Genomic DNA, 72,089 nt, shown 5'->3' with positions numbered 1-72,089 from the left:
TGGTCGCTGGAGAGCTGTCTGTGTGACAGCTCTCCAGCGACCAAACAGTGACGCTGCAGCGATCGACATCGTTGTCGGTATCGCTGCAGCGTCGCTTAGTGTGACGGTACCTTTAGGAATGTGGGAGGAAAGCGGAGACCTTGGAGGAAACCAACTGGAACACGGGGAGAACATACAGACTCCTTGCAGATGTTGTCCTTGGGGGGATTTGAACCCAGGACCCCAGTGCTGCAGTGCTAACCACTGAGCCACCGTACTGACCATAACCATTAACCCCTCTGTGACCTTAGACGTACTATCCCGTCGAGGTGCCCTGGGCTTATCTGACCCTGGACGGGATAGTATGTCATAGCCGATCGGCCGCGCTCACGGGGGGAGCGCGGCCGATCGCGGCCGGGTGTCAGCTGCTTATCGCAGCTGACATCCGGCACTATGTGCCAGGAGCGGTCACGGACCGCCCCCGGCACATTAACCCCTGGCACACCGCGATCAAAGATGATCACGATGTGCCAGCGGTGCAGGGAAGCACCGCGCAGGGAGGGGGCTCCCTGCGGGCTTCCCTGAGACCCCCGGAGCAACGCGATGTGATCGCGTTGCTGCGAGGGTCTCACCTCCCTCCCTGCTCCCTCCAGCCCCGGATCCAAGATGGCCGCGGATCCGGGTCCTGCAGGGAGGGAGGTGGCTTCACAGAGCCTGCTCAGAGCAGGCACTGTGAAGCCTGCAGCGCTGCATGTCAGATCAGTGATCTGACAGAGTGCTGTGCAAACTGTCAGATCACTGATCTGTGATGTCCCCCCTGGGACAAAGTAAAAAAGTAAAAAAAAAATTTTCCAAATGTGTAAAAAAAATAAAAAAAAATATTCCAAAATAATGAAAAAAAAAAAAAAATATTATTCCCATAAATACATTTCTTCATCTAAATAAAAAAAAAAAAACAATAAAAGTACACATATTTAGTATCGCCGCGTCCGCAACGACCCGACCTATAAAACTGTCCCACTAGTTAACCCCTTCAGTAAACACCGTAAGAAAAAAAAAAAAAAACGAGGCAAAAAACAACGCTTTATTATCATACCGCCGAACAAAAAGTGGAATAACACGCGATCAAAAGGACAGATATAAATAACCATGGTACCGCTGAAAGCGTCATATTGTCCCGCAAAAAAAGAGCCGCCATACAGCATCATCAGCAAAAAAATAAAAAAGTTATAGTCCTGAGAATAAAGCGATGCAAAAATAATTATTTTTTCTGTAAAATAGTTTTTATCGTATAAAAGCGCCAAACCATAAGAAAATGATATAAATGAGGTATCGCTGTAATCGTACTGACCCGAAGAATAAAACTGATTTATCAATTTTACCAAACGCGGAACGGTATAAACGCCTCCCCCAATAGAAATTCATGAATAGCTGGCTTTTGGTCATTCTTCCTCACAAAAATCGGAATAAAAAGCGATCAAAAAATGTCACGTGCCCAAAAATGTTTTCAATAAAAACGTCAACTCGTCCCGCAAAAAACAAGACCTCACATGACTCTGTGGACCAAAATATGGAAAAATTATAGCTCTCAAAATGTGGTATTGCAAAAAATATTTTTTGCAATAAAAAGGGTCTTTCAGTGTGTGACGGCTGCCAATCATAAAAATCCGCTAAAAAACTCGCTATAAAAGTAAATCAAACCCCCCTTCATCACCCCCTTAGTTAGGGAAAAATAAAAAAAATGTATTTATTTCCATTTTCCCATTAGGGCTAGGGTTAGGGCTAGGGTTAGGGCTAGGGCTAGGGTTAGGGCTAGGGTTAGGGCTAGGGTTAGGGCTAGGGCTAGGGCTAGGGTTAGGTCTAGGGCTAGGGTTAGGGCTAGGGTTAGGGCTAGGGTTAGGGCTAGGGCTAGGGTTAGGGCTAGGGTTAGGGCTAGGGTTAGGGTTAGGGTTAGGGCTAGGGTTAGGGCTAGGGTTAGGGCTAGGGTTAGGGCTAGGGTTAGGGTTAGGGCTAGGGTTAGGGCTAGGGTTAGGGCTAGGGTTAGGGTTAGGGTTGGGGCTACAGTTAGGGTTGGGGCTAAAGTTAGGGTTAGGGTTTAGATTACATTTACAGTTGGGAATAGGGTTGGGATTAGGGTTAGGGGTGTGTCAGGGTTAGAGGTGTGGTTAGGGTTACCGTTGGAATTAGGGTTAGGGGTGTGTTTAGATTAGGGTTTCAGTTATAATTGGGGGGTTTCCACTGTTTCGGCACATCAGGGGCTCTCCAAACACGATATGGCGTCCGATCTCAATTCCAGCCAATTCTGCGTTGAAAAAGTAAAACAGTGCTCCTTCCCTTCCGAGCCCTCCCATGCGCCCAAACGGTGGTTCCCCCCCACATATCGGGTATCAGCGTACTCGGGACAAATTGGACAACAACATTTAGTGTCCAATTTCTCCTGCTAACCTTGGAAAAATACAAAACTGGGGGCTAAAATATAATTTTTGTGGAAAAAAAAATATTTTTTATTTGCATGGCTCTGCGTTATAAACTGTAGTGAAATACTTGGGGGTTCAAAGCTCTCACAACACATCAAGATGCGTTCCTTAGGGGGTCTACTATCCAAAATGGTGTCACTTGTGGGGGGTTTCTACTGTTTAGGTACATTAGGGGCTCTGCAAACGCAATGTGACGCCTGCAGACCATTCCATCTAAGTCTGCATTCCAAATGGCGCTCCTTCCCTTCCGAGCCCTCCCATGCGCCCAAACGGTGGTTCCCCCCCACATATGGGGTATCAGCGTACTCAGGACAAATTGGACAACAACTTTTGGGGTCCAATTTCTCCTGTTACCCTAGGGAAAATACAAAACTGGGGGCTAAAAAATAATTTTTGTGGGAAAAAAATTTTGTTTTATTTTTATGGCTCTGCATTATAAACTTCTGTGAAGCCCTTGGTGGGTCAAAGTGCTCACCACACATCCAGATAAGTTCCTTAGGGGGTCTACTTTCCAAAATGGTGTCACTTGTGGGGGGTTTCAATGTTTAGGCACATCAGTGGCTCTCCAAACGCAACATGGCGTCCCATCTCAATTCCTGTCAATTTTGCATTGAAAAGTCAAACGGCGCTCCTTCCCTTCCGAGCTCTCCCATGTGCCCAAACAGTGGTTTACTGCCACATATGGGGTATCAGCGTACTCGGGACAAATTGGCAACAACTTTTGAGGTCCAATTTCTTCTCTTACCCTTGGAAAAATAAAAAATTGGGGGCAAAAATATAATTTTTGTGAAAAAATATGATTTTTTATTTTTACGGTTCTGCATTATAAACTTCTGTGAAGCACTTGGTGGGTCAAAGTGCTCACCACACCTCTAGATAAGTTCCTTAGGGGGTCTACTTTCCAAAATGGTGTCACTTGTGGGGGGTTTCAATGTTTAGGCACATCAGTGGCTCTCCAAACGCAACATGGCGTCCCATCTCAATTCCTGTCAATTTTGCATTGAAAAGTCAAACTGCGCTCCTTCCCTTCCGAGCTCTCCCATGCGCCCAAACAGTGGTTTACTGCCACATATGGGGTATCAGCGTACTCAGGACAAATTGGACAACAACTTTTGAGGTCCAATTTCTTCTCTTACCCTTGGAAAAATAAAAAATTGGGGGCAAAAATATAATTTTTGTGAAAAAATATGATTTTTTATTTTTACGGTTCTGCATTATAAACTTCTGTGAAGCACTTGGTGGGTCAAAGTGCTCACCACACATCCAGATAAGTTCCTTAGGGGGTCTACTTTCCAAAATGGTGTCACTTGTGGGGGGTTTCAATGTTTAGGCACATCAGTGGCTCTCCAAACGCAACATGGCGTCCCATCTCAATTCCTGTCAATTTTGCATTGAAAAGTCAAATAGCGCTCCTTCCCTTCCGAGCTCTCCCATGCGCCCAAACAGTGGTTTACTGCCACATATGGGGTATCAGCGTACTCAGGACAAATTGGACAACAACTTTTTGGGTCCAATTTCTCCTGTTACCCTTGGTAAAATAAAACAAATTGGAGCTGAAGTAAATTTTTTGTGTAAAAAAGTTAAATGTTCATTTTTATTTAAACATTCCAAAAATTCCTATTAAACACCTGAAGGGTTAATAAACTTCTTGAATGTGGTTTTGAGCACCTTGAGGGGTGCAGTTTTTAGAATGGTGTCACACTTGGGCATTTTCTATCATATAGACCCCTCAAAATGACTTCAAATGAGACGTGGTCCCTAAAAAAAAATGGTGTTGTAAAAATGAGAAATTGCTGGTCAACTTTTAACCCTTATAACTCCCTAACAAAAAAAAAAATTGGTTCCAAAATTATGCTGATGTAAAGGAGACATGTGGGAAATGTTACTTATTAAGTATTTTGTGTGACATATCTCTGTGATTTAATTGCATAAAAATTCAAAGTTTGAAAATTGCAAAATTTTCAAAATTTTCGCCAAATTTCCGTTTTTTTCACAAATAAACGCAGGTACTATCAAAGAAATTTTACCACTATCATGAAGTACAATATGTCACGAGAAAACAATGTCAGAATCACCAGGATCCGTTGAAGCGTTTCGGAGTTATAACCTCATAAAGGGACAGTGGTCAGAATTGTAAAAATTGGCCTGGTCATTGACGTGCAAACCACCCTTGGGGGTAAAGGGGTTAAGAATAAACATATATATTGCACCCAGGGTATAAAATACCATAACGGCATTTGGGGTCCATTATTTATGTGCTCACACCTGATGAGCGGCTTTATTACATGGACTTGGCCTCTTTCGTGCACTAAGTATATAGGATGAAAGGAATTTTTCTCTGGAACTCTTTTGTAGTTATCGTACTCAAATAATGATTTATTTTTCAGTGATACATTTAGCTACTGGAAATTACTGTACTGCACTCCTCCAGATAATGCTTGAGCTGGAGCCAAGTCAGTCCGGAGTGTGGAGTCATCTGGGAGCAGCGTACATTGCCGAGGATGGAACGATGCGACTCCTAGGACAAGGGCTCATACTCCTCTGGGAGAAAAACGGACGAGTGTAAGCTGATTAATAAAATCAGATGGCACTCTAATCAATGTTAAGCTACGAGTCCCTGCTCCTCTGCAATTTTTTCTTCAGCTCAGATTAGACTGAGAAAAAAAAACAACTCACCGCATGCTGCAACTGTCCTCGCATCTCGGACGAGACTCGTCAATGCGTGTGATAAAAAAAAAATTTGCAAGGCACATGGACCATACGAGCGCTGTCCGATTTTTGCACGTTCATGTCCTTGAAAACCCGACATTTCATCAGCTGCGTACAGCAAAATCACAGTGACATGTGAGAATAGGATAGCCCCTGAGGATTTTTGAAATATGACCAGCGTCAATTTATATGGTAATAACTGTGGAACGCTTTAACAAATCCCAGTGATTTTGAGAATGTTTTTTCATGACACATTGCACTTTATGGCAATGATAAATTTAGGTCGATGTGTTTTGTGTTTATCTATAAAAAATATCAGAAATTTGACAAAAAAAAATTTCAAACTTTGAATGATTATCCCTTTAATCCAGACAGTCATATCCCAGAAAAACATTAATAAATAACATTTCCCTCATATCTGCTTTACATCAGCACTATTTGAAAAATGTTATTTTATTTTGTTATCATTTTAGGAGCTTTAATGTTTAAATGTAGCTGCAATTTTTCCTTTTTCCAAGGAAATTTACAAAATAATTTTTTTAGGGACCTATCCAGGTTTGAAGTGACTTTAGCGGTCCTACATATTGGATACCCCCCAAAAGTGATACCATTTTAAAAACAACACACCCTGACATATTAAAAAGGCGATTTTCAGGAATTGATGTAAAGTGACATGACAGGTATGAAAAATTGAATTTTTACCACCTAAATGTCGCTAACTTCTGAACAGGTCGCTATAACCGGCAGACTCTAAGCTCATTATTTGGCCATGAACTGCCATGGCAAACATCAGGACCACACAATCATGATCTCAGGGTGCCGATGGGGATAAATAGGAAGCCCCCCACACTCTGTTAACCATTTATATGATAGAGTCATTATTGACAGCAGCATCTAAGGGGTTAAACAGATATGGACGGTGACAACACTGATCGTGGCTGAAGCAACAAGTCGTCTGCTATAGTTGACAGCCGACAGCTGCTGGAGGGGGGGATGCTTTACTCTTATATCTCAGGTCAGTAAAAATACGTATTGACGGTCATTAAGGGGATAGAAAGAATAGATATACGGTATATACATAGAATATATAGATATAAAGATGTCAGAGACATATATAATTATAACAGTGCATGTGTAGCTTAATGTACATGTTTTTAATTAATACATTCATAATTTTTCCCAAAAAAAATGGCGTGTGATTCACCACAGCTGACTTTAATAGCCTGGGAAGCTACATGGGTAGTACCCCCCTTCCCTGGCTATAAACATCGGCCGATTTCCCTCTTTCCCTAGACTGGTTAATAAAATTTAATTTTCTATCTATCTATCTATCTATCTATCTATCTATCTATCTATCTATGTATCTACTATCTATCTATATATCTATCTATTATCTATCTATCTATCTATCATCTATTTATACGAATTTTATTGTATTGAGCGTGTATATGCTCCTTTAAAAATATCTTTACAGTGTTTAACTCCTTTGGTCCTTTAATTATATTGCCCAGAATATGATGCTGTTATAACTTATGCTCCATGAGTGGATTTTTAGTTTAATATTCTGAGGAATCTCGGTATAACCTTTCCAGCATCCAAAATGGCGCTGGCTTTGTAAACTGTCTACCGCCCATGCGCGGGGAGACGCGAGTTCCCTGTTATGCACTTTGTGTGTTTTTTTCTTTTGCACATGCGCATTCTACACAGCAGGACGCCGAACGCGGCGTGCACATTTGATTGCTGAATGGGGTGAGCCATGAAATGATTTATAAAAGACAGCTGTGTGTAAATTATTACGGTAATTAATACTGGATCGACTATTGTATGATATTCTATGTCTGTGTGTCATTGCACTGCACTTTATTAAATTCGCACTTGTATTAGTCACTATATGCACTCTACATATATTATCTCTCATGAGTTATTATAATCTTTTTTTCACAAATGATATTAAGTATGCTCAAATTGTTTGTATGATAAATACCATGTCTTTACACTGTCACCTTGCTTGAGAAAGGCTCTTTATAAGCTGAAACGTCGCCATGATGGGCTATTAAAATTTGAGCACCTTCAAAACTTTATCCATAATGGTGTGCTGCCTCTAATTTTTTTGAACTTCTATCTACGGTATTATCTATCTATCTATTATCTATCTAGATCTATTATCTATCTATCATCTATCTATCTATTATCCATCTATTTATCATCTATTATCTATCATCTATTATCTATCATCTATTATCTATCATCTATTATCTATCTATCTATCTATTATCTATCTATCATCTATCTATTATCTATCTATCATCTATTTATCATCTATCTATTATCTATCTATCTATCTATCTATCATCTATCTATCATCTATCTATTATGTATCTATTATCTATTATCTATCATCTTTCTATTATCTATCTATCCATTATCTTTCTATCTATTATCGATCTACTATCTATCATCTATGTATCTAGCTATTATCTATTATCTATTATCTATCTATATCTATTATCTATCTATCTATTGTCTATATATCTAGTTGACAATATATATATATATATATATATATATATATTGAAGAATATTTCCTTTGAAAACGATGTGTAAATGACAGAGAATTACTCTATGTGAAATCTCATGTTGAAATCACATTGCGTACATATTTGCATTCTCTTGTCATTCGGATGCTAGGTTATAAATATCGGATTGTACTCACATGAAAGTCACATGCCACTTGCATGACACTCGTCCGACTTTTCAGGAACAATATTGGACCTTTTTTTTTTTACGGTGATGGGTATGAGCCCCAATATTGTGCATTGTGACACAAAGGTGACCAATGACCTTCTGACAGCAAAACGTAATGGTGACCACTCTCTGCTCATTCTTCTCGACCTTTCTGCAGCTTTCGACACTGTTGACCACCCTCTCCTACTCTCTAGGCTCCAGTCACTTGGCATTAAGGACACTGCTCTCTCCTGGTTCTCTTCCTATCTTTCTGACCGCTCCTTCAGTGTTCTGTTCTCCAGCTCCACTTCATCTCCTCTTCCTCTCACTGTTGGGGTACCTCAGGGCTCAGTCCTTGTCCCACTTCTCTTCTCCCTCTACACAGCCCCAATTGGACAGACCATCAGCAGATTTGGCTTTCAGTACCATCTTTATGCTGATGACACACAACTATACACGTCAGCCCCTGACCTTACCCCCGCTGTACTACAGAACGCCACTGACTGTCTGTCTGCAGTCTCTAACATCATGTCCGCTCTCTATCTGAAACTCAACCTCTCCAAAACTGAACTTCTTCTGCTCCCGCCTTCTACTAGCCTCCCTAAATCTGACATTTCCCTCTCCGTGGGTGGCACCATAATAACGCCTAGGCAGCAGGCGCGCTGTCTGTGTGTTATGTTTGACTCTGATCTCTCCTTCACCTCCCACATACAATCTCTTGCCCGCTCGTGCCGCTTGCACCTAAAGAACATCTCTAGAATCCGCCCTTTTCTCACCATGGAGACAACAAAAACTCTCACTGTCGCCCTAATCCACTCCCGCCTGGACTACTGTAACGCTCTATTAATTGGCCTCCCCCTCACGCGACTTTCCCCTCTCCAGTCTATCCTTAATGCAGCAGCTAGGGTCGTCCATCTGGCTAATCGTTACTCGGACGTGTCCGCTCTTCGCCAGTCATTACACTGGCTGCCCATTCATTACAGGATACAATTCAAAGTACTTGTTCTCACCCACAAAGCTCTCCACAGTGCGGCACCCCCTTACATCTCCTCCCTCATTTCTGTCTATCGGCCTAGCCGACCGCTGCGCACTGCAAATGACTTTCGACTAACCTCTGCACTAATCCGTACCTCCCACTCCCGACTCCAAGACTTCTCCCGTGCTGCGCCAATCCTCTGGAATGCTCTACCCCAAGATATTAGGACCATCCACAACTTGCATAGTTTTAGGCGCTCGCTCAAAACTCATTTGTTCAGAGCGGCCTATCACGTTCCCTAATCAGTCATTTTATGTTTGTGTATGTGTAGCCCATTCACTGTCTCCATCTATCCCCCACCCCCTGAAGATGGCTGGACCATCATTGTAAATACATCATTGTAAATACACACCTGTACTTTGTATCTCCCCCACCTCATTGTAGATTGTAAGCTCTCACGAGCAGGGTCGTCATATTTTGCTTTATTACAACATTGTTACCTATGACTGTTGTGTTTGAAACTGTTAAACTGTAAAGCGCTGCGGAATATGTTGGCGCTATATAAATAAAGATTATTATTATTATTATCCAGAGTAGTGATGAGCATGAGTAGTATGCTCATTACTCGAGTTTCTCCGAGCATGCTCGGGTGGTCTCCGAGTATTTCGGCGTGCTCGGAGATTTAGTTTCTGTCTCCATAGCTGCATGATTTGCGGCTGCTAGACAACTTGAATACATGTGGGGATTCCCTAGCAAACAGGCATTCCTCACATGTGTTCAGGTTGTCTAGCAGCCGCAAATCATGCAGCTGTGCCGACATAAACTACGGTAAATCTCCGAGCACATCCAAATACTCAGAGACCAGCCGAGCATGCTCGGAGAAACTCAGGTAACGGGCACACTCGCTTACCCCTAATCCAGAGAGAATCAAACACTTCATAAACAGCAGGCAATATTCTACAACCAAGACCGTGCGTCTACTCTCCATAATATCAGTATTGGAAAAAAACTCTCTATTTGAACCCTTTCATGACAGGGTGATTTTTTTCATTTTTACTCTTTCGTTTTTAAAAATGATCTGTCAGTATGATTACCCCAATAAAGATGGTTATCCGATATCAAATTTAAGGATGTTTTATTTAATATTTTGGTGGTTTAAAAAAAATTCCGAACTTAAAAAAAAAAAATTGGCATGTGTCTCTTTTTTTCTGAGTCTCTATTTTTCATTCAATAGAGCTGTAAGACGGCTCGTTTTTCGTGTGACGAGCTGATTTTTTCATTGATACCATTTTGGAGAAAATGTTGATTGCTTTTTATTGCATATCTTGGTTTTTCTATATTTTCCTTTTTAACGTTTTTTTATACTTTTTCATCATTTTAGAATTTGATAGATTGGAATTTACAGGTATGATGATACTAAATAGGTTTACGTTTTACTCCTTAATTTTTGTAACTGGGGAGAAAGATGGTGGTTTAAAAACTTTTAGATTTTTTTTTACTTTTTTTTTTCATTTTAACTTTAATTTTTAGTCCACCTAGGGAGACTCGAACCTGCGATCACTTGATTGTGAAACTATATACTGCAAAACTTTTGTATTACAGTATCAGGGTCACAAAAGGGAGGTAGCTATTACTATGTAGGACATGGGGCGGATATTATTATAAAATGCCGTAGTACGATGGAGAGCTGGAAATCCAATCAAAAGTGTGTGTGTTCTGCGAGATGAAACATAGAAGTCGTCATGATGGTCTGGGCCAGATGGAGAAAGGAAAATTAATGACTGCAATCAGAGAAGACGTTACTTGATTTACATTGACTCACTCGCTAATAATACTTGATGTTTGCATAGTTGAAAAAGGCGATTACGCCGAAACGCGCGTCGGGGTGGGTGCACTCGGTGGGTACGTTCTTTTCCAGCTTCATTCAGGTAATGTGTTTGTTACATTCCACTCTGCCTTTGTTCTTTACTACTCCTATTTAGTAATCATGGTATTTATTGATTGGTGGATTAGGTGGAATGGATACACGGTATATATTCGTTTATGACTACACTTGCTGGTAATGGGAATTTCCCATTATTATGTGGACATTGCCTTTGATATATCGTACCCTCAGTAGTGCCCCCTTGCGTTTCCTACGTGCACACTGTTACTTGCTATTCTCCACTCCTTATTGGCCTTTTGCCAAATATCCTGGTATAACTGTATTCAATTAATAAAAATATATTTATACATTTTTGAATATTAGTATTCTGGGTGTTTTTTGATCGTGTTGTTTTTCAGTGTTCTTGCTCATAGTTGTGTTAGTGCATAACGGAATTACTTTTTTTGTTTAGGTCGGAAGAACACATATGGACCCTGACAGCGACACTGGGGCATCTGAGCAAAAGGTTGGTGGGGGGTACGTGGTGGAAAGTCCAAAAGTTTCTTGGGAAACTATAGGATTCTAGCTGTACTCCTGAACGTAAACCCATGTCGAAGTCAACAGAGGAACCTCTAAGAAATGATGGGTTAACCCAACCATATCGTGTATATATATCCAGATTATTGATGCAATTCCCAGCCAAACCCAGGGTCTCTTTACTAAAACTAACAATAATGTGACCAAAATTTAAAAAAAGAACGGACATGTGGATCTTAAAATCTGCACCCAAGGTCAATTTCCATGTAGAAAATTACATCATGTAGATGAAGTTTGTTAACTCCTCACCCAGCGGAATGCTACTGTCTGCTGCTACAGAATCTACCAGCAGCACCAACAACCTGTCAATGTAAGCTACATATAAAACTCAGCTGGTTGTCAATGGAAACAGTCAGCAAGCTTGTTGTCTTATCTCTAGCAGCTGCGCTCCTATTTGCAGTGGGACAGGCAGATTTATTTGGGGGTTTTTTACATTAAAAATGTACATTGCGCGGCACATAGGACACAATGCCAACATTGCAAATCACCAGAGTAAGGGTTTAACAGAAAATTGGCTAGCAAGAAATTCTGTAAGATTTCAGCTTTGAAGCCTGCAAAACTGTCAATGATCTCTGAGATGCAATACAAGGTGTTTTTGGATCAGTGACTCCACCAGCAGAATAGTGAGTGCAGCTCTGGGGTATAATACAGGATGTAACTCAGGATCAGTAATGTAATGTATGTACACAGTGACTGCACCAGCAGAATAGTGAGTGCAGCTCTGGGGTATAATACAGAATGTAACTCCGGATCAGTAATGTAATGTATGTACACAGTGACTGCACCAGCAGAATAGTGAGTGCAGCTCTGGGGTATAATACAGAATGTAACTCAGGATCAGTAATGTAATGTATGTACACAGTGACTGCACCAGCAGAATAGTGAGTGCAGCTCTGGAGTATAATACAGGATGTAACTCAGGATCAGTAATGTAATGTATGTACACAGTGACTGCACCAGCAGAATAGTGAGTGCAGCTCTGGAGTATAATACAGGATGTAACTCAGGATCAGTAATGTAATGTATGTACACAGTGACTGCACCAGCAGAATAGTGAGTTCAGCTCTGGGGTATAATACAGGATGTAACTCAGAATCAGTAATGTAATGTATGTGCACAGTGACTGCACCAGCAGAATAGTGAGCGCAGCTCTGGAGTATAATACAGGATGTAACTCAGGATCAGTAATGTAATGTATCTAAACAGTGACTGCACCAGCAAAATAGTGAGTGCAGCTCTGGGGTATAATACAGAATGTAACTCAGGATCAGTAATGTAATGTATGTACACAGTGACTGCACCAGCAGAATAGTGAGTGCAGCTCTGGAGTATAATACAGGATGTAACTCAGGATCAGTAATGTAATGTATGTACACAGTGACTGCACCAGCAGAATAGTGAGTTCAGCTCTGGGGTATAATACAGGATGTAACTCAGAATCAGTAATGTAATGTATGTGCACAGTGACTGCACCAGCAGAATAGTGAGCGCAGCTCTGGAGTATAATACAGGATGTAACTCAGGATCAGTAATGTAATGTATCTAAACAGTGACTGCACCAGCAAAATAGTGAGTGCAGCTCTGGGGTATAATACAGAATGTAACTCAGGATCAGTAATGTAATGTATGTACACAGTGACTGCACCAGCAGAATAGTGAGTGCAGCTCTGGGGTATAATACAGAATGTAACTCAGGATCAGTAATGTAATGTATGTACACAGTGACTGCACCAGCAGAATAGTGAGTGCAGCTCTGGGGTATAATACAGGATGTAACTCAGGATCAGTAATGTAATGTATGTACACAGTGACTGCACCAGCAGAATAGTGAGTGCAGCTCTGGGGTATAATACAGAATGTAACTCCGGATCAGTAATGTAATGTATGTACACAGTGACTGCACCAGCAGAATAGTGAGTGCAGCTCTGGGGTATAATACAGAATGTAACTCAGGATCAGTAATGTAATGTATGTACACAGTGACTGCACCAGCAGAATAGTGAGTGCAGCTCTGGAGTATAATACAGGATGTAACTCAGGATCAGTAATGTAATGTATGTACACAGTGACTGCACCAGCAGAATAGTGAGTGCAGCTCTGGAGTATAATACAGGATGTAACTCAGGATCAGTAATGTAATGTATGTACACAGTGACTGCACCAGCAGAATAGTGAGTTCAGCTCTGGGGTATAATACAGGATGTAACTCAGAATCAGTAATGTAATGTATGTGCACAGTGACTGCACCAGCAGAATAGTGAGCGCAGCTCTGGAGTATAATACAGGATGTAACTCAGGATCAGTAATGTAATGTATCTAAACAGTGACTGCACCAGCAAAATAGTGAGTGCAGCTCTGGGGTATAATACAGAATGTAACTCAGGATCAGTAATGTAATGTATGTACACAGTGACTGCACCAGCAGAATAGTGAGTGCAGCTCTGGGGTATAATACAGAATGTAACTCAGGATCAGTAATGTAATGTATGTACACAGTGACTGCACCAGCAGAATAGTGAGTGCAGCTCTGGAGTATAATACAGGATGTAACTCAGGATCAGTAATGTAATGTATGTACACAGTGACTGCACCAGCAGAATAGTGAGTGCAGCTCTGGAGTATAATACAGGATGTAACTCAGGATCAGTAATGTAATGTATGTACACAGTGACTGCACCAGCAGAATAGTGAGTTCAGCTCTGGGGTATAATACAGGATGTAACTCAGAATCAGTAATGTAATGTATGTGCACAGTGACTGCACCAGCAGAATAGTGAGTGCAGCTCTGGAGTATAACACAGGATGTAACTCAGGATCAGTACAGGATCAGTAATGTAATGTATGTACACAGTGACTGCACCAGCAGAATAGTGAGTGCAGCTCTGGGGTATAATACAGGATGTAACTTAGGATCAGTAATGTAATGTATGTACACAGTGACTGCACCAGCAGAATAGTGAGTGCAGCTCTGCAGTATAATACAGGATGTAACTCAGGATCAGTAATGTAATGTATCTAAACAGTGACTGCACCAGCAAAATAGTGAGTGCAGCTCTGGGGTATAATACAGGATGTAACTCAGGATCAGTAATGTAATGTATGTACACAGTGACTGCACCAGCAGAACAGTGAGTGCAGCTCTGCAGTATAATACAGGATGTAACTCAGGATCAGTAATGTAATGTATGTACACAGTGACTGCACCAGCAGAACAGTGAGTGCAGCTCTGCAGTATAATACAGGATGTAACTCAGGATCAGTAATGTAATGTATGTACACAGTGAGTGCACCAGCAAAATAGTGAGTGCAGCTCTGGAGTATAATACAGGAGGTAACTCAGGGTCAGTGTAAAATGAGTAAAGTAATATGTTTACAAACTAATATTGGAGGTCCCAATTCAGCCCTAGACTCCTTTACTGCTCTCCATTGGCATAACGGTGCTATAGAGAGCTACAAGCGTGACAATTTGTAAATAAAAGGGTTATATGGGATTAAAATAATATCTGTGGCACACCGATCCATGAGCGGAGTCTGGTACTGCAGCTCGTCTCCGATGAAGTTAATAGGGCGGCTCCGCAGTACCACACACGTCCTCTAGTCCGCTCGCTGCTGTGCTTTCTAATCCTATACAACTTTTTATTCCCATTCCAGTATGGACAACCAGGACTTCAAAATCCATTCTTCAGATACGTGGGGGTCCGGCAGCTGGTGTGAAGGGTCATAAAAAGTCAATTATGGGAAAATCCCTTTAAATAGGGCTCTTAGACAAGTTTTTTTTTTTTTAATGGGTCCCCATACTTCTGGGCCCCACAGCAATTGTTATGTCTGTCCTTACAGTCTTAATCCGCCATGTTTTGCAGTGATACTTTTGGTATTATAGCATGCGTGTTACATTACTATGTGTCCTACGCATCTCACTATTCAGCATTTCACTGCTTAGAAAGGCGGCTATAGAAAAGGTGGCAGAGAACCCGCTTACACCCCAATCCTTCACTGGGTTACGAAAATTTGTAATTAACCGTCCTTTGTTTAGAAAGAGTGAAATCCACTAGACGGGATTAGCTCTTTGTCTTGCTGAATTTTCCCACAGACTTGTCTTATTGCCCGATCCTAGAAGTTTCCACACCGGACACAATACTCTGTCGACGACCCCTGCACTGCCAGCGAGACGGGGGCAGCGCCGCCTCCAAAATAAGGACTTGGGGAATCAATTGCCATTTTAACAAGGGGATAAAAAAAGGAGGAAAAATCATTTCTGCTGGGTCAGAAAATAATGAGATCACTATAAAATGAAGACAACGCTTGTCCGAATACCAGACATAGCTGTAGGTTTACACTGGAATTCCCATATATGTCTGCGGTGAACATCGTACATCATATACATCATATACTTCATATACATCATATACATCATATACTTCATATACATCATATACATCATATACTTCATATACATCATATACTTCATATACATCATATACTTCATATACATCATATACATCATATACATCATATACTTCATATACATCATATACTTCATATACATCATATACATCATATACATCATATACTTCATATACATCATATACTTCATATACATCATATACATCATATACTTCATATACATCATATACATCATATACATCATATACATCATATACTTCATATACTTCATATTCATCATATACATCATATACTTCATATACATCATATACTTCATATACTTCATATACATCATATACTTCATATACATCATATACATCACATACATCACATACATCATATACATCACATACATCATATACATCACATACATCACATACATCATATACTTCATATACATCATATACTTCATATACATCATATACATCACATACATCACATACATCATATACTTCATATACATCATATACATCATAATACATCATATACTTCATATACATCACATACATCACATACATCACATACATCACATACATCATATACTTCATATACATCATATACATCACATACATCACATACATCATATACTTCATATACATCATATACATCATATACTTCATATACATCATATACATCATATACTTCATATACTTCATATACTTCATATACATCATATACATCACATACATCATATACATCATATACATCATATACTTCATATACATCATATACTTCATATACATCATATACATCATATACTTCATATACATCATATACTTCATATACATCATATACTTCATATACATCATATACATCATATACATCACATACATCACATACATCATATACTTCATATACATCATATACATCATATACTTCATATACATCATATACATCATATACTTCATATACTTCATATACATCATATACATCATATACATCATATACTTCATATACTTCATATACATCATATACTTCATATACATCATATACATCATATACTTCATATACATCATATACTTCATATACATCATATACATCATATACATCACATACATCACATACATCATATACTTCATATACATCATATACATCATATACATCATATACTTCATATACTTCATATACATCATATACATCATATACTTCATATACATCATATACTTCATATACATCATATACATCATATACATCACATACATCATATACTTCATATACATCATATACATCATATACATCATATACATCATATACTTCATATACATCATATACTTCATATACATCATATACATCATATACATCACATACATCACATACATCATATACTTCATATACTTCATATACATCATATACATCATATACTTCATATACATCATATACTTCATATACATCATATACATCATATACATCACATACATCACATACATCATATACTTCATATACATCATATACATCATATACTTCATATACATCATATACATCATATACTTCATATACATCATATACTTCATATACATCACATACATCATATACATCACATACATCACATACATCATATACATCATATACTTCATATACATCATATACTTCATATACTTCATATACATCATATACATCATATACTTCATATACATCATATACATCATATACTTCATATACATCATATACTTCATATACATCATATACTTCATATACTTGATAATACATCATATACTTCATATACTTCATATACTTCATATTCATCATATACATCACATACATCACATACATCACATACATCACATACATCATATACTTCATATACTTCATAATAAATCCCTGCAAATCACATGTCCACAGCGCGAGTCTATGCAGCACGTGCTGTATGGGAATGATTTCTATCTATCCATCTATTTATCTATTATCCATCTATCTATCCATTTATCTATCAATCCATCTATTTATCTATTATCTATCTATCCATTTATCTATGTATCCACCTATCTATATATTTATCTATTATCTATCCATCTGTTATCTATCTATTATCTATCTATGTATCCATCTATTATCTATCTATCTATCTATCTATCTATAATCTATCATCTATTCATCGATTATCTATATATCTATCTATAATCTATCCATCTATTCATCGATTATCTATCTATCTATCATCTATCTATTATCTATTATCTATCTATCTATCTATCTATCTATTATCTATCTATCTATCCATCTATTATCTATCTATTTATTATCTATCCATCCATCTATTATCTATTATCTATTATCTATCTATCTATCTATTATCTATTATCCATCTATTATCTATCTATTTATTATCTATCCATCTATCTATTATCTATCTATCATCTGTCTATAGCCCCCGTCACACATAGCGAGATCGCTAGCGAGATCGCTGCTGAGTCGCAAGTTTTGTGACGCAACAGCGATCTCAGTAGCGATCTCGCTATGTGTGACACGTAGCAGCGACCAGGCCCCTGCTGTGAGATCGCTGGTCGTGTCGGAATGGCCTGGACCGTTTTTTGATCGTTGAGGTCCCGCTGGGTAGCACACATCGCTGTGTTTGACACCTTACCAACGACCTCGTTGACAGGACGTCCCATTGAATCGTCATGAAATAGCATCGTTGTACAGGTCGCTACAGGTCGCCGCATCGCTGCTGCGTCGTTGGGGAGATCGCACTGTGTGACATCTCACCAGCGACCACATAACGACGCAGCAACGATCCCTGACAGGTCGTATCGTTGTCGGGATCGCTTAAGCGTCGCTATGTGTGACGGGGCCTTATCCATCTATTATCTATCTATATATCTATCTATCAATCTATCCATCTATTATCTATCTATCCATCTATTATCTATCTATCATCTATCTATCAATCTATCCATCTATTATCTATCTATCCATCTATGATCTATCTATCCATCTATTTATCTATCTATCTACTAGATGGTGGCCTGATTCTAACGCATCGGGTATTCTAGAATATGTATGTAGTTTATTTATGAAGTTTTCAGAATAATGCAATTTATACACAGGATTCAGCAGGCCGGCCGGCCGCGATCAATTAGCGAAGCGACTGTCGCGGCCGGGCATGACCAATCAGTGAAGCCAGGGCTGGCTCCAGGTTTTTGAGTGCCCCGGGCGCAAGAGTCTCAGTGGGCCCCCCTCTTTAACACATACCACGATTCATGATGCACAGATACAGCAGAGAAATATAGCACAGCCCACGTAGTATATAACACAGCCCACGTAGTATATAGCACAGCCATATAGTATATAACACAGCCCACGTAGTATATCACACAGCCACGTAGTATATAGCACAGCCACGTAGTATATAACATAGCCCACGTAGTATATCACACAGCCACGTAATATATAGCACAGCCACGTAGTATATTGCCCAGCCACGTAGTATATAGCACAGCCCACGTAGTATATTGCCCAGCCACGTAGTATATAGCACAGCCCACGTAGTAAATAGCACAAACAAGTAGTATATTGCCCAGCCACATAGTATATAGCACAGACACGTAGTATATAGCACAGCCCACACAGTATATAGCACAGACACGTAGTATATAGCACAGAGACATAGTATATAGCACAGACAAGTAGTATATCACACAGCCACGTAGTATATAGCACAGCCACGTAGTATATAACATAGCCCACGTAGTATATCACACAGCCACATAGTATATAGCACAGCCACATAGTATATTGCCCAGCCACATAGTATATAGCACAGCCCATGTAGTATATTGCCCAGCCACATAGTATATAGCACAGCCCACGTAGTAAATAGCACAAACAAGTAGTATATTGCCCAGCCACGTAGTATATTGCCCAGCTACGTAGTATATAGCACAGACACGTAGTATATAGCACAGCCCACACAGTATATAGCACAGACACATAGTATATAGCACAGACAAGTAGTATATTGCGCCGCCACGTAGTATATTGCCCAGCCACGTAGTATATAGCACATACATGTAGTATATAGCACTGATGCATAGTATATTGCCCAGCCACGTAGTATATTGCCCAGCCACGTAGTATATTGCCCAGCCACGTAGTATATAGCACAGACACGTAGTATATAGCACATACATGTAGTATACAGCACAGAGCCACGTAGTATATTGCCCAGCCACGTAGTATATTGCCCAGCCACGTAGTATATTGCCCAGCCACGTAGCGTAGTATATAGCACAGACACGTAGTATATAGCACAGACACATAGTATATTGCCCAGCCACGTAATACATTGCATAGCCACGTACTATATTGCACAGCCACGTAATATATTGCACACCCACGTAGTATATAGCACAGAGATGTAGTATATAACACTGCCCATGCAGTATATAACCCAGGCCACATAGTATAGAGCACAGCAATGTGGTATATTGCCCAGCCACGTAATATATACCACAGCCACGTAGTATATAGAACAGCCCACATAGTATATAGCACAGAGATGTAGTATATAACACAGCCCAAGCAGTATCTAACACAGCCCACGTAGTATATAGCAATGTGGCCATGAGGAAGAAACTGGCGCACTACTATAGCACAATTCCCAACTGCAAATCAAATAAATGATAACAAATATCAAAAGGATAAACTGATTTAGAAAAAAGTACAAAACTTTATTACCACATAATACACAAATATAGAAACACACAATAAAATCCAAAATGACTGGACAGGTAATCTAAGGAATGATGCATATAGGCAGTGACAGGCTATCCAAAGTACAGGGGTACTCTAACCGTAACATCATCTGATAACAGTGTCTAACAATACATATATAAGTAACATGAACTGTAAGAGTACATAAATGGGTGAGAGGAATACATAACCACCAGCCTGCTCTCAGGACAATCTAAGTAAATAGGTATAGTAACCGCACATTATGTCCCCATTATCCATACAGATCAAAAGTCAGTCAGGAGCAGATGCTGGATAAGGAATTTCTCACCCATAGGACAGCACTGAACACCGCACACACCCCAACACGTGTTTCGCTTCCGCTTCTTCCGCTTCTTTTGATCTGTATGGATAATGGGGACATAATGTGCGGTTACTATACCTATTTACTTAGATTGTCCTGAGAGCAGGCTGGTGGTTATATGTTCCTCTCACCCATTTATGTACTCTTACAGTTGGGGTTACTTATATATGTATTGTTAGACACTGTTATCAGATGATGTTACGGTTAGAGTACCCCTGTACTTTGGATAGCCTGTCACTGCCTATATGCATCATTGCTTAGATTACCTGTCCAGTCATTTTGGATTTTATTGTGTGTTTCTATATTTGTGTATTATGTGGTAATAAAGTTTTGTACTTTTTTCTAAATCAGTTTATCCTTTTGATATTTGTTATCATTTATTTGATTTGCAGTTGGGAATTGTAACTCTTTTTTTCTTATGGTTACTGCATTGCTCTTTAGAGTTTTCCCCTAATATGGTCCTTACATATTATCAGTTCTGGTATATGTATATACTATAGCACAATTACATATGAAAGGGGTGCAAAAGAGTGGTAGCATAACATAGTACTAAGGAAGACACAAAAAGGAACACTCTAAGGCAATGCACACCACTATGAATTATAAATATAAAAGGCAAACTTTATTAACACTGCAAATATAAAAACATCTAAATACATAATACCCCCCAGGGTTAGAAAGATGAGCAATAAATGTCTATGTCCAGAGCAAACACAGGACAATGTGGACAGTCACATATAATATAAATGGTTCTAGATAACCCAAGGAATAAATACATCCAAAGATTGTACAGTATGTAGTATGCACGTGTATGCCAGAATAAAGTTCATGTGCCTGCTGTATATAAGAAATGATGCACATGAGCCTAAATGAGCATAATGCTCATCTTTCTGACCCCGGGGGGTATTTTGGTTTATTATCTGTGCATTAAAGCGGGGTCATCTTCTATAGTACATGATATATATATTTTTTGTACCTTGTATTGCATTTATGTAAGATTTGTACACTTCTGACCCCTGTTACTCTGGCAGGATCACAATGGGGGTGATGTGATTGCTTTTAGATGTTTTTATATTTGCAGTGTCAATAAAGTTTGCCTTTTATATTTATAATTCATAGTGGTGTGCATTGCCTTAGAGTGGTCCTTTTTGTATATAACAATGTGGGCACCATATCCCGTTTAAAAAAAGAGTTAAAATAAAAAATAGTTACATACTCACCTTTCGTTTCGAGTTAACCAATGCTCCTCGCGACGCTCCGGTCCCAAGAGTGCATTGCGGTCTCGCGAGATGATGGCGTAGCGGTCTCGCAATGCATGGACCGGACCGTCGTGAGGAGCGGGAAAGGCCTGGGCTGGATCCGGGGGCCGATAGAAGGTGAGAATACAATGATTTTTAATTTTTTTTTAACATTAGATCTTTTTACTATTGATGCTGCATACGCAGCATCAATAGTAAAAAGTTTGTCACACAGGGTTAATAGCAGCGTTAATGGACTGCATTACACCGCGGCATAACGCGGTCCGTTAGCGCTGCCATTAACCCTGTGTGACCGGTGACTGGAGGGGAGTATGGAGCGGGCACTGACGGCAGGGGAGTAGGGAGCGGCCATTTCACGGCTGCACTGTGCCCATCGCTGATTGGTCGTGGCCGTTTGACCGCGACCAATCATCGACTTGGGATTTCCATGGCAGACAGACAGAAAGACAGACAGACAGAAAGACGGAAGTGACCCTTAGACAATTATATAGTAGACTAGATTGTGGCCCGATTCTAACGCATCGGGTATTCTAGAATATGCATGTCCCCGTAGTATATGGACAATGATGATTCCAGAATTCGCGGCAGACTGTGTCCGTCGCTGATTGATCGAGGCAACCTTTATGACATCATCGTCGCCATGGCAACCATTATGACATCATCGTCGCTGTGCCCGTTGCTGATTGGTCGAGGCCTGGCGGCCTCGACCAATCAGAGATGCGGGATTTCTACGTCGATACTGTGCCCGTCGCTGATTGGTCGAGGCCTGGCGGCATCGACCAATCAGGGACGTGGGATTTCCAGGACAGACAGACAGACAGACAGAAAGACAGACAGACGGAAAAACCCTTAGACAATTATATATATAGATCCTTCTACTATCTATCTATCATCTATCTATCTATCATCTATCTATCTATCATCTATCTATCTATCTATCATCTATCATCTATCTATCTATCATCTATCTATCTATTATCTATCATCTATCTATTATCTATCTATCTATCTATTATCTATCATCTATCTATCATCTATCATCTATCTATCTATCATCTATCTATCTATTATCTATCATCTATCTATTATCTATCTATCTATCTATCATCTATCTATTATCTATCTATCTATTATCTATCTATCTATCTATCTATCTATCATCTATCTATTATCTATCTATCTATCATCTATCTATCTATTATCTATTATCTATCTATTATCTATCTATCTATCTATCATCTATCATCTATCATCTATCTATCTATCTATCATCTATCTATCTATTATCTATCATCTATCTATTATCTATCTATCTATCTATCTATCTATCTATCATCTATCTATTATCTATCTATTATCTATCTATCTATCTATCATCTATCTATCATCTATCTATCTATCTATCTATCTATCATCTATCTATCTATCATCTATCATCTATCTATCTATCATCTATCTATCTATTATCTATCATCTATCTATTATCTATCTATCTATCTATCTATCATCTATCTATTATCTATCTATTATCTATCTATCTATCTATCATCTATCTATCTATTATCTATTATCTATCTATTATCTATCTATCTATCTATCATCTATCTGTCTATTATCTATCTATTATCTATCTATCTATCTATCTATCTATCTATCTATCTATCTATCTATCTATCTATCTATCTATCTATCTATCTATCATCTATCTATCTATTATCTATCTATCATCTATCTATGTATTATCTATCTATCTATCTATCATCTATCTATCTATCTATCTATCTATCTATCTATCTATCTATCATCTATATATTTATTTTTCCTACAACTTCTTATCTATCTGTCTCGTATCTATTGATCTACCTTTCCTCCTAGTTCTCTAGTTTCTTCTGACACTCCATAGACATTCTGACGGGGTGTTTAAATTGTGATCCCAGTGGGGACAGTAATGACAATATCTGTAAAGCGCTGCGGAATATGACAGCGCTGTATAAGTGAGCATAATAAATTAAAAATAAATATAGCACGGTGGCTCAGTGGTTAGCATTGCAGCGCTGGAGTCCTGGGTTCAAATCCCACCAAGGACAACATCTGCCAGGAGTTTGTATGTTCTCTCCGTGTTTGTGTGGATTTCCTCCGGGTTCTCCCACACTCTAAAGACACACTGATAGGGTATGTAGATTGTGAGTTCCATATGGACAGCGATTATTTTGTCGGTAAAATAAAATTTGCATATATTTTATTTCTGCATTTGTATTTCATAACTATGTATCTCATTGCATCTGTTGCTTTATTTTTCGGTCCCACATTTAGCTCCCTATTGATATGTATCTCTATAGTCTGAATCTAAAGATATTTCTATCCATCTATATTTCTATATTTCATTCACCTTTTTCTCTTCTTCTGTAATCATGCTTTCATATATTCTTTTCGCTCTCCCTACTATACATCAGGCCATGAGACCTATGGTGGTAGATGCACATATATATATACAGTATATACATATATACAGTATATACAGTGCTGCCTACAGTCCAGTATGTGTAACGCGGAGTCTAGAAATAATTAAGCCCCGAGTCATTAGTCAGAGCGGCATTTCAGAGATGGGTAAACGTTCCCAGCTCCTAAAGGGAGTGTTTCCCAGGAATGCAAAGTACAAATCAAATCTAAACACGGTCATTTATCAAGGAAAACATTGGAAGGTTCGCCCGGGTGATCGGCACTGCCCATTCTCCATGTGCCACAGGCTCTGGGATGGGAAGGCATTTTCAGGCTGAGAGACTGGGATTAACTACCACTAAGTGGATACTGAACCTCATGTGCAGCTGCTGAGCCCCAAGGTAAGTCCAATACACATACAGGTCTATGTATCTACATGTAGGACATCTGCCGTCTGGGTACTGAAACTCCCAGCAGGCCCTATGGCAGTGGCAGACTGGTGAGAGTTGTAGTCTGTTAACAGCGGGTGAGCCACAGGTTGCAGATTACTGGATACCAGCACAAAGGGTTAATAATATATATATATATATATGTATATATATATATATATATATATACCACTGCATGACCAGCTCTATCCTCACCTACTGTATCTTCACCCATCCCTTGTAGATTGTGAGCCCTCGCGGGCAGGGTCCTCTCTCCTCCTGTACCAGCTGTGACTTGTATTGTTCAAGATTATTGCGCTATAACAATAAATAATAATAATAATATATATCTATGGCATGTAGGAAGCAATATCCAATGTAAATACAATTCATTGATTTATACACAATAGCAGTAAACATGCAGGTTCATGTTTTACAGTCTTTGCACCCTTTGCCAAATGGGCCTAATAAGGACTGGCTCCTGCCTAGCTGGTTTGGGACTACAACTGCCAGGATGCACTGACTGGTGGTGATTGCAAAGGAAAATGGGCAAACTGCCTGCTTACATTTCTGTACTATATATACTCACAATTTCCTTATTGTTCTGCTTGTTTAAAGGGGTTGTCCAGGTTATCCAATAACAGACAGACATCACCGGCAGGAAACTAACTAGATGGATAGATAGATAGCTAGATAGATAGATAGATAGATAGATAGGAGCTATATGTATATGTACTATATATATATAGTTTTATATTTATATATATATAGTTTTATATATATATATATAGTTTTATATTTAGCCTGTCTATAAAATAACTATAGTGCCACCTGTTGGAAGTAGCGATCCTACAAGTCACAATCAACTCTTTAACGAGTCGTGCAATATGACTTAAGATAAAAGCCAAATCAGTATCTCAATTCGCAGACACGGTGTTTCGGGCTGTTGGCCCTCGTCACTGTATATATACAGTACTAGCTATTGAACCCGTTCTACGCCCGGGTGGCGAGCATTTATAATGGTATATGGTCTCCATCCTGGTATGTGCTGCTCCAGCCTGCATCCCCATCCTGTCATGTGCTGCACCCATCCTGCGTCCCCATCCTGTCATGTGCTGCACCCATCCTGCGTCCCCATCCTGTCGTGTGCTGCTCCATCCTGCATCCCCATCCTGTCATGTGCTGCACCCATCCTGCGTCCCCATCCTGTCATGTGCTGCACCCATCCTGCGTCCCCATCCTGTCATGTGCTGCACCCATCCTGCGTCCCCATCCTGGTATGTGCTGCACCCATCCTGCGTCCCCATCCTGCGTCCCCATCCTGTCATGTGCTGCACCCATCCTGCGTCCCCATCCTGTCATGTGCTGCACCCATCCTGCGTCCCCATCCTGTCATGTGCTGCACCCATCCTGCGCCCCCATCCTGTCATGTGCTGCACCCAGCCTGCGTCCCCATCCTGGTATGTGCTGCACCCATCCTGCGTCTCCATCCTGTCATGTGCTGCACCCATCCTGCGTCCCCATCCTGTCATGTGCTGCACCCATCCTGCGCCCCCATCCTGTCATGTGCTGCACCCATCCTGCGTCCCCATCCTGGTATGTGCTGCACCCATCCTGCGTCCCCATCCTGCGTCCCCATCCTGTCATGTGCTGCACCCATCCAGCGTCCCCATCCTGTCATGTGCTGCACCCATCCTGCGCCCCCATCCTGTCATGTGCTGCACCCATCCTGCGTCCCCATCCTGGTATGTGCTGCACCCATCCTGCGTCCCCATCCTGTCATGTGCTGCACCCATCCTGTGTCCCCATCCTGTCATGTGCTGCACCCATCCTGCGTCCCCATCCTGTCATGTGCTGCACCCATCCTGCGCCCCCATCCTGTCATGTGCTGCACCCATCCTGCGTCCCCATCCTGGTATGTGCTGCACCCATCCTGCGTCCCCATCCTGCGTCCCCATCCTGTCATGTGCTGCACCCATCCTGCGTCCCCGTCCTGGTATGTGCTGCACCCATCTTGCGTCCCCATCCTGTCATGTGCTGCACCCATCCTGCGTCCCCATCCTGGTATGTGCTGCACCCATCCTGCGTCCCCATCCTGCGTCCCCATCCTGCGTCCCCATCCTGTCATGTGCTGCACCCATCCTGCGTCCCCATCCTGTCATGTGCTGCACCCATCCTGCGTGCCCATCCTGTCATGTGCTGCACCCATCCTGCGCCCCCATCCTGTCATGTGCTGCACCCATCCTGCGTCCCCATCCTGGTATGTGCTGCACCCATCCTGCGTCCCCATCCTGCGTCCCCATCCTGCGTCCCCATCCTGTCATGTGCTGCACCCATCCTGCGTCCCCATCCTGTCATGTGCTGCACCCATCCTGCGCCCCCATCCTGTCATGTGCTGCACCCATCCTGCGTCCCCATCCTGTCATGTGCTGCACCCATCCTACGTCCCCATCCTGCGTCCCCATCCTGTCATGTGCTGCACCCATCCTGCGTCCCCATCCTGTCATGTGCTGCACCCATCCTGCGTCCCCATCCTGGTATGTGCTGCACCCATCCTGCGTCCCCATCCTGCGTCCCCATCCTGTCATGTGCTGCACCCATCCGGGGACCTGAGCAGGCGGGGACACCGGCGCGCTGTGGGGGTCAGGTGCCGGTATCGCCGCCAACTCAGGCCCCCCAGCACTTACTATATTCACCTGTCCTCCGTTCCACCGCTGGGCGCCGCCATCTTCCCGGTCTCCTGGCTGTGACTGTTCAGTCAGAGGGCGGCGCCGGAACGCATTAAGCGCGTCATCGCGCCCTCTGAACTGAAGGTCACAGGCCGAAGACCGGGAAGATGGCGGCGCTCAGCGGTGGAACGGAGGGCAGGTGAATATAGGCGATACTCACCCTCCTGGCGGTCCCTGCTTCTCTGTTGGAGATCGCGGTGTGCGTTCAGTGTGAACGCATACCGCGATCTCCCGGGAGCGTCACTCTGTGAGGCCCAGACTGCGCCGGCGCTTGCGCCTGCACAGTCTATAAAGGCTTCGGACAGAGTGACGCTCCCAGCGTTATATTATAGATATATATACAGTGGGGCAAAAAAGTATTTAGTCAGTCAGCAATAGTGATAGTTCCACCACTTAAAAAGATGAGAGGCGTCTGTAATTTACATCATAGGTAGACCTCAACTATGGGAGACAAACTGAGAAAAAAAAATCCAGAAAATCACATTGTCTGTTTTTTTAACATTTTATTTGCATATTATGGTGGAAAATAAGTATTTGGTCAGAAACAAAATTTCATCTCAATACTTTGTAATATATCCTTTGTTGGCAATGACAGAGGTCAAACGTTTTCTGTAAGTCTTCACAAGGTTGCCACACACTGTTGTTGGTATGTTGGCCCATTCCTCCATGCAGATCTCCTCTAGAGCAGTGATGTTTTTGGCTTTTCGCTTGGCAACACGGACTTTCAACTCCCTCCAAAGGTTTTCTATAGGGTTGAGATCTGGAGACTGGCTAGGCCACTCCAGGACCTTGAAATGCTTCTTACGAAGCCACTCCTTCGTTGCCCTGGCGGTGTGCTTTGGATCATTGTCATGTTGAAAGACCCAGCCACGTTTCATCTTCAATGCCCTTGCTGATGGAAGGAGGTTTGCACTCAAAATCTCACGATACATGGCCCCATTCATTCTTTCATGTACCCGGATCAGTCGTCCTGGCCCCTTTGCAGAGAAACAGCCCCAAAGCATGATGTTTCCACCACCATGCTTTACAGTAGGTATAGTGTTTGATGGATGCAACTCAGTATTCTTTTTCCTCCAAACACGACAAGTTGTGTTTCTACCAAACAGTTCCAGTTTGGTTTCATCAGACCATAGGACATTCTCCCAAAACTCCTCTGGATCATCCAAATGCTCTCTAGCAAACTTCAGACGGGCCCGGACATGTACTGGCTTAAGCAGTGGGACACGTCTGGCACTGCAGGATCTGAGTCCATGGTGGCGTAGTGTGTTACTTATGGTAGGCCTTGTTACATTGGTCCCAGCTCTCTGCAGTTCATTCACTAGGTCCCCCCGCGTGGTTCTGGGATTTTTGCTCACCGTTCTTGTGATGATTCTGACCCCACAGGGTGGGATTTTGCGTGGAGCCCCAGATCGAGGGAGATTATCAGTGGTCTTGTATGTCTTCCATTTTCTAATTCTTGCTCCCACTGTTGATTTCTTCACTCCAAGCTGGTTGGCTATTGCAGATTCAGTCTTCCCAGCCTGGTGCAGGGCTACAATTTTGTTTCTGGTGTCCTTTGACAGCTCTTTGGTCTTCACCATAGTGGAGTTTGGAGTCAGACTGTTTGAGGGTGTGCACAGGTGTCTTTTTATACTGATAACAAGTTTAAACAGGTGCCATTAAAGAAAGAGGAAAGAGGAGACTCTTAAAGAAGAAGTTACAGGTCTGTGAGAGCCAGAAATCTTGATTGTTTGTTTCTGACCAAATACTTATTTTCCACCATAATATGCAAAAAAAAATGATAAAAAACAGACAATGTGATTTTCTGGATTTTTTTTTTCTCAGTTTGTCTCCCATAATTGAGGTCTACCTATGATGTAAATGACAGACGCCTCTCATCTTTTTAAGTGGTGGAACTTGCACTATTGCTGACTGACTAAATACTTTTTTGCCCCACTGTATATATATATATATATATATTTTGTAGGTTTAAAAAAAAAAAAAAATATATATATATATATATATATATAACTGGACGTTTGCAAACAATGCAGCTCGTATGGCTGATGTCAACAGCCAAGGCAGCAACTTTATGAGCTGGTGAAGCTGAGCTTAGCATTTATCCCCTACTTCATAGGCAACCAGCCCAGTGCCCTCCCTTCCTTCCTTCCTTCCCTACTTCCCTCATTCCTTACTTCCATCCCCCTTTCCACCTTCCTTCCTTCTCTCCATCCCTCCTTCCTTACTTTCATCCTTCATTACTTCCTTTGCACCTTCCTTCCCTCCTTCCTCCCCTAATTTCTTCCTTCCCTCCTTCCTTCCTTCCCATTTAGGATCTATCTAACCACCTGGACCGCCATCAATCACAAGAATAGGGTTCTCAAAGTTCCCTGTGTGAATGGAGCACTAGTGAGCATGTGAGACTGCTGCTTCATCCACCGCCCACAGGGGTGGTTGCACATCCTCACTAATGCTTAGTTCACACAGAGGACTTTGGGACCTACGTTCTCTGAACCAGTGGGGTCGGACACTCCAGCAATCCACGGGCAGAATGTTTCAGACCTTGGTCCTGTCAGGTACGTTTTATTCAGAAATGCTATAGCGAGAGACCTGTCACTCAAGGGGAGCGGGGCGGGCATAAGCCACGTACTAGTCATTTGAGTTGCAAAGTCCACAGCCAACTTTTCAAAATATGTTTTCACGGAAATACCAGAAACATCAAAGAAGAGGCTTTTTGTTGGCAATCCTACCAAACAAGCCATATTTATTTATTCTTTTTTTTAATTGTACTGGAGACCTTTAGAGTCTGAGCTGTAGCTCTTGATTTGTTTCTTTTTGCAATTTCTATGAGCATTGCACAGTTTGACCTTGGGGTGAATTTGCTGGGACAATCACTCCAAGGAATCTTTCCCACTAAAGTATGACCATCTCCAAACTGTTTGTAAATGGCCTTATTATCCTTCTCTTGTTGATGGGCAGGTGTTTCTTTAAGATCATTGCTGACTTTTTTCCTCATTGGGATTTGTGTTAAAACACATCTGAATGTTCCACATCTGAATTCTCCAGACCGGCAAAACTGCCAAAACTTCTGCTTTTATCAATAAAAGCAGAAGATTTGTCAGTTTTGCTGGTCCGGAGGCGATGGCCACACTTGCTGATGAATGTTCAAGGGCATTTGTTTAACATCACCTAGCTGCTACTTGCCTTCTTATGGAAGCAGTCCTGATACATAAAAACTATAGAATTAAAAGCAGGTGTACATATTTTTTCTATGACTGTATGTTGCTGCTATTACTATAATGAGGAATCGTGTCTCATTGACGTCTGGACAAGGTAAGTCCAATCCTGCATGAGAAGTGACAGTCGGGCTTAGGCCAGTCATATCTTTGTGCATCTATAATATTAAGTATCAACTTTCCCCATGCATGGTCAATGCGTGAGTGGTTGTTCCTCAGTATCTTTCACCTGTGCTTCCTCCACCTTATATCACTGGTGAAGGTTGCAGAAGGTTTGATGAAACACTGATCATTGATGAAAATCATTGGTGAAATCAGTCCAAAAATTGGACACAGTTTTCACGGATAGAATGTGCACCCATTAAAGTCTATGGAGAGGTTTACATGTCTGTGGATTATGTTTATGATGTAAATAAAGGCGCAGATGATTGGCCTCGGGGAGACCAAAACATCCAACACCGCGGAGACACCATCACGTGTTTCTCAACGCAGTGATTCCAGAACACTGCCCCCATCCCTTATGGGAAATATGCAGATGCATGTAAAGAAGCTGCGGAGACACCATCACGTGTTTCTCGACGCAAGCCGTGAATAGCCAGGCCTTTCCCCGGGAAGGAACAACCACGGGAAGGGCAGCATCCTACGAAGGAAAGCCACCTATGCCAAGCATGGTATCCATCCACAGACAGCTGTTTCGGGGTGTCTCCGCAGCTTCTTTACATGCATCTGCATATTTCTCATAAGGGATGGGGGCAGTGTTCTGGAATCACTGCGTTGAGAAACACGTGATGGTGTCTCCGCGGTGTTGGATGTTTTGGTCTCCCCGAGGCCAATCATCTGTGCCTTTATAGCCTTTTTACTAGGCACTGCTCCTAATAGCCAGATTCCTACTCCACACTGATGAGGGGCAAACACCCCGAAACAGCTGTCTGTGGATGGATACCATGCTTGGCATAGGTGGCTTTCCTTCGTAGGATGCTGCCCTTCCCGTGGTTGTTCCTTCCTGGGGAAAGGCCTGGCTATTCACTGCTTGCGTCGAGAAACACGTGATGGTGTCTCCGCAGCTTCTTTACATGCATATGTTTATGATGTAGCCATGAAAAAAGAGATATCTCTGATTTTCGAGTCATGAATCAAAATTACCCATACAAGTCTATGGGTCCATGAAAACACTGTGATCACATGGATGGCATCATTGTGCTGTCCTAGTGCTGTCCGTGATTAACATTACAGTGAACTGGAGAAGCTTTGCAATTTATTTTCATACGAGAAAATCACTAATGAAACAATAGTGGTAAAAACAGAAACTCGAATCAAAACACTTGGACCGTTTGATTTTTTTTTTTGTACCAGAAAAATCACCGACAACTGAACAAGGCCTAAAACTGTTAAATATATTATCACAAGCGGCTCACTAGGTGAGGTGGATCCTCAAACCTCAAGATCTGGGTGGGCACATAGGCCACGGGTGTCTGTGCAGCAGGCAGGTGTTGCAAGCAGGAAACAGGAAGTAGAGTTATGGAAGCCACAGGCAGACTGGAGACATCCTGGAGACCGCTGAAAGGTAGCAGAGTTAATGTAAGCCGCGGGCAGGAGATATCCTGTAGGTTGTAGACTGTTACTGGAAACTACAGGAATACCAGAGACTGCAGACAGGCAGCAAAGTTACTGGAAGCCACAGGAAGGCGGGAGACATCCTGGAGACCAAAGACAGTTATCCATGGTACTGGAAGCCACAGACAGGTAACTCAGGGACTGGAACCCACAGGCAGCCAGGAGACATCCTCGACACTGTGGACAGGAACAATGGACAGACAAATTAAAAGTATACTAGAAAGTCTTAATACCAAGACACAGGTGTGTGTCTTGGGAGGCCTTATATAGGCCTAGGATGTTCAACATCAGTGAGCATGCCGGCTACTTGCAAAGCCTGACTTGGAGCACAAGAAAGCTTAGTGTACCTGTGTGTAGGGAGAAGAGCCTATATCTTGGACAGGTGTGTAAAATATATCAAGAAATCTTTTATGTATCTTGGGAACTCCTCACAATTCTGTGTCTGACTGTAAGACAACTGTCTGCAGCAGGATCCTCTCCCCGCTGCTCTGTATACCGTAGGAGAAAAGGTTACTAAACCCTACCCCTTAACTCAGGAGCATAACTTCAGCTGTCTATCAGCCAAAGATGGAACTGATGAGCGAGGGATTAACCCCTGTGTCTCTGCAAGATTGATTGTTGTGCGGATCATGCAGACATTCTTGATATTAAATACTAGATTTATTGTTGCTTCATTAATTTCTAGGTTTAGTGCCCCTTTAAAGGTAATATTTTGCCAACGGATTCGGTTTCTGCTGGTTGATTTCCAGCAGAAAGTTTCTTAAGAATTTTCTAATGTTTCTCGAAACTTTCCTGAATGGGTGTCCTATCTGGAGTGTGAACAGGAATCACAACATAAACAGAGATTACTGAGAAAATGTTACGCTCCTGGCATTTACCTATCTCCTGCTCCGTTACTCCCATTAATGTCTTTCTGTGTTGACATTAAAGCACGGGTGATAAATGAGCAATGCGCCTCAAGAATCTTTTTTTCACCACCCTGTACAAGTGTTGTTTACCACCAAACTCTGGCCGCGAAGGCACCGCAAGCAACAACCACCGGTTACATAACACTCTTATCTATGGGATTGGGATCATTATTAGGATTGTTCTCAGCATTGTTTGAAAGTCTAGTCGCTATTTTTGGGTGGTCTGGAATGGGGTGCTTACTTTACTTATGTTTAAATTAGGAGGTTAATATGCCGGCAAGCAGAAGCGTAGGACAGAGGTGAAATGAGGTTAGGGAGAGAGGAAGGAGGTGAATTTAGTACTGACGCCCTGATAAAAGCATTGACGTATTTACATAAATGTGCTATGTACAATATCAAGTCCAGGACGTTCGCACTTCTTTTAGGACGTGGTACTCCAGTAGGACAATAGGGTAACTCTGTCTTCTTTTTTATCAGCACTTCCATCATATATTGGTTCATTCTGTCTCCTGCCTCTAGGGGGAGTTCACTGGATAATGTTCATTATGAAAGGAGACATCCAACTTTTAAAATAAATAATAATAAAAAAAACTGCTGTAAAAGTTATAAAATGTCATAATCAATTATACTGACTTCTTCTTTCCCTTAGCAATCCAGAAATTACATCTTATCCCCCCTTGTCTTTGTTTACAAGCAGTCAGTATTCGAGTTCGGCAAAAAATTCTCCCACTCAGCCAGACAGACACTTGCAGCTTGTGATAAGCAATGTGAGATCTCAGCAGCAGAAGAGGGATCCTGAGGAGCTGTCAATCAGGCTAGGAGGGTAGAGATTTTACAGCAATGAGGAGGGACGCTGAGGAGCGGTCAGTCTGGTTAGGTGGGAGGAGATTCTACAGCAGGGAGGAGGGACACTGAGGAGCTTTCAATCTGGTTAGGTGGAAGGAGATTCTACAGCAGGGAGGAAGGACACAGAGGAGCTGTCAATCTGTTTAGGTGGGCGGAGATTCTACAGCAGGGAGGAGGGACACTGAGGAGCTTTCAATCTGGTTAGGTGGGCGGAGATTCAGCAGCAGGGAGGAGGGACACTAAGGAGCTGTCAATCTGCTTAGGTGGGTGGAGATTCTACAGCAGGGAGGAGGGACACTGAGGAACTATCAATCTGGTTAGGTGGGCGGAGATTCTGCAGCGGGGAGGAGGGACACTGAGGAGCTGTCAATCTGGTTAGGTGGGAGGAGATTCTGCAGCAGTGAGGAGGGACACTGAGGAGCTGTCAATCTGGTTAGGTGGGTGGAGATTCTACAGCAGGGAGGACCCGGAGGAAGGACACTGAGGAGCTGTCAATCTGGTTAGGTGGGAGGAGATTCTACAGCAGGGAGGAGGAACACTGAGGAGCTGTCAATCTGGTTAGGTGGGTGGAGATTCTACAGCAGTGAGGAGGGACACTGAGGAGCTGTCAATCTGGTTAGGAGGGTGGAGATTCTACAGCAGGGAGGAGGGACATTGAGGAGCTGTCAATCTGGTTAGGTGGGCGGAGATTCTGCAGCAGTGAGGAGGGACACTGAGGAGCTGTCAATCTGGTTAGGTGGGCGGAGATCCTACAGCAGGGAGGAGGGACACTGAGGAGCTGCCAATCTGGTTAGGTGGGCAGAGATTCAGTAGCAGGGAGGAGGGACACTGAGGAGCTGTCAATCTAGTTAGGTGGGAGGAGATTCTGCAGCAGGGAGGAGGGACACTGAGAAGCTGTCAATCTGGTTAGGTGGGAGGAGATTCTGCAGCAGTGAGGAGGGACACTGAGAAGCTGTCAATCTGGTTAGGTGGGAGGAGATTCTGCAGCAGTGAGGAGGGACACTGAGGAGCTGTCAATCTGGTTAGGTGGGTGGAGATTCTACAGCAGGGAGGAGGGACACTGAGGAGCTGTCAATCTGGTTAGGTGGGCGGAGATTCTACAGCAGGGGGAGGGACACTGAGGAGCTGCCAATCTGGTTAGGTGGGCAGAGATTCAGTAGCAGGGAGGAGGGACACTGAGGAGCTAACAATCACATTAGATGGGTGGAGATTCAGCAGCATCAGGGAGAAGGGACACTTAGGATCTATCTGTCAGACTAGGTGGGTGGAGATTCAGCAGTAGGGAGGAGGGACAGTGACACGCTGTCAATCAGGCTAGGTGGCTGGGGATTAAACAGCAGTGAGGAACGCCATTGAGGAGCTGTAAATCAGGCTAGGAGGGTGAAGATTATTTAAAACATTTATTATAAGGCATATATTCAAATGAATACATTTGTTCTGTTCTATTCCACATGTTTTATAACTTTTGACGAATGCAATATAAAAAGTAACATTTTGGCGTATTCAGTGATTTGTGACAACTTTTGACGCTTAGCGTTTATACCAAAAAACTGATAAAATTAGAAAGTTGTAGAACTTTTGAGCGTATAGTAGCTGTGCTCTGGTAGGGATGCGGGCGTTACACCCAGACGGTTACACGTGGGTCCCATACACAATCTGGATGAGGCCTTCCTCTTCCTTTATAGTATCCTCCATCATTTTCCTACCTTTGTATGAATCATTTCCAGTCACTATGAATATTAATGTCATTGTATAGCGATATTTACTTATCTATAAGTATGGAGTAAAGAACTGAAAGTAAGACAGGGGAATAACAATGGCGGCGCACAGAGGGGACTCTCAGCTCTGGTTTAGGCGCCTGAAGCTGAATTAAGTCGTTAATTACCTTTATGTTTTCACTCCCTGCTGAGATTCTCTTTCTTAGTAACTAAGGCGATTAATCTTTAATCCTGCTTATGTTTGGGCACTAAAGCCTGAAAAAGCTTCTTTCTGCCACTCTCTCTTATAAATAGGCAGAAGCTGACACACAACTTGCGTCGAAAAATAATTTACAATTCTAGAAACATGGAAGAATGCAAAACAACATCGCGGAGCAACCTCGTCATGGTAAATGGCAGCAGGTAGGTAATAAAGGGGTTCTCGGCCTCGGTCAAGCCTTACTTTTTGGAAAGGCCCCTACTCAATATGCCGATCATAGAGTTTCACTGTGCTGTAATATGCACCGATCAGCTGCAATCGGTGGCAATGTCTCTACATCTCTACAGCGCCACCACTGGGGAAATTGAGTATTGCACAGTACCCATTTAGATCAGTGAGTTGGCCTTGTGTAATGCAGCACTCTATTTTTGCAAGAGCAGTGGTTTGGGGACACCTAAATCCCCTCTATCGTGGTTGACGTATGCCAAAAGCATCCATAGGGTCAGGGTTAATCAAAAAGTATCAAGAGTTTCCTTCTAGCATCCTTCCAACCACAGCATCTTAAGTATATACTATATATGATTGGGAGATTTCCCTAGTTGCTGAATGTCAGCACTGAAAGCAATGTGATTGGGGACTTTTGAAGATGAAATGTCCTATGTAGAAAATCCCTTCTCCCACGAGATATATAGATGTCTATTATATTATTATATGTTACTAGATGGTGGCCCGATTCTAATGCATCGGGTATTCTAGAATATGCATGTCCACTTAGTATATTGCACAGCGACGTAGTATTTTGCACAGCGACATAGTATTTTGCCCAGCCACGTAGTATATTGCACAGCGACGTAGTATTTTGCACAGCGACATAGTATTTTGCCCAGCCACGTAGTATATTGCCCAGCCACGTAGTATATTGCCCAGTGACGTAGTATATTGCACAGCGACGTAGTATATTGCACAGCCACGTAGTATATTGCACAGCCACGTAGTATATTGCCCAGCCACGTAGTATATTGCACAGTGACGTAGTATATTGTCCAGCCACGTAGTATATTGCCCAGTCACGTAGTATATTGCCCAGCCACGTAGTATATTGCCCAGCCACGTAGTATATTGCCCAGCCACGTAGTATATTGCCCAGTCACGTAGTATATTGCACAGCCACGTAGTATATTGCACAGCCACGTAGTATATTGCCCAGCCACATAGTATATTGCCCAGCCACGTAGCATATTGCCCAGTGACGTAGTATATTGCCCAGCCACGTAGTATATTGCCCAGCCACATAGTATATTGCCCAGCCACGTAGCATATTGCCCAGTGACGTAGTATATTGCCCAGCCACGTAGTATATTGCCCAGTCACGTAGCATATTGCCCAGTGACGAAGTATATTGCCCAGCCACGTAGTATATTGCCCAGCCACATAGTATATTGCCCAGCCACGTAGCATATTGCCCAGTGACGTAGTATATTGCCCAGCCACATAGTATATTGCCCAGCCACATAGTATATTGCCCAGCCACGTAGCATATTGCCCAGTGACGTAGTATATTGCCCAGCCACGTAGTATATTGCCCAGCCACATAGTATATTGCCCAGCCACGTAGCATATTGCCCAGTGACGTAGTATATTGCCCAGCCACGTAGTATATTGCCCAGTCACGTAGTATATTGCCCAGCCACGTAGTATATTGCCCAGCCACGTAGTATATTGCACAGCCACGTAGTATATTGCACAGCCACGTAGTATATTGCCCAGCCACGTAGTATATTGCCCAGCCACGTAGTATATTGCACAGCCACGTAGTATATTGCCCAGCCACGTAGTATATTGCCCAGTCACGTAGTATATTGCCCAGCCACGTAGTATATTGCCCAGCCACGTAGTATATTGCCCAGCCACGTAGCATATTGCCCAGCCACGTATGTCACAGGTTAAAAAATAAACATACTCACCTTCGGATCTGGCGCAGGCAATGAGCGCGCGGCTGCCGCCATCTTCCGTTCCCAGGATGCATTGAGAAATTACCCAGATGACTTAGCGGTCTCGCAAGGCCGCTAAGTCTTCTGGGTAATTTTGCAATGCATCGCCGGGAACAGAAGATGGCGGCCGGCTCTGCGAACAACGGAGGGTGAGTATAGCAGGTTTTTTATTTTTTTAATTATTTTTAACATTAGATTTATAATTATTGATGCCGCATAGGCAGCATCAATAGTAAAAAGTTGAGGACACACAGGGTTAATAGCAGCGGTAACGGCGTGCGTTACCCGCGGCATAACGCGGTCCGTTACCACCGGCATTAACCCTGTGTTAGCGGTGGCTGGAGGGGAGTATGCGGGCGCCGGGCAGTGACTGCGGGGAGGAAGGAGCGGCCATTTTCTTCCGAACTGTGCCCATCGCTGATTGGTTGTGGCTTTTTTTCCGCGACCAATCAGCGACTTGGATTTCCTTGACAGACAGAGGCCGCGACCAATGAATATCCGTGACAGACAGACAGAAGGACAGAAAGACGGAAGTGAAGTGACAATTATATAGTAGATAGTATAGCAGATAGAGTTGAGCAAAATGATTTGCAGGACCATGGTAAGATCTCCTCCCCCCATCTGCTGGCATCATCAGGGCATCGCATGATTAGTAGCCTGGCGTTACATCATTGTTGATGATGATGATGATGTCACACTGGTCGGTAGGAGGAGGTTGCTGGATCGGGGTCATGCAAATCTTTGTGCTCAACTCTAAGAGTAGATATATTGTTATATGTCATTGAATAGAACATATTATATTATAGAACAGTATATATTAAATGATATATTATGGTATGGAAGATATTATATAGAACAGTAGATATTATATATTATAGTAGATTACATATAGCAGGATATCATAGTAAATATATTATTATTACTTATAGATATTATAGTAAATATATTATTACTAGTTGGCCCGTGCTAAATTTTCGCACATTGGTTGGCGGGGGCGCATGCAATTTCAGGAACATTAAGCTGGTCAAATGTTAATGTATTTAATGAGATGATGAACACAGAGAGGTATGTGTCTCACTGACATATATATATATATATATATATATATTTATTTATTTATTTATTTTTTTACGGTATGTGTGTTTTTTTTTGTCTTTGAGCCCATGGATCCATTATATGTCCATTTTGCAAGCCGGTGAGAAAATCTCGCCATTCGAATGTCACACAGATGCTTACATGCGAGAAAATCGCATCCTCGCACTGCACATGGATGACATATGGATCACTGTTCAGGGAACATTTCTGCGATTCTCGATTTTTTTATACATTGTGTGTGACTCCAGCCTTAAGGAGATCCCCCAACATTAAACATAATGGTATTTTACTTACTGATCAGAAGGGGTCTGATTGTCGGGACCTTGCAAAAGAACAGGGGCAGCAGCATTTCTTCCCCTCCACAGCAGCACTGCCATCTATCTGCAGTGTAGGGAAGTGCAACACAGCCCTATGTATGTGAACGGAGCAGCTCCCTGTACAGCAGTGCCACATTGACAGTAAAAATGATGAAGGAGAATTGACCCCATAACTGAGCGCATTTACACCATTGTATAATAATTGGGAATATCCCTTTAAAAAAAAGTAATATTTGCAGAATATTTTACCTTTTTTTCCCCTATGGTTGGATTTTTTTTTCAAATTTTGCAAGGTTGTTTCCACCAATCTCTCCCATCGGGAAACAATGTACAGTCTGAGTTTTGTCAACGCTGCAGTTTTTTACTTGGAACCAGAGGTGACTCCAGGTCACCAATAAGCTACAACCTTAGAAGGAAGATAGACTTTTCAATGACTGTCCAATAATATGGAAAATCTGATGGTTCAGAACCTGTCCGGTCCCTTTTAGGCTGCATTCATTTATATCTTCAGTTTCAAAGCTGAAGTCTTAAACAGGTAACGTTTTACTTTTATTCTACTTCCACACATGTAGCAAATATTTTATATCTACCTGCTTGAAATCGGCTGGGCAAGGAGTTTGGCAAGATGGCAAACCCCCAAGGCAAATGTTAGGATTTGTTTCAGCTTTGTGGTAGTATGCTTTGGGGTAGTGTGGTGCCACCTCCAGGTCATTTTTCCTTACTGCAGGTTTATGAAAATTAATGTTTAAAGTGTAATTTGTGATCACATCATGGATGTGTGGTTTGTTTGGCTATTTTCTTACTGAAGGAGGCAAGTTTACCTTTCAAATGGTGTATCATTTGTGTGTGTGGGTGCAGTATGAACGGAGATACAAAGTAATCACCGAAAAAGAGTGTTTTGAAATAATATAGAAGGATTATTTCTTATTATAGTAGAGTGGGTATTATGTTATCATGTATAATAGAATAGTATATATTGTAGCAGTATATTATAGTAAATATATAATTATGTCTTATAATGTACATATTATAGCAATATATTAGGAAATTATTGATAATGTAATTCCCCTATAAATGATTATAAGGTTAGTAATAAGCTACAATTTAAAGCATGTGAGCCTCCTTTTATAGTTTTTAGGTAGAGATAAGGTATGGCATGCTGCGTGATCTGCAGAATTGTTATGCATTTCCATGAACCATGCTATTAATGTGGCTCTATTTAGAGGATCATTAGTGTTACTCCATAAACAGCACATCAGAGTGCCCCCATGAAGAGTGCCATCAGCGTCCCCATGAAGAGTGCCATCAGAGTGTCACCATGAAGAGTGCCATCAGTGTCCCCATGAAGAGTGCCATCAGAGTGCCACCATGAAGAGTGCCATCAGAGTGTCACCATGAAGAGTGCCATCAGTGTCCCCATGAAGAGTGCCATCAGAGTGCCACCATGAAGAGTGCCATCAGAGTGTCACCATGAAGAGTGCCATCAGTGTCCCCATGAAGAGTGCCATCAGAGTGCCACCATGAAGAGTGCCATCAGTGTCCCCATGAAGAGTGCCATCAGAGTGCCACCATGAAGAGTGCCATCAGAGTGCCACCATGAAGAGTGCCATCAGTGTCCCCATGAAGAGTGCCATCAGAATGTCACCATGAAGAGTGCCATCAGAATTTCACCATGAAGAGTGCCATCAGAGTGCCACCATGAAGAGTGCCATCAGTGTCCCCATGAAGAGTGCCATCAGAGTGTCACCATGAAGAGTGCCATCAGTGTCCCCATGAAGAGTGCCATCAGAGTGCCACCATGAAGAGTGCCATCAGTGTCCCCATGAAGAGTGCCATCAGAGTGCCACCATGAAGAGTGCCATCAGTGTCCCCATGAAGAGTGCCATCAGAGTGCCACCATGAAGAGTGCCATCAGTGTCCCCATGAAGAGTGCCATCAGAGTGCCACCATGAAGAGTGCCATCAGAGTGCCCAATAAAATGCATTATCTGAGTGCAAACAGCAAATGAGAGTGCCCCCACGAGCAGTGCCAACAGGTAGTCTCATAAACAGCATAAACTGAGTGCTCATATAAAAAGCACGAGAGTGTTCACATAAACCATCAGAGTGCCCCATAAACTGCATAATCTGAGTGCTTCTATAAAAAGCACATGAGAGTGCCCCTGTCAACAGTGCCAAACGTGTCCTATAAACTGTATTATTTGCATGCTCCTATAAACAGCACATCAGAGTGCCCCTTAAACAGTACTATAAGAGGACCGTATGCACAACACCATAAGAGTGTTTCATAAGCAGCATTAAGGTGCCTCCAAAAATAATGCCAGGGCCTTAACGATCGTGGTCACAAAGGGTGCGACCATCCTGTGCGGCAGGTAGGTGACTGGAATGTTTGTATTTTTGTATGCATTAGAGCAGTGATTTCCAACCTTTCTTGAACCAGGGATCGGCTTCAAGCAAGACCATTTTTCCATGGCCTGGCAGGGTGGGGGCAGGGGCGAGGCTTTGGTCACATGGGGGTGGGGTTATGACCCCACACATGTAATCCCCCATATATAGTATGATGGTTCCACCTGTAGTCCCCCATATATAGCATGATGGCCCCACACATATAATACCACATATATAGTGTGATGGCCTCACAAAGTACTGATTGATATATATATATATATGCAGGTGAATATCATTAAAAAGTTAATTTGTTTCAGTTGTTTCAATACAAAAAGTGAAACTCATATATTATATAGAGTCATTACAGAGTGATCTATTTCAAGTGTTTATTTCTGTTAATGTTAATGATTATGGCTTACAGCTAATGAAAACCCAAAAGTCATTATCTCAGTAAATTTGAATAATTAACAAAAAACACCTGCAAAGGCTTCCTAAGAGTTTAAAAAGGTCCCTAAGGCTATGTGCACATGTTGCAGATTATTTGCGGTTTTCTAGCGTTTTTGCGCTATAAAAACGCTATAATACCGCAAATAATCTGCATACATTAAGCATCCTATCATTTTTTATGAAATCCGCAATTCCTGTGCACATGATGTGCGTTTTTCCGCATGAAAAACGCATTGCGGAAAAATAATGAACCTGCTCATTAATTTTGCGGTTTTTTTCGCGGTTTTCCCACTGTCTAATGCATTGGGAAATGTCAGGAAAAAAACGCGTCAAAACCGCGCAAAAAACCGCATGCGGATTTCATGCGGAAATCTCCCAGAAATGTCCGGATTTTCACAGGAATTTTCTGCATGAATTCCTGAACGTGTGCACATAGCCTTAGTCTGTTTCATAAGGCTCCACAATCATGGGGAAGACTGCTGACTTGTCAGATGTCCAGAAGGCAGTCAGTGACACACTCCCACAAGGAGGGGAAGCCACAAAAGGTCATTGCTAGAGAAGATGGCTGTTCACAGAGTGCTGTATCCAAGCATAATAATGGAAAGTTGACTGGACGGAAAAAGTGTAGTACAGAAAGGTGCACAAGCAGCCGGGATAACCGCAGCCTTGGAAGGATTGTTAAGAAAAGGCCATTCAAAAGTTAGGGAGAGATTCACAAGGAGTGGACTGCTGCTGGAGTCATCGCGTCAAGAGCCACCACACACAGAGGTATACAGGACATGAGCTACAAGTGTCGCATTCCTTGTGTCAGGCCACTCATGACCAATAGACAACGGCAGAAGTGTCTTATTACCTGGGCCAAGGAGAAAAAGAACTTGACTGTTGTCAGTGGTCCAAGGTGTTTTCAGATGAAAGTAAATATTGCATTTCATTTGGAAATCAAGGTCCCAGAGTCTGGAGGAAGAGTGGAGAGGCCACAATCCAAGCTGCTGGAGGTCTAGTGTGAAGTATCCACAATCAGTGATGGTTTGGGGAGCCATGTCATCTGCTGGTGTAGGTCCACTGTGTTTTATCAAGACCAAAGTTAGCGCAGCCATCTACCAGGAAATTTAACCTTCGTCCGGCTGAGTAGGTACAATTGTAACTATTCCGTTTTAAAATTGCAATAACTTTTTTTTTCGAAAAGCCGTAGAGGGCTGAAATTTCGTGACATCTCTGCAGGTTTGGACCAGAATATATTGGCCAAATTTCAATAAAATATATATGAAGGTACAATTGTACCTCTGCAGCCTGTTAACGTAAAATTATGCAGCCTGACGAAGGTTAAGAGCACCTCATGCTTCCCTCTGCCGACAAGCTTTTTGGAGATGGAAATTTCATTCTCCAGCAGGACTTGGCCCCTGTCCACACGGCCAAAAGTACCAATACCTGGTTTGCAAACAACAGTATCACTGTTCTTGATTGGCCAGCAAACTCATGTGACTTTAACCCCATAGAGAATCTATGGAGTATTTGACGCGCCCACAGGGCCGTGGGGTACTCGGTACCGGGTCCTGAGTTCACAGGGAGATGTCACGGTGGCTGAGACCCGGTCCGTGGCCCTGGGCATCAACATTAAAAGGGAAAGGTCTTTAAAGGGAATAAAGTTTATGTTCGTGACGCCACCTGTGGTATTTGGTCAGTGGGGACCGATACTACTTTAAGGGGTCCTCTGGGGTGATGTTATGGCAGCTAGAAGGTATACCTTCCCACAGGTGAAGTATATCCCCAAGCTCCCGGTGTGCGGATGGTAGATGGTGAATGGCGCAGTAAGGAACGAGGACACAGGTTTGCAGTCTCTTTACCTTGTTTATTGTCGACTTCAGGCAGCCACAGTCCAGGGCACCAGATCACAGAGCAGGCAGGGTCTGGCCGGCTTGGAGGCAAGTTAGGAGTCCCCTTATCCAGGTGGAAATCAAAGCCTTCCTCTAGCGCTGTGCTGTTATAGTCCCTTACTGCCTATGGCATCACATAAGGTCCTCACAGATGTTATCTCTCTCTGTCCCCCGGTTAGGATAGGACAGGATAGGACTGGTGACTTGAGGCGGTTTATAGGGACTCTAGCATGCCCCAGCCTCTAAGGGTGTCACTGTGCCTCCTGGGTATTAGGTCGGACAGGTAATGTGGAGTTCAGCTGTCCTGCCAGTCTCTGATGTAAGTCATAGAGGTCCTTACAACCTCGGTGTTCTGGCTACCGGTCTCTGCGCCTCAGATAAAGGCAGCCTGCTCGGGGCTGGTCTCCCCCTGATATCCTCTCCTGTTCTTTGCTCTCCTGCACGTTCACTGCAATCTATTCGGCTTTCTGAATGTCTCTTCCCGGGAACTGCTGCACTTCGGCTACACAGCTCCGTAAACCCTCTGCTGCCTCAGACTGATCCAGTCTGTTTCCTGGCAAGAACTGACTGGCCCTTCCTGGAACTGACTGACTTTCCCTACAGACTACCAGTTATATACAGTATATATGGGGAGTCACCTAATACATAGAATCAAGAGCTCCCCCTGGTGGCCTGGAGTGTGAATGTGTTGCATGTTTGTGGTACCTGGTTACAGTTATCCCTTCTTGCTTTCAAGCGTAACATCACTCTCCCCGTGAGGAAAGCAATGCTACTGTGACGACCAGGACCCTGGGGCGCCACATATTGTCAAGAGGAAGATGAAATACACCAGACCTCACAATGCAGACGAGCTGAAGCAACCTGGGCTTCCATAACACCTCAGCAGTGCCACAGGCTGATCACCTTCATGCCACGCCGCATTGATGCAGTAATTGATGCAAAAGGAGCCCCGAAGTATTGAGTGCATTTACTGAACATACTTTTCAGTAGGCCAACATTTCGGATCTCATAATCATTTTTCAAGCTGGTGTTATAAAGTATTCTAATTTACTGAGATGATGATTTTTGGGATTTCATTGGCTGTAAGCCATAATCATCAACATTAAAAGAAATAAACACTTGAAATAGATCACTCTGTGTGTAATGACTCTATATAATACATGAGATTCACTTTCTGTATTGAAGAACTGAAATAAATGAACTTTTTGATGATATTCTAATTTTGTGAGAAGCACCTGTATATCAAACAAACAAAATACTTCTCTTCCTCTCTTCATTCCCTGCTGCTCCAGTTGGGCAGCGGCTGCAGCGTTACTAGGACCACTGTTATGATCTGGTGGCCTAGGAGCAGCATGAGACGGACTCTGGAGAAGGTGGTCCCTGTACTGACCACAAACCCTGAACCTAGCAGCGCAACTAGAAGTAGCCGTGGGGGGTACCTAACACTCCCTAGACCCCTCGGCACAGCCTAAGATCTAACTACCCCTAAAGACAGAAACAGGAAACCTATCTTGCCTCAGAGAAAATCCCCAAAGGATAGATAGCCCCCCACAAATATTGACTGTGAGAGGAGAGGGAAATAACATACGCAGATATGAAATCAGATTTTAGCATAGGAGGCCATACTAGCTAAAAAGAAAGAATAGAACAGAGTACTATGCGGTCAGTATAAAAACACTAGAAAATATCCACCGCAGAAAATACGAATCACCACATCTGACTAAAGACATGGGGGGTATATCTGCATCTCCAGAGAAATAGCTAGGCTGCAAAAAATCCTTCACAGACTAAGCTGGACAAGACAAAAACATGAAAATGCACAGAACTATAAGGTCCACAGCAGGTGGACAGCAAAAACAAAGCCAGGACTTATCTTTGTAGAAAAACACAGCAAACTGGAGAGACCAGCAGGGAAGTGAATCCTTCAAGAACAATGGACAACTGGCACTGACTAAAGGATCCTGCAAAGTTATATACCCCAGTCAGTTTTGCAATTAGTAGATACACCTGTCCACTCCTGCAGTCCAGGCACAACTGCACTACCCTCTACAACCACCGGAGGGAGCCCAAAAGCGGAATTCACAACAGTACCCCCCCCCCTTGAGGAGGGGTCACCGAACCCTCACCAGAGCCCCCAGGCCGATCAGGATGAGCCCGATGAAAGGCACAAACCAAATCAACGGCATGGACATCAGAGGCAGAAACCCAAGAATTATCCTCCTGGCCATAACCCTTCCACTTGACAAGGTACTGAAGCTTCCGCCTCGAAAAACGGGAATCCAAAATCTTCTCAACAACATATTTCATCTCCCCATCGACCAATACAGGGGCCGGAGGATCAACAGAGGGAACAACGGGCTCCACATATTTCCGCAACAAAGATCTATGGAAGACATTATGAATAGCAAAAAAGGCCGGAAGCGCCAGGCGAATGGACACCGGATTAATAATCTCAGAAATCCTATAAGGACCAATAAATCGAGGCTTAAACTTAGGGGAAGAAACCTTCATAGGAACATGACGGGAAGATAACCAAACCAGATCACCAACCCGAAGTCGGGAACCAACACACCAACGACGGTTAGCAAAACGCTGAGCCTCCTCCTGAGACAGCACCAAAATGTCCACCACATAAGCCCAAATCTGCTGCAACCTGTCGACCACAGAATCCACACCAGGAAGGTCAGAAGGCTCAACCTGCCCAGAAGAAAAACGAGGATGAAAACCAAAATTACAAAAAAAAGGCGAAACCAAAGTAGCCGAACTAGCCCAATTATTAAGGGCAAACTCGGCCAATGGCAAAAAAGCCACCCAATCATCCTGATCAGCAGACACAAAGCATCTCAAATAGGTCTCCAAGGTCTGATTAGTTCGCTCAGTCTGGCCATTTGTCTGAGGATGAAATGCAGAGGAAAAAGACAAATCAATGCCCAGCTTGGCACAAAAGGCCCGCCAAAACCTAGAAACAAACTGGGAACCTCTGTCGGACACAATATTCTCCGGAATACCATGCAAACGTACCACATGCTGAAAAAACAACGGAACCAAATCAGAAGAAGAAGGCAATTTAGGCAAAGGCACCAAATGAACCATCTTAGAAAATCGGTCACAGACAACCCAGATAACCGACATTCTTTGGGAAACAGGAATATCGGAAATAAAATCCATAGAAATATGCGTCCAAGGTCTCTCAGGGACCGGCAATGGCAAAAGCAACCCACTAGCGCGGGAACAGCAAGGCTTAGCCCGCGCACAAATCCCACAGGACTGCACAAAAGAACGCACATCCTGTGACAAAGAAGGCCACCAAAAGGACCTACTAACCAAATCTCTGGTACCAAAAATCCCAGGATGGCCAGCCAACACAGAACAATGAACCTCAGAAATCACTTTACTAGTCCATCTATCAGGAACAAACAGTTTCCCCACAGGACAGCGGTCAGGCTTATCAGCCTAAAATTCCTGAAGAACCCGTCGCAAATCAGGGGAGATGGCAGAAAGAATCACCCCTTCCTTCAAAATGCCGACCGGCTCAAGAACCCCAGGGGAATCAGGAAAAAAACTCCTAGAGAGGGCATCCGCCTTAACATTCTTAGTACCAGGAATGTACGAGACCACAAAATCAACACGGGAGAAAAACAGGGACCATCGAGACTGTCTAGGATTCAGCCGTTTGGCAGACTCGAGGTAAATCAAATTCTTATGATCGGTCAGGACCACAATACGGTGCTTGGCCCCCTCAAGCCAATGCCGCCACTCCTCAAATGCCCACTTCATAGCCAACAACTCCCGATTGCCGACATCATAATTGCGTTCCGCAGGCAAAAACTTCCAAGAAAAGAAGGCACACGGTTTCATCAAGGAACCATCAGAATTCCTCTGAGACAAAACGGCCCCTGCCCCAATCTCAGACGCATCAACCTCAACCTGAAATGGAAGAGAAACATCTGGCTGACGCAACACAGGGGCAGAAGTAAATCGGCGTTTAAGCTCCTGAAAGGCAGAAACAGCCGCGGAGGACCAATTCGTCACATCAGCGCCTTTCTTGGTCAAATTGGTTAGAGGTTTAACCACACTGGAGAAGTTGGCAACAAAACGACGATAAAAATTAGCAAAGCCCAAGAATTTCTGAAGGCTCTTCACAGATGTGGGCTGAATCCAATCATGAATGGCCTGAACCTTAACCGGATTCATTTCTATAGATGAGGGAGAAAAAATGAAACCCAAAAAAGAAACCTTCTGCACTCCAAAGAGGCACTTTGACCCCTTCACAAATAAAGCATTATTATGGAGGATCTGAAATACCATCCTGACCTGTTTCACATGAGACTCCCAATCATCGGAAAAAATCAAAATATCATCCAAATATACAACCATGAATTTATCAAGATAACTCCGAAAGATATCATGCATGAAGGATTGGAACACAGATGGGGCATTAGAGAGTCCGAATGGCATCACAAGGTATTCAAAATGGCCTTCGGGCGTATTAAATGCAGTTTTCCATCGATCACCCTGCTTGATACGAATAAGATTATATGCCCCTTGAAGGTCAATCTTAGTAAACCAGCTAGACCCCCTAATCCTAGCAAACAAATCAGTAAGCAAAGGCAAGGGGTATTGAAATTTAACCGTGATCTTATTCAAGAGGCGATAATCAATACAGGGTCTCAAGGAGCCATCCTTCTTGGCAACAAAAAAGAACCCCGCTCCCAACGGTGAAGAAGATGGCCGAATATGCCCTTTCTCCAAAGACTCCTTAATATAGCTCCGCATGGTGGTATGTTCAGGCACAGACAGGTTGAAAAGTCGGCCCTTAGGGAACTTACAACCTGGAATCAAGTCAATAGCACAATCACAGTCCCTATGCGGTGGAAGGGAACTGGATTTGGGCTCATCGAATACATCCTGGAAGTCAGATGAGAACTCAGGGACCTCAGAAGAGGGGGAAGAGGAAATTGACATCAAAGGAACCTGATCATGAACCCCCTGACAACCCTAACTAGTCACAGACATGGATTTCCAATCTAACACCGGATTATGTAGCTGCAACCATGGAAAACCCAGCACAATATCATCATGCAAATTATGCAACATCAGAAAACGACAATCTTCCTGATGGGCTGGCGCCATGCGCATGGTCAGCTGTGTCCAAAACTGAGGTTTATTTTTAGCCAACGGTGTAGCATCAATGCCCCTCAAAGGAATAGGGTTCTGCAAAGGCTGCAAGGGAAAACCACAACGTCTGGCAAATTCTAAGTCCATTAAGTTCAGAGCGGCGCCTGAATCCACAAATGCCATGACAGAAAATTATGATAATGAGCAGATTAAGGTCACAGATAACAGAAATTTAGGTTGTATAGTACTGATGGCAACAGAACTAGCGATTCTCTTAGTACGCTTAGGGCAATCAGAAATAACATGAGCAGAATCGCCACAGTAAAAACACAACCTATTCTGACGCCTGAATGTTTGATGTTCAGCTCTAGACAAAATCCTATCACACTGCATAGGCTCAGGGCTCCGCTCAGAGGACAACGCCACAGTGTGCACAACTCTGCGCTCACGCAAGCGCCGATCAATCTGGATGGCCAGAGACATAGAATCACTCAGACCAGCAGGCGTGGGGAACCCCACCATAACATCTTTAACGGATTCAGAAAGACCCTTTCTGAAAATTGCCACCAAGGCATCCTCATTCCATTTAGTCAGTACAGACCATTTTCTAAATTTCTGGCAATACAATTCTGCCGCTTCTTGACCTTGACACAGGGCTAATAAGATTTTCTCAGCCTGATCCACAGAATTAGGCTCATCATACAACAACCCCAATGCCTGAAAGAACGAATTAACATTAAGCAAAGCAGGATTGCCAGATTCCAGGGAAAATGCCAAATCCTGTGGGTCACCACGCTGCAGAGATATGATGATTTTAACCTGTTGAATAGGATCACCAGAAGACCGGGGTCTTAATGCAAAAAACAGTTTGCAGTTATTTTTGAAACTCAAAAATTTGGATCTGTCACCAAAGAATAAATCAGGAGTGGGAATCTTAGGTTCTAAGGCAGGAGTCTGAACAATGAAATCTGAAATCCCCTGTACCCTAGCAGCAAGCTAATCCACCCGAGAAACTAACTCCTGAACATTCATGTTAATACTAGACTCCGTAGCCACCCAGAGGTAAAGAGGAAAGGAAAGACACAACAGACTACAGAAAAAAAAATGGCTCAGCACTTTCCTTCCCTTCTTCTGAGATGCGTTTAACTCATTGCCGGCCAGTTGTACTGTTATGATCTGGTGGCCTAGGAGCAGCATGAGACGGACTCTGGAGAAGGTGGTCCCTGTACTGACCGCAAACCCTGAACCTAGCAGCGCAACTAGAAGTAGCCATGGGGGGTACCTAACACTCCCTAGACCCCTCGGCACAGCCTAAGATCTAATGACCCCTAAAGACAGAAACAGGAAACCTATCTTGCCTCAGAGAAAATCCCCAAAGGATAGATAGCCCCACACAAATATTGACTGTGAGAGGAGAGGGAAATAACATACGCAGATATGAAATCAGATTTTAGCATAGGAGGCCATACTAGCTAAAAAGAAAGAATAGAACAGAGTACTATGCGGTCAGTGTAAAAACACTAGAAAATTAGAAAATATCCACTGCAGAAAATACGAATCACCACATCTGACTAAAGACATGGGGGGTATATCTGCATCTCCAGAGAAATAGCTAGGCTGCAAAAAATCCTTCACAGACTAAGCTGGACAAGACAAAAACATGAAAATGCACAGAACTATAAGGTCCACAGCAGGTGGACAGCAAAACAAAGCCAGGACTTATCTTTGTAGAAAAACACAGCAAACTGGAGAGACCAGCAGGGAAGTGAATCCTTCAAGAACAATGGACAACTGGCACTGACTAAAGGATCCTGCAAAGCTATATACCCCAGTCAGTTTTGCAATTAGTAGATACACCTGTCCACTCCTGCAGTCCAGGCACAACTGCATTACCCTCTACAACCACCGGAGGGAGCCCAAAAGCTTAATTCACAACAGACCACGGGTGGGAGAGCACAGTGCTCGCTCTCTGCCCACAGACAGCATGTTCCTGGCTGCAGCCATATGTGCATCACAGCATTCAGATGATAAACGCTGCGTGCGTAAACGCGCCCTGCCTCGATGGTAATGAGCAGAGGCAGGGACCTCTGCATTAGAGAACAGTGGCAGAACGGGACATACATACCAGGATGGGGGATATATGCCAGGATGGAGGCATATATGTCAGGATAGGGGACATATATACCAGGATGGGGGCCTATATACCAGGGTGGGGGATATATGCCAGGATGGAGGCATATATGTCAGGATAGGGGACATATATACCAGGATAGGGGACATATATGCCAGGATGGGGGAAATGTATACCAGGATGGGAGAAATATATACCAGGATGGGGGACATGTATACCAGGATGGGAAAATATATACCAGGATGGGGTACATGTATACCAGGATGGGGGACATATATACAGTACTAGGATGGGGAATATATATGCCAGGATGTCAGACATATATACCTGGAAGGAACCCAAGATGGGGCATATATATCAGGAAGGAACCTAGGATGGGGCATATATATCAGGACGGAACCTAGGATGGGAGCATGGGGCCCAGGATGGAAGACATATACTCACGGAAGGAGCCCAGGATGGGGAACATATATACTTGGATAGGGCCCAAGGGGGCAGTCATCACTACATTATGGGTCTGGCAACACATATCTATTTATAGGGTTTAGAGTGCTACAAGGGCCCATACATCTTACCAACATACAGAGGGGGGCCTAGGTCCAAATTTTGCATTGGGGCCCAACTCTAGTTACGCCACTAAATAATGCTGTTTATTGGAGCCCTCCAATGGTATTATCAGAATGCCACCATAAAGCATGCCATTCAAGTGCCCCATAATTAGTACCATCAGAGTGCCCCCATATACAGCATAATCACAGTGCACCCATGTATACTGCCATCATAGTGCCTCCATAAACAGCACCATCAGAACATCTTCATAAACAGTGTCATCAGGGGTCCCCCTTAAGCTTCAATATCAGAGTGTCACTAAAAACAGCGCTTTGAGCCCCCTCCAGTGCTGGCGCCATTCCAGCGGTGTCTCCTGGGGCTTGTATGACACAACAAAGATCACTGGGTTCTCTCTCCTTTGGACATAATTGACATCTGGAGGAGCAGCAGCCCTCGCTTCCTCCAGAAGTCTGATTTGTCTGAAGGAGAGGAGAGTGAAGCCGTTGCTGGTTGGCCGTAGGGAACACGTGAGCCCCGGGAGAACTAGTTTCAACACCGCTGGAGCGGCGCCAGCACCACACAGGGATTGAGGAGGGGTTGTCCAAGTAGTGGACAACCCCTTGCAGATAAATCTTGCAACATCTGTATATCAATATTCTTCTATGGAGGCAGTACATACCTACATAGGATGTATATAGGTAGTCCATGTTATGTGCCTGTGGTCCCTTTAAGAAACAGTTCATAAGGTAATATCACTGTCGCCCACAATTGCATAACCTTCTCGGGATCCCGTGTGAATCATTTCTATATGTTTTTTTTAGTAGGCGACATAACATGACATTGTCCCACAATCCATCCTGCGTTACATGCAGTAAGAGTCATTGCTCCTTTAACTAACTCTCGATAGTTAGCCAGAAACTTCTGACATTCATTTCCTGCTACTGGTGTTGCTGCGTGGCAGAGGAACCAAAGATAGATCAAGGGGAAAAACAAGAGAAATCCAGGAGAAGCCGAGAATAAAACTCCTATAATGCGAAAATGTTCAGCAGTGGAGTGCGATTCTGGAGCAGAGCAGCATCAGCACATCCACAGAGTTACCTGAGCTGAGGACAGATGACCAGAGCCGGTGAGGATATATATATATATACACATGAGGTGCTCCAAGGGCACCGACACCGGAATTCCTGAGCTGCCAGAGCCAAAGCTTCCAGGCGGTGCCCTCCAGGCCCAAACTAGAGAAAGAGATAGATAGATAGATAGATAGATAGATAGATAGATAGATAGATAGATAGATAGATAGATAGATAGATAGATAGATAGATAGATAGTTAGATAGATAGAAACGGGGGCGTAAAGAGAAATCATGGGGTCCTATAGCAAAAGCTCTAAGTGGATGCAGGAGACGGGCTCATATCTCCCAACTTCTATAAACAAGAGAGAGGGACATGCATTGCGGCATGTGCACGGTAATTATGACCCAATTGAAGCCCCTTCATTTTCTCACCCATAATACCCTTTTCATGGCCATTATATGGTAGGATGCTCCCCAAAATGTTCCACCCGCACACACAGAGTATGATATCCCCATAGTGAATTCCTCACCACACGAAAGTTCTCAATGTTCCCTCAGACAGTATGATGGCCTGTTAGAATGATGCCCCCACTAAGTATCATACCCACACTAGCCCCTACTCAGTATGATGGAGCCTCAGTATGATGCTCCCATAGCCTCTACTCAGTATGATGTTCTCACCGTACCCACTCAGTATGATTGCCTTCCTCAGCATGATACCACCATTGCCCCTTACTCAATATGATTGCCCGACAATCCCCCAGGGTGAGGGTAAAACAGTGTGGCAATAATTTATTGAACCACCAACACAGTAGCATAGAGAATCATCCCAGCAAATACCCAAGATGGTGCAAATTACAGTCTCACCCTTGCGCTGACTCGCCAGGATTAGAGCTGTTTCCAGTGCCGAATACCCCACCAGTTGCTCCCCCCTTTTGGCGGACCCCCACAGTGATGAGTTAAGGACAAGCTTAGGAAGCTGACAGCCCATTGATGTACGAGGCCAGGTGACTTGATTGTCTCAACCTGGATTCTCTAAACGTCTTTTGAGGGTTCAGTCATGGTTAATGAGGCAGCTCTGTATTTCTTCAGTTGGAGCCATGATGCCATGACTTCTGTAATGTAGACTCTCCCTGAACACAGGCAGATCCTCCTTTTTGTAGATCACAACTTTTCATTCAGGCATTTCACCACAGGCTTGGGGGAAGGTGGTAGGAGGCCATCCTCACTGCTGGAGTGTTCACCAACATGCATAGATTGTCCTTCATATTGCAGAGCACCAATGGGTCATCAACATATTTACTAACATTCAAGCATTGAGCCTTTGTTTCCCACATATAGTAGAACAATACTAGAACTGCAATACAAAAGCTAATCAGCAGCCAGTCTACAAATGCAGGGACAATAAGGGCCAACAGTCATTCTCACATGAACTTTAGCTCATGTCCCTGGGCCTACTGAAATAATGTGTCTGGATAATTCAGATTAAATGTGATGTTGCCACAAGCAGAGTTAAGTGTGCTTCAGGTGAGTGACCAGCCAATATGTGAGCTGTAGCTGAGAGAGAGAGACATACCTGGCTCTCTGAATGGAGACTGTGCTAAGAAGAGAACCATGTGGAAGCTGCAGCCTGTTCAGTGTGAGTGGTGCCTTGAGTTGAAGACTGGTTGGGGCTGGAAGTTGCTGGAGCTTGGGCTGAAGGGGATACCGAGACTGGTGGGATTGTGCCTCTTCTGTGTATGAAGTCTGCTCTGGGAGAAAGGACTGCGATCTGTTTGGGTGAACCTTCACTCACACATATATGATTATGATTAAATGCGCAGACCGCGTGCAGAGAATCGCATGTCTCAGTGTTTGCTGTGGACAATAGCCATGTATGAGTAGCCAGGATCTGTTCCGTGTAGTTAGCACCTGGACACAGGGCATTTTATCCCCATTAGAATTGAACTGCGGTGCACAAATACTCACCCTAAACTCAAATCATGGGGCTGCAAAGCGTTGCACTTGTCTTTTTCCGTCAGCCCCATAGAAAATAAATGGAGCTGCGATCGGCATGTGCACTGCATCCGTTTCACGTTCGGCTGATCGCTGCAGGTCCCAGCAGCCGGACCCCCACTGATCAGTAAGTTATCACCTATCCTGTGAGCAATAAATATTTTATTATGTCCTATTCCTGAACAGGTTTTAATATATGCTGCATGCCTTGTCTTCTATTATGCTGGTCATAGACTTTAACTAGCCGTAGCCTGTTCTTCCTAATCCAACATACACATGTTGCTGGGCTTAACCAAACAGGAAAAGGAGAATAAGCTGCTACCAGATGTCTCTAGCGGTGGCTTATCTCCCCTGCAAATAAAAGGATTAGATATATTGAAATCCAATATGCCTGACCCTTCGTTTCGAATATCTGCCATCCATAAAAACTGTGACATCCAATCAGGGCCGGCATCGCCACCCGGCCACCTGGGCGAGTTCCGAGGCCCTGAGCAAGTGGGAGGGCCCACTCGCAGTCGGGGACACTGGCATGCTACGGGACCCATGAGTCGGGGCTTCCGTTGCCAGTGCGTACACTAGCACCGCCCCCCCCATGCTTTAAACTATTTGAAATACTTACCTCTCCTTGTTCCTCTCTGGCCGCAAGTCCGGTTTCTTCTGCGTCTTCTGACTCTCCGACATCTCAGGACAGGGGACACGATGACGTCACTACAGCGTGCCCTCTATGCTGAGCAGAAAGCCAGAATAGGCTGAAGATACCGTAGTTGAGTAGCCCGGAGCTGCAGCCAGCAGGGAACGAGGAGAGGTAAGTATTTCATTATTTATTTTTTATATATGGAACATTATATGGAGCCAATTCTCTATGGACCATTATATGGGGCCCATTCTGTATGGAGCATTATATGGGGCCCATTCTGTATGGAGCATTATATGGGGCCCATTCTATATGTAGAATTATATGGGGACCAGTCTATATGGAGCATTATATGGGGCCCATTCTATATGGAGCATTATATGGGGGTCAATCTATGTAGAATTATATTGGACCCATTCTCTATGGAGCCCCATTCTCTATGGAGCATTATATGGAGCCCATTCTGTATATAGCATTATATGGGGCCCATTCTCTGTTGTGCATTATATGGGACCCATTCTCTATGGAAAATTATATGGGGCTAATTCTCTATGGAACATTATATGAGATCCATTCTATATGGAGCCTTTCTCTAAAGAGCATTATATGGGGCCCATTCTGTATGGAGCATTATATGGGGCCCATTCTCTATGGAGCATTATATGGAGCTCATTATTCTGTGTGGAGCATAATATGGGGTCCATTACACTGTATGGAGCAATATATGGGGTCCATTATTCTGCGTGGAGCATTATATGGGGTCCATTATTCTGTATGGAATGTTAAATGGGTCCATTACACTGTATGGGGCCCATTATTCTATATGGAGCATTATATGGGGCCAAATATTTTGTGTGGAGCATTAGATGGGGTCCATTATCCTGTATGGAACACTATATGGGGCCAATTATTCTGTATGGAGCAATGTATAGGGATCATTATACTGAATAAAACAATATATGGGACCCATTATAGTGAATGGAGGACTATACTGTCCGGTCTAAAATTAAAACTTTTGAATCGCCCCTTTGCACGCACTGTGCACTGTGAGGATTCGCCGGTCTCTGAGCTATTGTAGAATTTACAATAGATATCAGTCATTTATTGTAAGAAGTACAGTAAGTACTGTAGTACTATTGTACTATATCTATATTTCTATGCCGCATCTGTGCATCATGTGTCATGGTATATGTGTTAAAGGGGCCCATTGAGACTGTTTCGCCTGGCCCTGTACCCAATACATATTAGATGGTAGGCGGGTCCCACCAAAATCAGTGGTTTGGACCAACAGTAATCAAATGTGTACGTACAGCTTCAGAGCACTGATGACTCTTGTTAATTTCCTTTCCAGATCACGAACAGCCTCTACAGTCCCCCGATGGATGGAGTTGTGCTGCTTGAAGCCTGGTGCCTATGATATCAGGATATCAATGTCCTTCTATAGATACCTGTTCTTCTTACTTGTCTTCCTGGACTTCTGCATTATTGAGCACCTTGTAGAGAGCCAGAACCACACACTGATATTCTCCAAAGACAACAACCTTCGGAACTGCAGCTGCTCCTTCGATATCCAGAGCTGTGACTACAGTTTGGCCAACCTGTTGTGTAACTGTAAAACCATCGCCCTTCCTAAAAACAAGACGGGTTCCAGGCCGAGCTACAATGGTGATCTGACCATCTGGTTCTCTGACACTATCACCCTGGGAAAGTTAGTTAACTTTACAATTGTCCATAGCCTAAAACTATCTTTGTGTGGAGCAACTACTCTCCCAACGGAGTATCTGGCCATCCTGGGGCTTAGGTACCTTCGTGTCCAAGCTGAGACCATCCAGGAGCAAAGCCTGACAATAACCCACTGCAGTGTCAAAGATAGACCATGCCAACTGCTCACAACTCCGCCGCTTCACATCTCTTACCTGGATACTTCACTGTTTAATGGTCTTCCCTTGTTAAAGTCATACAGCGTGGAGAATGTATCAAGCATAAAGGAAGAGTTCCCAAATCTACCATTTTCCAATTTAATATCGGCCACAAATAAAAGCTACATTGTGACGTTAATTTACTAACGATCAGACTAGGATTGAACTGCTCCAGCCTAGTGTGAGAAAGTAAAGGACTGTCTAGTGTCCGATAATTAGACCTTAGAAGATGTATGGGAGAGGGGAAAACGACTCTTTATAGGGGTTATCTGGTTCTTTATCCCTAGAATTGACCGTCTTTATTAAGTTAATGGAGGTCCAAATCTCGTCACCACCACTGATTAGATTAAAGATCAGACTCATTGGTCACAAGGAAGCCACTGTGCCTTCGAAAGCTGCTCGTCAGGGATGCTAAAAGGTACAGCGTTTAACTTTTAATAGTGTCTGTACCTGCACAGTTAATACCAAAAGTATAAAGCTGTGCCTGGCCAACAAGGAAGGAACATTCAAAGATGGTGGTGGGGCCAAGAAGGTCATAAATTCTTAAGAACAGGGTAACCCCTTTAGGTTCATTAGAGAAAGGAGTGATGTGATTGAATTATTCTTGGTAGTACACCGCTGTGGAACAAGTTTGTGCTACTTCATTAAACAATAATAATAAACCTGGTGGAGGGGATTGATTGGTGTCTTAGATTTTTCTTAAGGCTCACCTCCACCAATGTTCCTCAGCCTTTCAATTATTGTTAAGTAAAAAGGATCCCTCATCCATTGTGCCATTTCTGTTTTGGCAAATACTTGTATTACCTGTTAAAAAAAACATTTCGGAGCATCTTTTCTAAGAACTCTGTATTGTGCTGTTCCCATTTTCATACTTTTAAGGTTGAAAGAAGACGTAAGTCCATCGATTTCACCCTATAGCCTAATGTAAAGAAATGTAAAGAAAAGTAAGCTCACCATCTTTCAGTAATATTAGTTTCTTTTTTTTAAAACATAATTTTTATTGATTTTTTTGAACATAACATTGGAGAGGATAACATAGGATATAACATCATATACCACCAAAATATATGATTTTTTTAGTAAATTTAACAAAAAAAAAACAAAAAGAAAAAACTCTTAAAAACACCTTTTAATTATTCATATTAATATTTTTATATTTTTAGAACACACACAAGCGACATGAACACACACAACACCTTCTTCCCTGAAAACACTTATTCACTTACTTCCTCTACTCTTTCCACAGCCCAGCACTCTATCTTGGGAGCTTCCGTTTTCTTTCGTGGGGGCCACACGGGTAGAAGTGTAGCACAGCAGCCCTTTTTCGTCTGTGGGCACTGCACGGGTCCAGGTGTTACGCTATGGCCACTCACAGCTACTCTCGGTTTTCAGTCCACAAGAGTCATAGACTCATCCTGTAGCAACGCGTCCTATGATTTCTCCGTAGGAGAGTATGTAACCCAATATGGCGACACTTGACTTTCTTTACTGTAGATGCTTAGTAGCTACAGTGATGTACGTATTCTCTTCCTTTTGCTTCCCTTTAGTTTTGCCTTCTGCTATCTCTCTGCCAAAGACTCCGTACCATCCTTCTAGGCTTCCTTCCCCAGGCCCCGATATTCTTTCTCTCACTCCTGATTCCGGACTGCTAGTCGCTTCTCCTTTCTGCTATCTCTTTTCTTACTATCTTCTCCGGTAGTTCCTCTCTTGCCACATGGACACCTACTCCATGCAGCACTACTGACACTAGACCTGAGGTCTTTACTCTGCACACCGTGGGCTCTTTTTGACAAGCTACCAGGAAGTCCTTTCTGATCTTGCTGCATAGTCCCTCTCGGGGCTAAACTCTATCTTACCCTAATCCCTGTCTGTTGCTGGGCAGACTATAACAACATTAGTACCATCTTGTGGCCATTATACTTAACATCACATAACATTACGTATCACACAGTACACACTACACATTATACTGTACAACATTACATGAAGGCTTCTCAAGGAACGTGGGCAACGTGCCCATCCCCTTACAACAGCATATATTTCGATGAAGCTGTCATGCTTGGATCAGAAGAGCCACCGGCCAGTCCGAGAATTGTGTTGCAATCCTCATCCAAGTTATACTGTTGTCTGACTCTACTCTAGATCAATGATCCATCACAGAATCTAGTGCCCACAACCCATAATAATATATTTTCAAAGAAAGGCATCCAAGTTCTACTTGAACATTTTTAGCGAATCGACCATTACAATATCATGTGGCAGAAAATTCCATAATCTCACTGCTTGTACAGTAAACAATCCATAGTCTCACTACTTGTTCAGTAGAGAATCCGTAGTCTTACTGCTTGTTTAGTAGAGAATCCATAATCTCACTGCTCATTCCGAAGAGAATCCATAGTCTCACTACTCATTCAGTAAAGAATCACCATCTGTGATGATTAAACCTTCATTCCTCTAGCCCTAGAGGATGCCCTCTAGGTGTAAAAAGATCATTAGAGAGATCCCTGCACCGTCCCAACATATATTTGTGCATTGTAATAGGATCGCCGCTAAGCCTTCGTTTTTTTTTAATAAACTTTGGATTTTTTTTCCCCCACTTAAATAAAAAAGAACCTATGACATGTTTGGTGTCTGTGAACTCGTAATGACCTGGAGAATCATAATGGCAGGTCAGTTTTAGCATCTAGCGAAGATGGTAATAAAAAAACAACTGTAGAATTTTTTTGCAATGTGTCCGCACTTGGAATTTTTGTCCCGTTTTCCAGTCCGCGATATGTTAAAACCAATGGTGTCGTTCAAAAGTACAACTCGTCTCGCAAAAAGCAAGCCATCACATGGCCATATTGACGGAAAAATAAAAAAAGTTATGGCTCTGAGAAGAAGGGGAGCTAAAAACCGAAACTCAAAAACTGAAATACCCCTGGTCGTTAAGGGCTCGATTTGATTCCTCGTGGCAATGTATGGACTGCTTATAACTAGGTGATTTGTTCTTACAGAGTCTGGTGCTGTCTAATCAGTGGTGGCAAAATCAGACTGTAAAAGGACACTCGCTATCAAAGGGAATGATACCACCCAGTTTTCTCAACATATTTTGTTATTACTTCAAGGAAGAATAATGGAGGAACAGCACCAAAGAGAGCGATAAGAAACGATCTTATAGAATTGCTTGGTGTTTTTTAATAGTAAATATAAGTATGGTTTAAAGTAGATTTGTCAAAGGATGGGTTTGACTTTGGCACCATTTTGCACCATCATAATCTATGAAACACGTTAGTTCACTTATTTCATTGTTCCTCTGCATTTACCACTATGGGGGACAGTTGTGAACACAAAGATGGACATTTTCCAAAGATGCAAATCACATGAGATACATCTGTACAGACACTGAACAAGTAGGATACATACAGTATATATGCACACAATATGATATGTATCCTGAGACCACAAAGGGTTTGGACAGCCTCCAGTCTGGACACAAAGGACGGACTGATTTGCAGAAGTACTGGGAGCACTGGAGCTGAAAGAAGACCTGTTTAGATGAAAGTCTATGCCTTCATGAGTCTTGGAACAGAGAAGTGCTTCTATTTCTTCATTTTAGTGATCAGTGGGGGTTTCTGTACCTGAATCCCCACCTGACTTGGCCAAAGTTTTCTGAAAGTGCATTAAACCTGTACATATATGCTAGCCACCTAAGGGAGGGCCTAAAGCCCGAAACACGTGTCCACAGGTAGGAATTGGTTGGCTGTGTAAATTTAGAAACTAATCCGCAGCATTGCACGCTTGGCGGTTCCAAGCGCTGTGGATTAGACCGGGGTGGAAAGAGATGATTTGCATAGCTCCGCCTACTGCAAAGGATTCTGGGTAAACCTGCTATTCTTTGTATTATGCTGCTTGCAAGTACTTTCCGTTTCAGGAAAGCATCCACTATGTTAAACCTTTAAGAACTTTTTCATTTATTCTTTTAACGTTGCCTTAAATGGAGCATCACTGTAAAATATTATACCGTCATCTGAGGGGCAACGTTATTTTAATGTCTTTGCATCCATTGTGTGTTCTCTCACGGACACAAGTATGGTCTGAAGGCGCAATTGACATGAAGTCATGTTACAACTGGCAGTTCGATTGACCTTATCGATCATACATTTTCTTTTTTGTGGAGGAGAAATGGCATCTTCTCTACTCAAGAACCACAAATCTTTGGGGGGATATAAATTAATTATAGAGATAGAAATTGCCAACGACGGTCTAATGTGTATTTTAAATCCTTTTTACTCAGGTCCACGCGGTCTACAAGTTCCATCCAGTGGCACATGGTAGATGAGGTTGGAAAGGGGATTGTTTGATTGATATTTTGCATGAGCTGAACCACGTTATAAAAAGGTTCAAGGATGGTGTGCCCCTTCGATATTTTAGGATGCAGGGGCATTTTCTCATAGAGTGATTCCCCACTGAGGGATGATGTACAGATGTAGGCATATGTAGGGGTTGGTTGAAGATCTTTACTCACAAGCAAGCAACTAGTTTGATGCTTATGTAAACAGGTACGCGGATGTAACAGCGCAAGCAATGAGGAGACAGTGGTACTTAGACCAACAAAAGGTGAAAATGAAAAGTTATGTTACAAAAAAATACAGTAGTTCTGATGAGCAGGGTATTGCTAACACGGCCAGAACCTAATTGAGAACATATAGAGACCTCTGCAAGAAACCCTGGGAGTGAAGCACGAAGAGAAAGGGAAACAAACCCTAAGGCCAACCCTGAAAGAGAGCAACCGATGCTGCAAGCACCACTCACCACCACAACACATAAGAACGGCAATAAACAGCAAAGACAAGGGCTGGGAACAGGGATACATAGCCACCTGATGCTGAAGGAAATCATGAGGTGTTGAACACCTCACAATAACCTCCAGACAACCACTCCCTGCTAACCTGCACAGCACAATGGACACAATCCCACCACGGCCTAGTAAGAGACACAGCAGCGTCCTGCGCTGCCTGGCAACCAAGAAACAGCGTCCCATGTTCCCCGGGCAGTGAAAACCTTGGGCGATAAGGCGTCCTGCTTCCCCTCATAGTATTCTAACAAGTCAATTATATTACAGCAGTAATTGGCCCCTACAGTAATTATGTCTAGTGATGAGCGAGTGTACTCGTTGCTCGGGTTTTCCCGAGCACGCTCGGGTGACCTCCGAGTATTTGGTAGTGTTCGGAGGTTAAGTTTTCATCACCTCAGCTGAATGATTTACAGCTATTAGCCAAGCTGATTACATGTGGTTGTTGCCTGGTTGCTAGAGGATCCTCACATGTAATCAAGCTGTCTAGTAGTTGTAAATCATTCAGCTGCTGAGATGAAAACTAAATCTCCGAACACTAACAAATACTCGGAGATCACTCGAGCACGCTCGGGAAAACCTGAGCAACGAGTACACTCTCTCATCACTAATTATGTCCATCCACTTGCAACAATAAACAATAATGTAGGTTCCTCATTTTAGCCTCCATACAATAATTAAGTTCTGGCCCTATGTTCCCATGTCCTGGCACCATCTTCTGGCCTCATGTCCTGGCCCCATGTCCTGGCCTCAAGTCCAGACCTCATGTCCTGATCCCATGTCCTGGCCTCATGTCCCTTATGCTAGCCCATGTCTTGGCCCCATGTCCTGGCCTCGTCTCCTGGCCCCATGTCCTGGCCCCCATATCCTGACTCTATCTTCTGGACCCATGTCTTGGCCATTTGTCCTTGCTCCATGCCCTGCCCTCATCTCCTGACCCCATGCCCTGGCCCATGCCAAGGCCTCATGCACTGGCCCCATGTCCTGACCCCATGCCCTGGCCCTATGTCCTGGTCTCATGTCCTGGCCCCATGTCCTAGTCCCTTGTCCTAGTCCCATGTCCTGGTCCCATATCCTGGCCCCATGCCCTGGCCCCATGTCCTAGTCCCATGACCTGCTCCCAAGACAAGGTCTCATGTCTTTGGTCCTGGGCCTGCATCTTCAGAAAAAGAGAAAAAAAAAGATTCTTCATACCTGCCTGCGCTCCCATCGCCGCACAGCGTCCTCTCCCTTCTGATCTGGCACCATTGTGTTAAAATGGCTACGAACCTATTAGAGGCATTTGACAGTCAGAACAACATGACTGAAAAATCCTCAGTTAACCCTATTTTGCATCCCGCAATGTACAGTGCAGCACAGAGGCTATAGAGGCAAATGGTCATAGGCAGATGATAGTGTGGTCAATCTGGGCTACTGCCCAGGTCCAAAGCTCCAGGGGAGCCCATGGCCAGATTGCTCTCACTATAATGTTTTGTGTGCTGCCATAGGCGCACATATCTGGGCAGAGAGCTTTCCTGTATCTCCGGCAATACAGAATAGCAGAGCAGTGTAGCTCCAGTCACCTCTTCTATAACGTGCTGGCGTGATGATGTCATTGCGCCAGCATCCATGCGCTAGTATAAGAAGATATACAGGTTGTGTATTTATACTGTGTATTTCTCACAGATTTTCTAGGTCCATGGATTATAAATCTAAGGATGCAGCCTGGCAAGTACAAGTTGCACAGGTGTTTGACAGTGGTTCTGCCAGCACGGCAGTAGGTGATTTTGGGGATGTTAATGCATTACAAACTCAGATCAAAAGGCTTTCACATAAACGTACTAAGATGTGGTGGAATAGGGCCTTTTTGGAGAATTATCTTATGAAAAATGTGATTCCACGTGGATTACGTATCCAGGTCTTCCCTTCGTTTCCAATAACTGACGATATATTAATGTCCAAATGGGAGGAGATTTGTACTAAGGCCTCTTTCCAACTTATGGAGTTACTTGTTGACCTCAATAAGAAGTCTGTTCTGTCCTTAGAATCTAAAATTGATGGTTTCTTTCTTGAGTACAAGAAAATAGCTACTACAGAAACAATTAAGGTTTTTAATAACACCATGGACAAAACCTCTGCAGATTGGGAAACACAAATTAAAGCTATTCATGCAAAAAAATTGCTCCGTGATAGTACGGATTTTCAGCGGAAAACGGCTTATAGGTGGAAGAGATCTGCACCTATTAATAGGAGTCAGAGATCCCCTTCTATTTCTTCTGTCTTCATCTGGAGAGACTTCTCACACTTCTCAACGGTCTATGTAGACTCGCTTTGGTAATTCTGGTAAAAGGAAATGGGATCAGAAATCTAAAGCTAATAAACGTGGTCAGCCTTTGTCCCATCAAAAAGATACCCCTTAAGGTAATAAATCTGTCTGAATACACTTTGAGTTCTGATGAGGTCTCTGTGCTCTCTAAAGGTCTTACTTTTTCTCCTAGTATGCGGTTTAATCCATTGGTGGCTCTTAAGGACCTACACATGTTTGCTAGGTCTCTTATTTTTAAAAAAATGGCACCATAGTGAAGACATACAGCAGGCTTTTCCTTTACCTGAAGAACAACTTGCTCTACGAACATTGGAGGAATGGGCATTTGAACACTCTAATCCCACCTTGGGTAGGTTGCCACCATCTCTTTGCCCCAGGTCCACAAAGATCCCGCCCTTGTCACTACGCCCCAATGTGGAGATTTTTGTCAAACTCGTTTCACACAACTTTGACAAAATTTCCTCCCTTACTCATTATAACAACCTCTCGAGGGCTGAATCCAATGGCCTTAGGAGGTTGAAACAACTTAAGGATGTAGTGTTTAAACCAGCTGACAAGGGCGGGAACATTGTGATTTGGCCTTCTAAATTGTATCTTGCAGAGGCCTATTGTCAACTTAGAGATTCTTCTTGTTACAAGAAATTGACATTTAATCCTCTTATCTCTTACAAGGAGGAATTGACTAAAATCATGCAGAGGGCAGTTATTGATGGTGTCATAACCCCACAAGTACGGGATGTGTTGGTGGTCAAAAATCCTTGTATTTCAATACTATGTCTCCTCCCTAAGGTCCACAAGAATCTACACAACCCTCCAGGTAGGCCAATAATCTCTGGGGTGGGTGGGCTTACGGAGGGCATCGGCAGATATATAGATTCGTTGCTCAAGCCCCTGGTGGAGACTATTCCATGTTATCTGAAGGACGCTTCAGATTTTCTTAAGAAAATTGACTCCGTTCACATTGATGAGGATATGATTCTAGTAACTTGTGACGTTGAGTCCTTATATACTAGTATTCGCCACCAGGATGGCTTGAGGGCGGTCTCCCTTTTTCTGTCCATGACTAGCTTCTCCTCAGGTGACAATGACTTTCTTCTCGTACTGTTGCAATTTTTGTTGACACACAATTTCTTTTTGTTCAATGGGTCGTTCTACCTACAGCTCCAGGGGACTGCGATGGGCGCGGCCTGTGCGCCCGCCTACGCAATTCTGTTCCTGAGGCTGTGGGAGAGGGACCTCTTCTCGTCAGATCGGGGTGTGTCAATGGAGCGGGTCATTTTTTGGGCCCGCTACATTGATGATATTTTCCTGATCTGGCGGGGATCATCACTTGATTTACAAAATTTCTTTTTGGAATTAAATAATAATGACTTGAACATTCATTCATCATTTAAATTTGTTTTGAATACTATTGATTTCTTAGATGTCACTGTGAGGAGGGGCGTGGACGGAGTTTTGGTTGCCGATGCCTTTCGCAAGGACACGGCAGTTAACTCTGTTCTGCATGCGTCATCATCCCATCCTCCCCATGTGATTAATTCTGTTCCTACCGGCCAGTTTCTCAGAATTAGAAGGATCTGTTCGTCGAATGAAGATTTTGAGGCTCAAGCCAAGGAAATGACTAACTGATTTCTGGATAGAGGCTATAGCAAAAGGTGCCTGAAAAGAGCTTATAATCGAGCAAGAAAAACCAAGAGACATCAACTTCTCTATTCTTCAACAAAGATTAAGGATAATTCACAGGTAAGATTGGTAACCCAATATCATTGGCAGTGGAGTAGTATGCAGGATGTAATGGCCAAATATTGGCCAATACTCCTTGCTGATCCTATTTTAAAACAATACTTACCTACATGACCTTCAGTCAGGGCTAGAAGATCACGCAATTTGGGTGATCATCTAGTGAAAAGCTATTTTGTACCTCGCGTTCCTCCTCCTTTGTTCGCCTCCGGACTGTCACCTCGTGTTGTGGCCTGGGGGTGTTAGCCCTGCGGTAATTGTGTGGCGTGCCCCAACATTATTAATGCCAGGGATTTTTCCTCCTCGGACGGTCGTAATTTTGCCATTACTCAAACCATTACATATTCAAATACAATGGTAGTTTACTATGCATCATGCCCTTGCAATAAAGTATATGTGGGCCTTACCACACGGGCTCTCAAGGTTCGAACACGGGAACATGTCCGTCAGATCATAGCTGCTGCTAAGGAAGACGACGTGGAGGCTTTGAAAACTACGGTATCCCACGTCATTTTAACATTTTTCATTCCTGTGATTCATCAGGGTTTAAGGTCAAAGGAATTGATTGCATTGTCCCTGATCGTTGGGGGGGGGGGGGGGGGGGGAATTTAGGTCGTCTGCTGGCGCAAAGGGAAGCTTTCTGGATATGGAAACTCCGCACTGTACATCCACATGGCCTTAATGAGATCTTGAGTTTTGCCCCCTTTCTCTAAGTTCACCTTTGTTTGTGCTATTTAATTGGCATCTTTTTCAAGAGAAAAAAATATTTTATTATTGTATTATCAATATTGTTTATAATTTTTAGGTTTAATCCTTATTATCTTGCTGTCGGGCTGATCTTCTTGGTCTTTTGATGCAAGTGTCGCCTTTTTGGACATGTAGTACTGATATGGATCCCAATTCCTCTTTGTTTGATGCACAGCACTTTTTTGGGATATATTCTTATTTGTTGCACTGAATGTTTACCATTATTATGTATTATGAATATTTTATTATATCTTTTTTTTATTATATCCTTTTTATTTGATGAATAACATCCTTTTGGGATATATTTTCACTTGTTGCACTGAATGTTCACTATTATTATGCATTATGGCTATTGTATTATATTTATACACTTGTCTTTTAATGTGTTGGATTTATAAATGTATTTATTTATCTATTTATACATATTTATATGTTTTTTGATTGTATACATACAGGCAAACTGAGTTGCCTCACACTATTTTGCACTTTACTTCTATTGTACTTATTGTACTGTTGCTTATTAACGTAAATGCTCCAATTATTGCTGTTTATCCTTGTTTGTTGTTCGTACATGCTTCTATTTGGAATTGGGTGTTTTACCTGTTTGTGCGCATGTGGGCTAGCTCCTGGATGTTCGGCGCCGCTGACGGTGTCTATTCAGGCTGGGCTGGTCCTGCGTCCTGGGATTGCGCTCACGTGACACATGGGGGCGTGGCTTTCAATGCGGACTGGTTGGCCTGGTGACGTCCTCGGTGACTTCCAGGAATGGCGGGGCTACATGCGCCGCTAATAAGCAGTGTCCCAGTAAAGGGGATTAATGATTGGCTGGTCCAGCTTATGTTTATTTGTATGGATGCCACTCCCCCGGAAGAAGGCTGTAGTGCCGAAACGCGCGTTGGGGACGGTGGGCATCGCAGGGCTCCAGGCACAGTCTGGTAATTTCTATGATCGTATGATCAGACTTTGTCACCTTTTGTTTCATTGTCTCTAGATGTGGTACACAGCTCCTCTGGAGCTCATTTGCTCTTGTATATACTTTTTCCTACTTTAGATCCTGTACTACTATTACTATTGGGTATATACAAATTACTGAGCAATTTACTGAGTCTCTAACTCTTATACACCTGTTGGTGCCTGGTGCTTCGTGGGATCCCACTTATTTTTGACTTACCTCTGTCACATCCTTGTATTTTATCTAATTGTTTAAAATAAAGTTTTGATACCCTTTTATCTATTGATTCTTGGTGGTGCTTGTTCTCTATATGAGTTTCATGGTATAAGAAGATGTGGAGTAGAGCACCAGGGAAATGGGAGCGAGGTATCTGGTGTTTTTTTAATATATATATATATATATATATATATATATATATATATATATATATATATATATGGGATGTTGCCTTATATACAGTAGGAGCCATGTGAGGGCTCATCCTACATATAGGGGCTATGTGGGAGCTCGTGGTGCATATAAGGTGCTATTTAAGGGCTCATACTGTATATAGGGGCTATATGAGGGATCATTCTGCATATAAGAAGCTATATGGGGGCTCATACTGTACATAAGGAGTTATGTGAGGGCTCATCCTGTATATAGGAGGCTATATATAGAAAGGTATGTAGAGGCTCATCCTGTATATAGGGAGCTATGTGGGGGACTCGTCCTGCATATAGGCAGCTAGATGGGGGCCCATACTGTATATATAGAGAGCTATGTAGCGGCTCATACTGTATATAAGGAGTTATGTGAGGGCTCATCCTGTATATAAAAAAACCTGTGTGGGGGCTCATCCTGCATATAGGGGCTATGTGAGATCTTATACTGTATTTAGGGGGCTGTGTGAGGGCTCATTCTGCATACAGTGAGCTAGGTTGGGACTCATACTCTATATAGGGGCTATTTGAGGGCTCAGCCTGCATATAGAAAGCTATGTGAGGGGTCGCTCTGTATATAAAGGCTATGTAAGACCTCATACTGTATATAAAGAGCTATGTAGGGGCTCATATGGGGCTATGTGGGGGCTTATCCTGTATACAGGGAGGCTCATATTGTATATAGAAGGCTATGTGTTGGTTCATACTGTATACAGGAGGCTGTGTGTGGGCAGCTATAGGAGGGCTCATACTGTAAATACGGAGCTGTGTGGGGGCTCATAATGTATATACAAAGCTATGTGGTTGCTCATAATGTATATAGTAGGCTATGTGCGGGCTCATACTGTATATATGGAGCTATATGAGGGCTCATACTGTATATACAGAGCTATGTGGGGGCTCTTACTGTATAAAGGAGGCTATGTGTGGATGCATACTATATATATGGAGTTACATGAGGGCTCATACTGTATATACGGAGCTATGTGGGGGCTCATACTGTATACAGGAGGCTATGTGAGGGCTCATACTGTATATATGGAGCTATATGAGGGTGCATACTGTATATACGGAGCTATGTGGGGGCTCTTACTGTATATAGGAGGCTATTTGCGGACGCATACTGTATATATGGAGCTATATGAGGTCGCATACTGTATATACAGAGCTATGTGGGGGCTCTTACTGTATATAGGAGGCTATTTGTGGACGCATACTGTATATATGGAGCTATATGAGGTCGCATACTGTATATACAGAGCTATGTGGGGGCTCTTACTGTATATAGGAGGCTATTTTCGGACGCATACTGTATATATGGAGCTATATGAGGGCTCATACTGTATATACGGAGCTATGTGGGGGTTCATACTGTGCATAGGAGGCTATGTGGGGGCTCAAACTGTATATATGGAGCTATATGAGGGCGCATACTGTATATACAGAGCTATGTGGGGGCTCTTACTGTATATAGGAGGCTATTTGCGGACGCATACTGTATATATGTAGCTATATGAGGGCGCATACTGTATATACAGAGCTATATGGGGGCTCTTACTGTATATAGGAGGCTATTTGCGGACGCATACTGTATATATGTAGCTATATGAGGGCGCATACTGTATATACAGAGCTATATGGGGGCTCTTACTGTATATAGGAGGCTATTTGCGGACGCATACTGTATATATGGAGTTACATGAGGGCTCATACTGTATATACGGAGCTATGTGGGGGTTCGTACTATATATAGGAGGCTATTTGCGGACGCATACTGTATATATGGAATTACATGAGGGCTCATACTGTATATAGGAGGCTATGTGAGGGCTCATTTAATATATAAAGCTGAGTGTATGTATATGTGTGTGTGTGTGTGTGTGTGTGTGTGTGTGTGTGTGTGTGTGTGTGTGTGTGTGTGTGTGTGTGTGTGTGTGTGTGTGAGTGTGTGTGTGTGTGTGTGTATCAGCCCCGCCCACTCCACAACCAATCACTAAGCATCTTTCATTTCACCAAAGCTGTTTAAAAGATGAAAGCTGAGCTGTGATTAGTTGCTATGAGCAACAGTTTTCCTTGTAGACAGTTGTGGTAACTGAGGCCTATTATTCTTATCATTTCTATGGTGTTATTGTCCTTCTGTAAAGCTGGAAATAGCATAATTTATTACCGTGCCGACACAGACCACCCTCTGCCACAGACTGCAGGGGGCCCAGAATCAGGAACTTCTCTTTGTCTGGTAAAGCATCTCATTAACTTAAAAATTCAAACACAGATTAAAAAAAGAAACACGAGACGGATTTCTCTTACCCAGGTATCATTTTAATCGGTGTAACAGTGCCAACCTGACAATGTTGGCTCTGACGGGATGATGTGGGATATTAGTGGTAGTAGTCCAGTGGCACTGGCTGACGGGATGATGTGGGATATTAGGAGTAGTAGTCCAGTGGCACTGGCTGACGGGATGATGTGGGATATTAGTGGTAGTAGTCCAGTGGCACTGGCTGACGGGATGATGTGGGATATTAGGAGTAGTAGTCCAGTGGCACTGGCTGACGGGATGATGTGGGATATTAGGAGTAGTAGTCCAGTGGCACTGGCTGACGGGATGATGTGGGATATTAGGAGTAGTAGTCCAGTGGCACTGGCTGACGGGATGATGTGGGATATTAGTGGTAGTAGTCCAGTGGCACTGGCTGACGGGATGATGTGGGATATTAGGAGTAGTAGTCCAGTGGCACTGGCTGACGGGATGATGTGGGATATTAGGAGTAGTAGTCCGGTGGCACTGGCTGACGGGATGATGTGGGATATTAGGAGTAGTAGTCCGGTGGCACTGGCTGACGGGATGATGTGGGATATTAGGAGTAGTAGTCCAGTGGCACTGGCTGACGGGATGATGTGGGATATTAGGAGTAGTAGTCCAGTGGCACTGGCTGACGGGATGATGTGGGATATTAGGAGTAGTAGTCCAGTGGCACTGGCTGACGGGATGATGTGGGATATTAGAGGTAGTAGTCCGGTGGCTCTGGCTGACGGGATGATGTGGGATATTAGTGGTAGTAGTCCAGTGGCACTGGCTGACGGGATGATGTGGGATATTAGGAGTAGTAGTCCAGTGGCACTGGCTGACGGGATGATGTGGGATATTAGGAGTAGTAGTCCGGTGGCACTGGCTGACGGGATGATGTGGGATATTAGGAGTAGTAGTCCGGTGGCACTGGCTGACGGGATGATGTGGGATATTAGGAGTAGTAGTCCAGTGGCACTGGCTGACGGGATGATGTGGGATATTAGGAGTAGTAGTCCAGTGGCACTGGCTGACGGGATGATGTGGGATATTAGGAGTAGTAGTCCGGTGGCACTGGCTGACGGGATGATGTGGGATATTAGGAGTAGTTGTCCGG

The 72,089-nt window shown here is 43.1% G+C and overlaps 1 protein-coding gene across 3 annotated transcripts; it reads left to right on the top strand.

Moving 5' to 3' along the window:
- The first annotated feature begins 24,729 nt into the window (after positions 1-24,729).
- On the top strand, positions 24,730-58,347 carry EPCIP (exosomal polycystin 1 interacting protein). Of its 3 annotated transcripts, XM_069760859.1 has the most exons (3): positions 24,730-24,900; positions 36,252-36,359; positions 57,118-58,347. In XM_069760859.1, the coding sequence occupies exons 2-3, from the start codon at positions 36,304-36,306 to the stop codon at positions 57,830-57,832; spliced, it is 771 nt and encodes a 256-aa protein (XP_069616960.1). In that variant the 5' UTR covers positions 24,730-24,900; positions 36,252-36,303; the 3' UTR covers positions 57,833-58,347. The 3 variants fall into 3 exon arrangements, with proteins under 3 accessions (XP_069616960.1, XP_069616962.1, XP_069616961.1); XM_069760861.1 differs by lacking the exon at positions 36,252-36,359 and having other exon boundaries at positions 24,732-24,900; XM_069760860.1 differs by lacking the exons at positions 24,730-24,900; positions 36,252-36,359 and adding an exon at positions 52,985-53,191.
- The last annotated feature ends 13,742 nt before the right edge of the window (positions 58,348-72,089 follow it).

The sequence above is a fragment of the Ranitomeya imitator genome, chromosome 3 (genome assembly GCF_032444005.1).
Source record: "Ranitomeya imitator isolate aRanImi1 chromosome 3, aRanImi1.pri, whole genome shotgun sequence".
NCBI lineage: Eukaryota > Metazoa > Chordata > Amphibia > Anura > Dendrobatidae > Ranitomeya > Ranitomeya imitator.
The sequence above is the reverse complement of the archived record's forward strand: the minus strand, read 5'-3'. Positions and strand labels throughout refer to the sequence as shown.

What these genes read in the sequence shown, in the direction of transcription:
- EPCIP (XM_069760859.1), top strand. Translation starts at nt 36,304, where the DNA reads ATGGAAGAATGCAAAACAACATCGCGGAGCAACCTCGTCATGGTAAAT. An exon ending in GTCATGGTAAATGGCAGCAG is followed by an intron (nt 36,360 to 57,117) that starts GTAGGTAATAAA and finishes TTTCCTTTCCAG; the next exon opens with ATCACGAACAGCCTCTACAG.